The following is a 72,089-nucleotide window of genomic DNA, read 5'->3' on the forward strand; positions in this document are numbered from 1 at the left end:
GCTCCCCCTGTCCAGAGGCTCAGTTTACATATTTCAAGGCCTGGGACAACAAGGTACCCTTGAGTTCAGGCCCAGAGAGGGTTTTTTATGTCTAACCAAAATGTGAGAACAGTAGCTAACAGGCTATATGAAGTTTCAGTGTTACATAACAGGCAGTACAGAACCTGAAAAATATAAAAGCTAAAACCTAAGGCATCATGTACCATTACAAGTCTAAACCTAAAGAAAAAGTCATGGGGATTTCTTTGACATAAACCAGCCATGCTGCTGACAACTGCTTTTAGACTTTTATTTCAAAAAACCAAAACAGTTAGCGCTCACAGCTATCAAAGTCCTTACACATAAAATACAAATCTGTCTCAAACTGTCATTTACAGTGCATTCTGTTGCCTATTTTATATACCTATGTTCCAGAAATTTAAAAATGTGTCAGGTTCACAATGAAATAAAGCTCACATTCCTTAGTGACTAATGTATTTAATTGCCTTCCAGAACAAACATGATGAATGTTTAAAAACATCCTCTCATTTTAGATCAAGAAGTGGATTAAGGCTAATTGGAGTCTTATCAACCAAATGTTATCTTCTCATGAGGGACTGACTCTCTGTCTTCTTTCAACAGTTCTTGCTTTAAGTTAGATAATCTCTAACACTAGTCTTCCTTTCACCACATCTCAAATCCCTCTGCCCTATTTTTTCAGCCATTTCCAAAGACTTTAACCTCATTTTTCTGAGCCCAAATTTGACAATTAACGAACAACACTGGTAAACGTAATATGTGGCACTACAAAGTTTTATCAAAGCCATTTGACAAATACATATTAAATGTGTGCTTTCACTATAAAACTTTCACTATAATTTCTGTTAATTCAAGATTTTGTATCTCATAAAACAAATATAATTTATTAGAAACAATTCTTGTATAATAAATAGATAAACTTCTACAGATAAAAAATTTAAAATCTTAATTGATTATTTTTTTAATTGTAGTTCTCTTATAATTCTAATTTAAAAGTTTTTGCATATCGGGATGTATCTTCCTGTATTCTTCATTTTGAAAATTTTCTGACATCTTTGAATTTTTTTCATATCTGTCTTATTTACATTATGCAGTAGGGCAAGTCTGACCATTTCATACAACTCTTTCAAGATCATTGATTAACCATTTTCCAAGTAGAAACATTTTGTCAAAAGATCTTATTGAGGTGCATTAATGACTATGAACAAATCTTTACCTTCATCTTGTAGTCCTAAGAACTTTAAAAACAATTTATATCCCAGTCAGACTTTTAAAATGCTTTTTTTTAATCAGGTCCTAATGTTTTTTTTAATGGGAGATGTTCTTTTCCTTCTTGTTCACCTCTCTCATATTTCTTTTTATTTTATTTGAAGTGGATGCTACCAGAAATAGGTAAAAGTGAACATTTTATCTCTAAAGTGTACACTAAAGTGTAGTCCCAAGTCACAGCATTGTTTCCAAGTCTCACAGAACCCTGCAGATGTTTTAGATACAGATGAAACAATGCCTTAATATTTCTGATCATTTTTCAGTGGTTTAGACCCCAGTCTTTGGGGTCATCAGATTTTTAACACTCTGAAGTATCCTGCAGAAATAACTTCTGCTGTTAATGCTCTGTGCTTCAGCTACCAGGGTAACACCAGTCTCCAAACTGTTGCTGCAACTACAGAGAAATGATTGAGCAAATATATTGTGCCTGGACAAAAGTGCTGCTTAATGTTGTCTGAGAAGCTGACATTATAGAGAAAACTTTAATACAGTCAGAAATATTGTGACTTTTACTACTTTTCTTCCTCACTTCAACCAATGCACTACAGTTGAAGAAGTATATACAAGTGAAGAAGAATACCATGTTTGCTAAAAAATACCCAGTTGCTCATTTCTTTAGAATTCAAGTTGTCAACTTCAAAGGTGATTGTTTGGTCAGAAAGTACCACAGTTAAAGGTTCTGAAGTATGCACTCAATCATTGTCAGAAAGAACAGACAGAACATCTAAATTTTTCAAATTGGAAATGATCTGTGCAAAATTCTTTTCTGTCTTAGGTTTCTAGGCTGTGTCCTCCTGAGTGCCTTCAAGACATCTTCCAGAACTGTCAAAGTGTTCTTTCAAATGCTTTTGCTGTTCTTACCAGCTACTTAGGATTTAGGTAAAAAAGGGATACAAAGAATGGAATAATTTTACTCTTCTTTAGCTGCCTCCAGATGACATAAGAGAATAAAGAAAAATATGGGAACATTAAAGTTGAAAGCAAGGAAAGACTGGGAGTCTTTGAGGCTGGTCCAGGGAGCAGTGCAGTGGCCAGAAAGCCACTTTCCTTGGAACAATTTTGGCTGAGCAGATCTGAAGACAGAGCTTTCTGTGTAATTTCTCTACCTCTGCATTTTGAAGATTGCCTTTTGGAACACATTGTAAATCACTCATGAACAATCCTAAAGCCAAAACAGAGTTTCCTGTGGAGGAAAAAAATAGGCAACCTTAGCTATCACTCATCTAAAAAGTTATCTCCATTTAAATTATAAATCCTCCACTGGAAGTGATCGCTCTTTCAACTTTGTTAGTGTTTTACTCTGAGAAACACACAACCTAGCAGAGGAGCTTATAGGGTTTATTTTTACCCCAATTCACAACTTCCAGGTTTTGCTTTGCTCTTCTAAAATCTAGTTTCTTAAGGAAAAAAGACCAATTTCAAGAGGTTCAGTGGGAAAATACAGAGGAGTTATATAGTTTATTCCCTGCACTTTTTTTCTATGCTTAACATTGGTTTGCAGGTTCCAAAAGTATTTTAATATCAATGCAGTCTTCACTGTTCTGTCCATAAAGCCATTCTGACCATAGAGCTGTTGAATACCTTTCTGTACGAAACAGTGGTTTTATTATTTTTAAATTCAAAATATAAATACTTTTTGTCTTCTTGGAACAAATTTTAAATTATAAATATATACTAGAATTCCCTACCAGAAACAGATTAGAGCCTCTTACTTCCCTACAGCTGTTTGGTTTAAAATTCAAGCTGTTGTACCTGCAAATCTCAGCATCCCTTTATCTCTCACCTTCTACCTGGCATTAATAGGAAGTGATTTCCTGGTCTGAAGTTTACATTTTTCTGTAGCAATACAAGCACAGGGACTTAAATAAGAAACTAAACTAGGGAGACTGTAGTAAGAAATATCTTTTTCCTGTGGACGAGATCTGGTCCTATAGAAGCAAATGCCAGAACTTCATCTGGCTTCAGTGGTACTTAAATTTTATTCTGGAGATGTATAATGAAAAGTGCAACTTTCTAGGTGACTCTGGAAAATCTCCTGAACTGTCCATGGCATTTTTCCAAATCCAAAGCTGAAAATCCAGTCTAAAATTTTTAAAAAATTATATCTATTTTTTAAGAAAAATGTACATGAATGTGAGGGGTTATTTTACATGACAAGCTTGAGTGGCAATTGTAGAGCTACCTTCATCCAGCCTTTATGAGTTAGTACTGTATTGTTCTTAAATCTTGCTGCTCTGTTGCCCCCCTCTGTAACAATGCTCCAAAGACTGCCAAGCAACCAACTCAACTGAGTGAAGAGCTTCTCTGTGTTTCTTCTCACTCTCTTACCCACTTTGTTAGGAATAGTGTAGGCTTGCCTATTTGTAATTCCTGTATCATACCTTGAAAAAATGACTCCTTGTGCTCAGCTCATTTCCTTGTAGACATAGTTTATGTGCCAAATCCACCACCCCAAAATCCAGTAATTGTTCCTCTAAATGAAAATGGCAATCTCATTTAGAGAAGCCAATTACTAAATTGACTAAACAATTTTCATTCTCATGCCATCTTTGCAGGTGGTCCTTCCAGGTCTTGCTTGAGAGATACTAGAAAGGCAGCCAGAGCTGTTACTCTCTCCTTGTCATGTCCCTTTAGATAAATCAAGGTGAAATGTCCTTGTTTGGCGGTCTTGCCCTTTATCCACTAAACATAAAGCTAAATGGTGTACAGGCAAGGCTTGTGCATGTACTAGTAAACAAATTTTTAAATTTCAGCATTTTCATTTCCTTTGGCATGCCTTTTTGTTTGAATGCTTCTTTCCCAAGGACAGAAAATTGAGAAAATCTCACTAAGTAAAGAAAAGCGAATTAGAAATAATTAAGAGAAAGTAGGACATGGTAGTAAAATAAATATAAAAAAAACTCTGAACTTGAAACTTTACCCAAATTTAGACCTATGCAGAAATTGAAAAAAAATTTTAAAGCATTGGAACTCTCATTATGTGACAGTGCAGAAATACTTGTAACAAATATTGGGGTTTTTGTTTCTTAGCTTTTTAAGAAAGTATTTTCACTAAAACTGGCCAGAAATCTTTGAATACTGAAAAGAGTTTTCTTATGTTGTAGAGTAATAAAAGCAACCTTTTGAAAGTTTCCCAGACAGTTGTGGCAGAATGTCCATTCTGAAAGGCTGGACATTTTACTTAACATTTTTATTTCTTCCTTAATGTTAATTGTTTTCATCGAAATTTGTATTTAATGTGATAGATTTCAGATTTTACAAAGAATGAATTTTGACCATCAAGAAGACTCCATGCAAATTGTTGAAAGTATTGCCACCAATTTTGCTGTGGAGTACACTGTAACAAATTACTGTGATTCAGTGTTCCAGTCAAGTATTCTAGCTAATATATTCCAAATGAACTACTTTTATTCCATGAAAACAATATTTCAAAAATGAAAAAGTTCCCATGGAAAATTTTCAGATACTACTCACTTCAGAGTTAAAAAAATTAAAGCATAGAATAATGTCACATTGTTTTACTCTTTTTTTTCTATCATAGGAAAATCACATCTAGATAATGGCAAAATGAAACAAAAAAAATTTTAATAAGTAAATCTTTAATAAAAATGGTGTCACAGTAATTATAAATGGCTATTGTCTGCATTGCCTGTTTGCATTTCTTTTTAAGTGATGGAATATGTGGAAGGAAAACTGGATTTCTGAGAATTGAAGAAGTTGAGGTTATCATTTAAAATCAACAGAGATGCTATGAAGCATCATTGCTTCTCAGACTGAGGTGCAGCCAAAAAAAAAGAAGTGGCCCGGATTGCCCACTTAAATACAGTAAAAATGTTGGGTTTTGCTCTTTTGGTCTCTTGATTAAGCCAATGAATCCATAACAGTAGAATAACACTGACTTGCTGATATTCCCTTAACTAAGGGACTGACAAGGAAATACTTAATACATGTATTTTGATTATTTTTCTGTTAGTAGGAGTAGCTAATTTAAAAAGACAGAAATTTTATGACCTTTTATAAGACTAACATTTAAACTTTTTTGTTTGTTGTATGCCTCAGTTGATTTTGTGCATACTATTTTCTCATATTGTGTGGAGTTGGGGGCCTTTTTTCTGTTGGGTTTTTTTCTTCAATAAAGAGCTTTTGCACACCAGACTGCATTTTTCCACCCTGCTGCAGCTGTAATTCATGTTCATTAAAAAAAAAAAAAGAAAGAAGAAAAGAAAAAAATTAAAAAGAGAACAAGAGAAAGAGAGTTTAAAGAAATGACGCTTTCACTTCTTTGGAGAATTTAATACTTTCTGATATAATTACCTTGGTTAATAAAACATTTATGTAGAAAATGAAATCCAGGACTTAATTTTCCTGGAAACAGTTATAAATGAACATGTTATGCAGCAATCACACCAATTATGCATGAGCTACAGAAACAAACACACATGACAGAACAAGCAATAGCTAATAAATGCTTTCGAAATACAAAGGTGAGGTACATCATGAATACCATTTTTCTACTTCAGGCAAAAACAAATGGTATATAATTTCTTTTAGTATCTTATGCAACACCTGAAGATGCTAACTGGATTTTTACTGAGCACAGCAAACAAATCACTGTTTGTGTTTTACATGCCTTTTTTAAAATAGATTTCATGTGTATGAGAGTATAAAATTCTAGAACCTATTTGCTCTTTAACACTCTCTGTTAGTCATAGAAACATTTGCTCTTTTTAAAAAACAAGTCGTATGATGCTGACATCTACATATTTAGGACAATGTTTGCAGTTCCAGTTTCGTAAGTCACCTAATGGTAAGGCCTACATACAGAAGTTCTCATAAAATTTTAATCCTAAATAGGAAAAAATAGGACACAATCAGTTCATGCGATGAAAATTTTACAAATTCAATTCTTCTATTGAGGCTGGCATTGGTGTGAAGTGCATGGAAAATTATCTCTTTTGGTTTTGCATTTTACTCAGAATAAACTTAAGGTCTGGAACACAGGCTTCCTGATGAACCATTTCTGAAATGCAGAAGGGATGAGGCATGAGGTTTCAGACAACAACTATAGCTCATTTCTTTGAGTTGGTTTCCTCAACTAATGTCTAGACACATAAAAGGAGACAGCTATTGAAATGCTGAGCACTGCACTGATTAACTTTTAAATGACTTGCTGCCTAGCTTGAGATGGATAAACAGGCTACAATGAATGGAGAGAATAATGACCAAAACTGGAATCCATGGGAGCCAGATTGTTGTGCAGGGAGTTGTTTAAAAATACCTAGAAGCAAATGGTGAGGATCAGTGATTGACTAAAGTCCCATTCAGGCAGTGACATCAGGATCTGCAATTAAGAGTTATGCTTCAAGGGTTTCAGCGTCACTACATGTAAGAAGGCAACAGTTGCCAGATAGAGCAGGATCCTCAGAGCTACAGGGGCTGTGATTGAACTCTTGTAGAGAAGGTGCTTTTACAGGTCAGTCTTCTTGAAGTATTAGGGTGACTATGGACAACAGAGTACTTTGAGGGGTATGTAGGTCCTTTGACAATTACATGGTGGCTGTTGGGTACCTGCAGGTTACCTGAGTTCCTTTGTGTATACTCCTGTCTGTGGGGAGTGGTGGATATGTCCTTCTCCAGTTTAATATTCACAGCTCCACATTTGATCCTGGACTTAACATGGCTGCATCAGACTTTGAGTAAATATCCCTGTCCCAGTGTTTACTCATGTGGCTGAAGTACAGGAGACCTGTGGTCTATTTGTCACTGTCTCCAACATGGCTTTAAACTCACAGATTTCACATGTCAAAAAATTTCAGCCTGGCAACTAATTAAAATGGGTTTTCCAAAAAAATCTCATTCTTGATCTTCTACACTTACAGCTGATGGGGCAAATATACCTACTGGGTTCACTGGGACTAATGTTTGCTTCACAAAACTTTTGGGAAAGTTTACTTTAGAATTTCAAATGCAATTCCTTCTAACCTAGAGGGCAGGGCCTCTACTGAAAAAGTTCCATGAAGCTCTAGAGAGCTTCTTCTAAATTTATTATCTAAAAAACTTTGGTCTTCCATCTCAGAATAATGAATAAGGATATTACTGAAAAGATTCACAGGCAAAATAATGCCAATGCTTCATAATGCTTAACTGACAAAAATCATTATCTTGTCGTTGTTAGCAGATTAATTTTCACAGCATCCTTGGAGCATGACAAGAATCATTATCTACATTTTACTGATTGAGAATGATTACAGCCTACATATTCCAATATGATCCCTTATTTGCATGATTCATTTTCTGAGGTAGCAGATCCTGGTCCCTTTTAGAAGAGTTTATTTTCTACAACAGTTAAAGTATTAAGAAGTTTTTGCTGGATATCCAAAACTTTATGAAAATTAAATTAGTTAACATATTTAAGAAATTTATTTAACATATCTTTTGAAATTATAGTTAAAGAATTAGCAGCAAAAAGATGCTAGAATTCAATATGGTGTGAATTTGAGGCCCAGCTGCTACAAACTGACCTTACATTTTAGGTCTTTTGTAATGCAAAACATGAAGAAAGAAAGCAGATTAGGTTATTGGAAGAAAAAAAAAACCTTAGAATTTTCTCATTTCTCATTTTCTCAGAAGAGGTGGTGACACATTGTAAGTCTTCTTGAATTATGTCATAGAGCAGAGTCTACAATATAAAAATTGCTGATGTCATAGAGCAAAGTCTACAATCTTAAAGCTGTTGCTGTGGCCAGGTTGTAGAAGTGCAAATATCCCATGTTGTATATACTACTTGTAAGAATGAAGAGGAAAATAGTGGCCACCACAGTGCAAACAAAAAAGAAAAATATAAAAGTAATACTTCAGATATTTAGAATTCACATTCAAATTATTCCTGCATTTTCTGAAGTTTGATAACATCAAAATTTATATTTCTAATAAGGATTCTTGTATCTTGTCGTATCAAAAGATGTGACATTCCCTTGCAACTGACAAAGAAAATTGCTATTCCTTAGTTATCCCATGTCTTCATAGACTCCAAACTTTGACTAATAAGAAAATAAATGTTATCATATGACTCACTAATGAAGCCACAATATGTATTTTCTAAATTTGGTTTGGCTGGAGGATCCAGCTGGGAGCAGTGATAAACACACAGTTCTGTACATGCTGCTCTCATGCTTTATTAGTGCTTTGAATAAACTCCCTGAATACAGTACATAAGTCATTGCACAGAAGCCTGTGCAACCTACTTGAAAGATTTTGCCTTTTTCGGCTTTCCCTCATAGTATCTCAATAAAAAACTGATTTTTCTTCTTTTCAACCTTTGGCATTTGTACCTTATGGTCAAAAGAACAGTGTCTATAAGAAATTTTGGGGGAGCTTTAGACAATGAGAAAAGGGAATCCTAAGAAAAAAGAGAAGGGAAAACTTAATGATGACATCTGCATTTTTCTGCTCCTTCAGATGAATAAAATAAAATTATGAGAATGTGCATTAAAAGGAATAATTATTATTTATTAAGATGAATTTATTTATATTTAAGTAGACAATTTAAATTGATAATAATATTTGTTATAGCAATAATAATAAATATTCAATAATATATATGCACATGGTTTTCTATGAAATCAATATATTTTATTTTAATTTTAATACTTTATCATAATTGTAGGCATCTTAAAAAATAAATAATAGTCTGCTAAAAAGTGCCATAACTCTGAGAGATGAGGATTTCTCCCCTCCTAGGGTGAAAGTCCTCCTGGCCAGTTGCAGAGCATTTTCTCAGGACATGTCAGCATGGCACTATAAGTAAATTAATGTATGGCACGACTGGAAGGGCCATAGAGAGAGACAAAGGTCTCAGCTGTGCTCCCTAACTGAGAAAAGGTAAGTGTAGGTGACAGCTGTAGCAGCAGTAGGTTTCACAAATCCCTTATGCAGTTTGGGAGGGAAATAAGGGCTCTTTCATAGTCTACTCATTTCTAGTGTTGGGGCTTGGGGGTGTAATCTTTTTTTTCCTTTCTTTTTTCTTTCAGGAAAGCTGTGTACAGTGTCTCACCAGCCCCCCATGAAGAGACAGCTGCTGATGCTGTTACAATTACATTTTGTTGTCGTCATTGTTGGTGTTCTTCATTTGATTCTTATCGAACAGAACTGACAGTTTGATTTCACTTGCTTTTTAAATGAAAAGATTGTCCAATGTATCCTGCTGGTGATAGTTTAATGAATCTGAAGAACTAAAATTCCCCAGTCTTTACTGTCATGAATATTTCACATCCAATCTGTGGAGGCGGCTGTAAAGAAAGGAGAATAAACAAAGAGGATGGTGTATGAATCCAGAGATTTATTCATTTTTACTCTGAGGCAGACTGAGGCCATGGAGAGCTGCTCTCAGTACAGAATAGGCAATCACAGTAATGAAAACAAGCAAAAGGGAAATACCACATTCTAATTGGAGCCAATCAAAAAATTTTCACTGATTTGTGTTGCAGCATGATTTTCCTTTGTTATTTTTTCCAAGGGTACTTTTTGGGATGCAGGAATAAACCAACAAGGGTTCCAAACAGGATAGAAAGACAAGCTATTTCCCCATGAGGACAGTGAAGCAGCATGGCAGATCACTCTGAGGGTCTGTGCCACCTCTGTACCTGAAGAGTTTCAAGCTCCAACTTGTCCAAGGCAGGAGCAGTCTGGACTGACCCCAGAGCTGGCCCTGCTTTGGGCAGGAGGTTCGATTAGAGACCTCCTGAGATGCCCCTTCACAGCTTTAATGGTTCTGTGATTTCTCAATAGAAATCATACCAAAGTTTTTCAGCAGCCATCATTAGTAATGAGTTTACATATGTTCATAAATACACAGAAATCATCTCACTAGATCAGTTTCTCAACATGAATTGGAAATCTTAATATTACTTCTCTTTCACCAATTTGAATAATTAATAGTCATTTTGATTCTTTTAACTTGTAATCTAATGGACCTTTTAATAAATCCTGCTAGTCTATCATAGGGCTTCAGATTGATAGCTTAGCAAGGTACATGACTGAGAACATTCTAGGTGCTGTTTTGGTGGCAATTTGGCAGTGAAGAGGAATTGTATGAAATAATTAAAAATTGACAAAGCAGAGAATAGTATTGAAGTTATCCAAGTTAATTTGGTAAGATAGAGTCAGTCTGAAAAAGGACTTTGAGATACAGGTACAAATTAGTTAAGAGGAAAAGCATTATAATAAAATATTAAAAAGTTTTACTGGCTAATATTAGTTTGTTCATTATCCTTCAACCACACACAAGCTGCAACTGGTTCCTCCATACCTACTCATCTTTTCATTAAGTCATTTTTTATTTTGCTTTTATTGTATTTAGGATGACACCTACATTGTGCACTGGGGATTGGTGGCACAGAGCAGTGACAGCAGAGTACCACTCTTTGCCATCGATACTAAAACTTAGCAGGGTCAGTAACAGGCTCTGCCTGTCAACAGGTCTTCATTCCCTCTTAGGAATTAGCAGACCTGCTTTCTGTTGTGGGTCTCCTATCTGCCATCCTTACCTTCCCATGTGTAGTAGCCACAGCAATCCCGTCTGTGCTCCTCAGGCATGAAGTTTTGCTGTTCCTTGAGAAATGCCTTAGCACATTATTATCCTGGCTGAACCTTGCACTAACATTTCCACATGACATTGTTTAGTTCTTACTGGTCTTCTTCACACGGTCTATTCAACATGATATTGGCTTACAGGTATCATTAGGAGCATTGCTCTTATGAACACTGAGGTAGAAAATAGAGTCATTTTCATTTGCATCTTACTGTTTTGCTGTCCTGGAAAGCCCTATTTACAACTGTATCATTCAGAAAATAAGTATTTTATGAGACCAAATTCATTAAAAAATTACTTCATTATTTCTAGATCAACGAGAAGGCCTGTAAGAAGACGAGACATTGGTTCAGCTCATGACAGAAATTACATACTAGCTTTGTTTCAGGAGATCACACGGTGACTGATGCTTCTCAGAAGTCAAAAGTAATAAATATGTGGTTTCATGGTATGCAAGTTAGAACCAGATAATGCTTTCCAGATTTGCATCTTCTAGCCAATTTTATTAGAGTCAGCTGCTCTTGGCTTTTGCTTTGCTCTCAGCTGGAGTCAGATATCCCATATCTCCTGATAAACCATAACTCATTAAAATCCTTTTTGTCCTTAATATATGCTCCATTTTGTTCCTGTACAGTTTGGGTTGTTGGGTGTGTTTTTGAGGAATGGGGTGGTTGAGGGGAAGGACTGTGGGGTTTTGTTGGGTTTTGGGTTGTTGAGGAGGTTTTTCCCCCTGAAGCTGACGTAATGACATACAACAATCCTAACTGTTTCATTTTCTGGAAAACAGTATGAATATCCACTATCTGTCCTTTTCATACCAATCTAGCACATCTTGTGCTCCAGTTTTTTTTTTTTGCAGCCAGTTTCTTCAATAAGCACAGTTTATATAGATTTACATTTATGATTCTTGCCATTGATGAAAATGTTATTATTTCTCCCTCTCGAGGGATAGAGCTTTGTGTGTTGGACTTGTTATGCCATTCAGCTCCAAAGAACACATCTATGGTGTCAATAGTACCACGGGGGAAAAAAGAGGAGAAACACTCAAAAACCCATGCAAAACCAAGACAAGAATAGCAATGTGATGAGGAAATCCAGAACACAGACAGGCCTTGAGTCATATGGCCGCTGGGTGTCATTGTTTACTCCACCATGTAACACTCATCCCTCTAAACATGAAATGCAGCTGGATGTATAAAAGTCTATTCGGTCATTGTCTGAAACTGGTGAACTATTTATTAACTAGCAAAGGGTAAATACTTTTTTTCTTTAAATGGAATAACCACATATATATTAAAAAGTCATCTATCTTATTTTGTCTCATCCAGTGTTTCTTAGACATTGAAGTTTGTTTTTATAAACATGTACATTAGTCCCTTTTCTTTTAAACAAGCAGCTCTTTTTACAAATACATTTAATTTATTGTGGAAAAGAATGAAATTAGATCAATGATATTGCAAATTATAGTTCAGAGATCAGACAGACTAAGATGCTGTAGTAGAAACATTTATTCTCCTCATGACATTTATCCTTCATTTGGAAAAACCAGCCTACAAAGGTTTGTTTCTATTACAGGATATTTCAGGTTATTTTGAAATAAGATGATTTGCTATTGAATAGTCCAACTAGATTTCTAGGTCAGCACAATGAACTGAATTGTGTTTATTTTCACATCAATGAATCATGAATAAAATAAAACATGGTTAGACTTTCAACTGCTAGCTTCTTTATGTAATGTCAAACATTATTTTACTGAGTCTATGCTGAGCTAGAAGTCCTGGGGAGCAACATGTCAATTAAATCAGTTCCTTTCCAGTGTGCTCAACAGCTTTAATAGCAGATGGATAGGAAGACCAGCTCATAAGTAGAAAGGATAATTCAGTCTCCAGAGCCATTCAGTCTCTGCTCAGACAGCAGCAGACCGTTTAGTAGATCAAGTGTGAGTACATTGGAGTACCTAGATTCTTCTGGCCGCTGTATGATATACTTGTAGCATGAGTCATGTTCTGCATTAAATAGTCAACATTTGCCAAAATTCAGTGCTTCCTGACATGTGAAATGCATCTTATACTTGCACAAATAAATAACTTCAGCACTTCAGGTCGTTTGCTCACTTTAAATGGCAACTGTTGATTTTTGTATAGCTGTGTGAATATTTCATAGTTGTTTTATGTTGTCATAAGATAAATTTTCACAAAACACAGACAAAGGCTTGAAATAGTTATGCTTAAAGAGAGAAAAGGAGAAATTGAAAACAGCAAGAAAAGTATAAATTAAATAGAATTAATAAGAAGAATATTGCTTCCATCCTTACTTGCTAAGCTTATCCGTGCTAAAGTATTTTCTCATAATAAGTAAATGCCAGTCCTTTACTATACCTGAAGAAAAAAGGATCTGATAGACTGAATTGCCTTAAGAAATAAAGGACACAATGCAGCCTTCTTCTCCTGTCTGCCACTTTCATGCTCCATCTCCAGCACTGTGGTGTCTCTGTTTGAAGGCCAATGGCAAGATGGCTCACATGATACAAACACTGTGAAAGACTCTGTAGCCAGAGAGTGAGATGAAATCTAAGAGATTGCTAAGGGAATGCTAAGGGAAAGACCAAGGCAAGAAGCAATACAAGCCAAGAAGGTCAGACCAAGGCATTAATTTAGCAAAGGTTGTGTGTCTGAGACAGTATTTTTGTCTACTCATTTTCCCATGAAAGTATAGGTCAATCTGCATGCACAGCAAGCCACATTTTTAATCTATTTTGAATTATTCCCTGTGCAGAGGTTTCCTTTTAATTTGAAGACATTCCCACCATTAAACATTCCCATTTTTTTCTTTCTCACTTGAAGTGAGAGGAGATTTTTTTAAATCAAACATATAGTTTATCTATATTTTTTGGTTTAATTTTTAAATTTATTTGCCTAATTAAATATATATAATTAAATATGAAGATTGAAAAGAGATTTGTATATATTTTTTTCATTTCTTTTAGCGATAATCTACATTAAAACATTTATGTTTTCCCTCACTGTAGCTGGTTCATGATAATGTTCTTGAAACTTTGACCATTCTTCTGGAAGCAGTCCTCAAGAATGGCAGTTCCATAAAGCTTAGAAGCATTTAGTATGGACCATTTAGCATTACTATAATTTCATTGTCACTACATATTAGAAGCTCTTTCAGGTTTCTCTGGGTCTGTTTTTCTCAGTTTCATACCCTTGGGAATACACTTGAGAATAAGGCGCACAGTAAAACCAGATTATATCCTAAATAAAAAAAAAGGCTTCCAGTCCTTCATTACATTGAATCAGTCTCCCTATTAGAAATAGGGAGAATTGAAAAATACTTGTGACATTATGAACACTATGTCAATTTTATAATAAAGTTCTAAATATTTATGAGAGAAGCTGAAGAAAGCAGCCCTCATCTCTTCAGCTCCATGTGGATCTTGTTTCTGCTGCACAGAGGGTGGTTCGGACACTCTTAGCTCTCTCCTCTAGACCCTCTGTAGAGCCCAGACAGATTATTGACACTCCTATCATTTACTCTCTTGAAGAACCACTAACTAGAAGACAGCAAATTGCTGTCAGAAGAGAATTCGTGACACAAAATTAAGATGTGGAGTGAACATGTGCTTTGTATGTACTGTGTGTACATACTTTGGTGAGCCAATCTAGGATTCAACAGTACACTCTCACATTTAGTAAAAGTATCAAATGAACAGCAATAAGGAAGTCAGTACTATGAATTATCTCATCTTAATGGTGTCTTGAACACGTATTTTTTTAAAGGAAGACATTTGGAAGGTCAAAGACAGAAATTCACAGGCATACATAGCTCATAAAAAAAAATAATAAAACCAGAAGAATAGCTGCTGCTAGAGTAATGCTGAAGACCAAGATCATGGACTAGAGAAAAATATTATTTGGTGTAATGATTGTACTCTTCAGTCAGAAGGATTATCTCAGAGATAAGCAGAATATTTGACCTGTCCTTGTGAGATAGACATGTTCAGTCATCTCTGAATTATTGTTTTATCAAATGAAAATACACCAAGTGCTTTCAACAGCATCTGACCTGGAAACACTAGGCTGACAGTGCTGCACTTCACCTATTAGACTGAGCTTCCACAGAGTTGTTTAGTGTCAGTATGGGTTAAGGATCCACACAAGCATCTCTGTCAATTCCCCAGTGGAATTTTCATTTTACTCCCAGACATTAAAACAACTGATGGTGGACAAAGAGCAACGGCCATTAGTGTTGTGTGTCATCAGTGCATTACCTAACAAATAAAGGTACAATATACCTGCATCCTTTGAACACAAGCAAAAGCTTTTGTAGGGTCTTGTACCATCCTCACACTCTGCTGCTCCCTGGGCAAAGCACATGCAAATAGTTAAATGCTGTTTTCTTTAATTTTTTACTCATTGGTTCATTTGAAGGCACACAGAAGCCTTGTAATCTAGAGGCTCAGCAAATGAGGAATACATTTATTTTCCATGCAAGCTCTAAGTGCTTGTCATGGATAATGATTGAAACACCAGGGCCTTGGAAAGTCTTTTTTTTTATAAATGCACCCTTTAAAAACTGAGCTTCTGCTTGACATTTCTGAGGGCATGTGTGTATCTGAGCATGTATACATTTCTTAATGAAAATATAATTTCAAAGCCTGGCTAATTATTTTCCATACACATGCGTGTATAAAGATGAATTAGAGTAATTTCTTAGTTTTACTGTCCCACCAAAATGCTGCTAGCTTGTATTTCCCTGACAAACAGGAAAAATTAAAGACCTTAAAAGAATATGAGCAATTTTCTCTTTCCCTCCCTCCTTCTCTCCTTCCCTTCCTTCCTTACTTGTAATAATCTTCTATTCTTTTATACCATCTGTGCTATTGTCTCCAATGGTAGCAAGATTAGGTACTGCATACTTGCTAGCATGATAATCAATAATTCAACTGCTATAGTTCTTGTAGCCATAACCCTTATTTCCATGCAAAAGGGCAGCTCTGAGAAACCCCAAGTAAAATGGACTAAATCTTATTTTACCTTTTAAAACAGAAATACAGGACTTCAAAAATTAGGGATTTTATGCAAGGTCATACAGCCTACTTCTTTAACTTTCTGTCCTGCAACAAGCTAAGGCTGCAGTAATTGCATTGCAGCTTTCTTCACACAGTGCAAAAGACATTCCATAGATACCAGAACTGGGGAAATATAAGAAAAAATTATAGTGACTATTTATGGTGAGGAAAACTGATTGCACCATTTGTACTTAAGTGATCCAGAGTAACATAACTACTGTTAATGATTCTCCCACTCTAATCTTGGAAAAATACGCTTTGTGAATATTTTGGTTCTCTGAGTTCCTTAATGCAAATAGATGCTCTCAAGCAATGAGCAAACAGAGGATCTGACAGATCTTCAAAATAATAATCAGTGAGCTATGAAATTAATTTGCTATTAAAAAAGATTTAAAAAAATATCACAAAGTTACAGACTGATGGCCTAACTTATCTGTAAACTCTTAAGCTTAATGGAAACCCTAGGTCTTAACTTTAAAAAAATTTGCACTGATGACCACCAAAATGCCCACATAATCTTCTCTATAAACCCAACATATTTGGGGTTTATTCATGTTTATATCACAGACTTCCTGATTATATGTTGATTTCCTTCTAAGATCCATAATGTTCTTATAAAATAAATCAGTAAAAGCCAACATTAATAATTCACATCATCTGCTCAAAACAGATGCAAATGAAAAGCAAATTCTATTAGACTACTATAAGTGCTTTTTATACAGTAGAAGTGCTTAGAGGTAGAACAGCAAAAGCATTTGGCGAGCATTAAAGGGTGGCTAGATTACAAAATGCTGCTTGATCTCCATACAGAGTACAATAGTAACCTATGCTCTTAATTGCATTCTATTTTTATTCAAATACATGTGTTCATTTTATCTAAATGGATGTGTTGTAGGCCTGTCTGTACAGTAACAATACTGCTTCAATCAAAGATTTCAAACTACAGAGCTTTATTTGATTGTGTAGTAGTTGAAGATTAGAAAGGATAAAAGGATGATCTTTCATATCAAGCTTTATGGCATCAAATCACATGGATTTAACCCATATTTTTACTTGCACAGGAACTACGGTGGAAGAAGACAGTAAACTAAAATTAAAAATTTGTTGTCTTGTTTCATGTGACAGGAAAAGGAATGCACCACTTTTGCTAGCAAGCATTTCACTCACTGGATAGCTTAATTTTAAAAAGGTCTATACAATTTTATGACTATGGATAACATTTGTAATAACAAGCGTTGAGAATGTAGTCTCATGCTTTGTCATACATGATGGTCACTTCCTGGGGTCAGAGAAGAAATCTTCCTCTGTGCAAAGTAACATACTTGCCATACCTTGTCTTAAAGCTTGTCTTTTGTATCACCAGGAACATTTACATCTTTCTAAAGCAGTAGGTGTGAGGCATTGCCATCAGTGAGTAATGACTCAGACATGATATCATGAGATCCATTGGAAATTATGGAACAGTGAATAGTATATTACAATTTTTTTTAATTCTTTTGGTCTGCTTTAATTTAATATGATTTTACAGCTTTTAAAATAGGGTGATTTTTCCCCTTAGTTATAGAACATTAATTTTCCCCTCTTCTAACATCGCTCCTATTGGCCTCTAAGTCCTTGAGTACATGGAAATGAAAGGAGTGTGTCAGTGGCAGCATAAAGAGGGGTAGATGGTAGTAAGACAAAGGATTTCCAGCCTTCAGCATGTGACTCATGTCCTCATGGAGATCTACTCCGCTTGACAAGTGACGAGAAAAAAATGAAAGTGAGTCATTTCAGTATTCTGGTATTTCCTACAGCAGAGCTTGGAGAAAGTATGGAACTGGAAACCTGAAGCAGAGCTATGTGGCTCAACTCTGAATTTTGAAACCCCTGCTTTTTTAAATGTTAGAAAATGGCACTTGTATTAGACTATGGTACATTGTTCAAAAGCAATTCCACTGTCAGAGAACAGTATGTTCTCTTTAAACTATTCCATGGAGAACATCTACTTCATTGAGCCTTGAATTGGAGTAGCAAGTCACATACAGTTTGGCCTAGATAGAGTTTCTATAAGAAATCATTCAATATAAAAGTTTAAAACTAATGTATCTCAAATTAAATACCTGAACAAAGCTATTACTTATAGCAGATTTCTAATACTGCGTCAATACCCTGTTTGTTGTTCTGGCCCTGGGTTGGCTCTATTCAAAAGAAAAGCTGTTAATTACGGGGGGTTTCAACATCCTACGGGTGTGATTTTTGGACATCCTTAATTTACACCACAACCCTGAAAATCCAGGACATATAGCAGTCACTTTTAGCTCTTCTATCCTCTTGCTAGGAAAACCAGCGACAGACTGATTCTCTCAAGCAGTCTCAGGCCTCACCCTTTATTATCAGTGCAGAGAAATGCAGAGTTGGAAGTGTGAACAAGTTTTGAGTAAGTTTTTCTTCCATGTTGATTATATGTATGCTAAAGAAAAATGAGCTGCACGGGTGCCATGAATAAACAGTGTCTCCCTGCAGTGTCAGGGAGATTCCTGTCTGTCCATGAAGCAAGCTTCAGAAGAAATCTGCCCTGCTGATGAAAGGAACCAGGACAATGGGCTGTATGTATCCCACCTTTACACCCAGGATTCGGGAGTCATCTATCCATCATCACCAAGAAATATTTGTCATCACCTACAGTCTCTGAGACACTGCCAAGGGGCTGACAGAGGAGACACGAGGGGTAGGGGTTTTGTAGTACCAGCAGGAGACTGGGAGATAAGCTGGATCTTGACAAACAGCTCTATCTGTCTGTGTTCCAGCAACTGAATCTCAAACACAAATAAGGTACCCATTGATTTCATTTGTAGCTTGTCACTGTCACTTGCAGCATGTCTAAACAGAACTTCAAGTCTCTGAGGCAAATATTTTAACATACAGAATTCTCCAGGAATCTTCAGCCCAATAATATAATAATGTTTTGGTATTTTATCTCGCAGGAGGCAGTTTGCTTCACATTAAGACAATCATTCAGACAGTTTAAAAGTAGGTATTCCTTCTCACATTTTCCTTGTTACCAGGATAATAGACCAAAAAAGAGACTGCTCTCCTTGTTTCATGTCAGTCTTTGGCTGTGCCTTCATCTTTTCACAGAGTGTAATTCAAAGCAACTCCTACTGTGTTCTAACAGTGTCAAGGCCACTGTAAACTGAGCAACCACAGGCAACAGAATTAGCAGAATAAATTATGAGCTTTAAACAGTTTTATGAAGTATGCATTGACCCCAACTTATATGTACTTTTCCTATGAAATCCAGTGTGGTTGCTTGCTGCAATTAATAGAAAAAAATTTTTGCCAGTCATTTGCAATTGTAAAAATATTCTGTCCTTTACTCTTTAATTCTGACAGGAAACTCAATCAACAAAGATGTTGCACTAAAGCACACAGAATAAAGCAAAGCAACAAGCCCAGAACTGAACCAGAAACCTCTGTTCTGATGCATTACTTCAACATCACTGAATCCTACAGCACCCTCACTTTATGCTCTTGTACCTGAAAAGTGTAGCTGCTTATCTTTCAACTTTTCTTTAGAAGGTGCTCAAGCATTTTAGAGAATTGCAAACTTGCATTATTTTCTTTGCTCTGTTTTCTCCAAAGTCAGGGATGAAAGCAGTTGACTTCCTAAAGTCAGTTGAGACATTTATATTTGCCTCAGTTCCAGACCTAACAGTTGAGAAGCTGATGTATCAGTAAATTCAAATAATAAATCCCTTAGACAGAGTAAACTCTAAGACCATGGTCTGGTCTTTTAACTGCAAAGCAATTCCTGTAACATCAAAGAGACTGCTGATATGGATAAAGAATACTGAAATTGAATGAGTATCAGAATTGTTTCCAAAGAATTAAGAAATTATTCCTATGGAGGATACTAGGTTTCATTTACATAAAATTAAGTTTATAAATCTGCATATAAATGCAATTAATTAGTTTTATATAGATATATAATACTATATATATATACACACAGAAGATAGAGGGGTTTTTGTTGTTTTCTGTCTTGTCTATAATAATTATACATGCACCTTTTTCATCTCTAATTGACAACTATTCTATACCTCTGAAACAGCTAGATTCCTATGTAATATTATATTCTAATAGCTTATTATCAGGGGTTTTTTTGTTTTTCTCTTCCTCCCTCTGGATAGCTAGATAGAATAACTTTCATATTTCTTTTAATTCACCATTTAAAAGCTTTACTTTGCTAGTTAACTTGAGTCTTCCTTGCCACAGTTTGTATCTGTATATAAGTATCCCCAAAAAATTAGGAATTAAGATTACACGTGCCTAAAGGGCATGATAAGATTCATAGTTAAATAATTTAGACTGAGGAGGTGAGAGGATTTATTTTGAAGCTTTTTTTAGCAGCTTTTCTGTTATGAAATTGTTATGTTTGGGGAGAAAGTAAAGGGCTACGATCCATTTGATGCAAATCATGCCCTGTTCTTAGCAATTATATCCCAATTTCTGTTTCCTGCCACACCTCTCCCTGTTTTAATTCCCAAAAGTGTCTATTTGATATAAACAGAGACACTGGAATAATGTGTCCAAGGAGGTTTTTAGGTGTCTATTCATGGAGATATTCAGAACCCAACCAGACACAGCCCTGAGGCTGAACCTTGTTTGAGTAGAGGGCTTGGACTGCGTGACATGCAGAGAGGACTTGCAGCTTCAGCTAGTCTATGATTCTGTGATTTGTTAGCTGTGGCAGAGCTCACAGTCGTTACTGATCTTTTATGATTTTACAAAGTTTCTTTCCTGATGAATTCAAAGGGTTTTTTGCCTCTGCACTCGTGACCTGTCACACAGGTTGAATAGATGGAAAGAAAGTTGAATTCTGCAACTGGAAATCAATATACAAACAATGACTATGCCTGATGGATGTAACTATGAGTTACTCATTCTTTCAGCTGTCCGGACTTGGAAAGCAAAAAAAGGCCCACAACCAACCAACCAACCAACTAAATTTACAGCGTGAAAAACATGATTCATTAGAAATATGTTCCGAGACATGGCCAGTGAAGAAAAGGATATATTTTTCCTACAAATATGTCCTTTCTGCTAAAAGACAAAAGTGAGACTGAGTTTCTCAAGATGAACTCTGAGACACTGGAAAGGATCCACTGGAGGAGCCATGTTTGTGAGGAGCATGGGACACAAAACCTTATAGGAATATTTGAGGGAGCTGGACTAGTAAGGAATTCTAAAGCATAAAAAGGAGTATGCCCGAGGCTGGTTGAGGTTATGAAGGCGTAAAGAAAACTCATTTTGTTTATGGGAAGCAGTAAAAGGAAGTGTAATGGCCACATATGTCTCTCAGAAAGTTCAGGCTAGGAATAAAAAGGAGAGTAGTGAACACTGGATCAGATTTCTAGAGCAGATCTGGGCTCCCCACACTGGAGATTTTTTAGACTCATCTTGACATAATCATGGATGGCTTAATAAGCCTACACTTGGTCAGATGTATACAGCTAATAACCATTGTTCCTTCACATGATTTGAAAAAGCTTGTAACATTGGGATTTGTAAAGCAGACACTTAAGCAACTAAGTCCCATCCAATGCAGGTGTTAGTTTATCTTAAGTAGTGACCACCGATAAGAGTTTTTGAAAGAAAACATTACGTGACATAGCCCAGACTGGCTGACAGTGCCTAAAACTAAACAGATTTATCTAAAAGACATATTTCTTTTCTTTAAATATTGTTCTATCAAAGGGCTTTTCTCAGCATAAGAAGGCAGACTGACAAGAAACAGATTTTCTGACCACTGAAAATGAAAAAATTACAATACTAGAGCAGTTGGAGTCTTTCTTCTAATCTAGTTTCCTCATAGCTCTCAAAGAACTTTGAAAGCTATGAGGAAACTAGATTAGAAGAATGATTCCAATTGGTCTAGTATTGCCAGGAAGGAAAAAAAAGTTATACTGGAGAAACAAATGCAACTCAAATTAAGGGGTTTAAATAATTTTATTTATTGATTCAGCTATTTAGTGGTGTTTGAATGCTATTTTAATAATATCCTTTTGTTGGGGCCCTCCCCTGCCATGTAGCCCTGGCAGAGGGGCCCTGAGGGCACAGGCACGGGGTTTCCCTGCCCCTGCTCAGCCTCGTTCCCATGGGTTGGTTTGTGTTCCCTGCGCGGGCAGAAGGACCCTCGGGTGCCGTGACTGGAACAGTTCCTGGGCAGAGCCCCGGCCATGCGGCTGGAGAAATAAACACCTCTGAAACAGCTACCAAGAATCCGTCCATATATATTTCCTTTCCACAGGCCTTGTTGTTTGATACGTGTGTTACAGTATCTGCACTATAACATCCTTTTAAGGGTCTGAAAGGCTAATGTGCATTTACCAAAAAGGTATTTCTGACATGCACAACCATTTAAGTTATTCACAGAATTTAATTTTAAGCACCTGATTTCCACTCCTTAGTAAAGAGCCAGTCTTTTTTTCCCACCCTTGCTCAATTCTAGAAAGAAATCCCTCTCAAAGACAATTCAGAATGCCTACAGTGGAAGGATCTCCATCTCCATAATGAAGACAGACTAAAAGTAGTCTCATATGGTCCTGTCCAAAGCAGACATTTAAAGTTCACCCGCTTTCAAATGACACTTGCATTTTCAAGTACTTATTTAACATCTGTACATAAGTACATTAGTATTTTGTGTCACTAAGAGCTCTTAAACGTATCTCTCCATTGTATCTGCAAATCTTGTATTTTATTTGTATAAACTGTAGCATAAAGACATATGACACATTTAAATGTATCCAGATTGGAAAACGTGACTGGTAGTGTACTTTAGTAGTCTCTCCATATGTCTACATGCATCTGAAGCCAATAATAAAAAGCTTTCCAGCTGTGACCAACAATTTGCTTTCCATAATTTCTCATGAAATTCTACCAAAATAATATTTATTACACTGAAAATTCATATTAATAATTTGTTGTCATATATGCTTATTGCATAGTCTTCAAACTATTTGATCTTGGATTAGCCTTGAAGTTTACAATCTAATAAGAACATTTCTGTAAGTGAAAACATACAAACACAGAAAAGCAGGCCAGCAAAATTGCCTGGAACACCTAAAGGCTAACTAATCAACCAAAGTGAAAACTTTTAATTTCCTGAAATATTTTTCCTCCTAAAACAGTTCTGTAAAGCAGTTTTTGAGGATTAGGTGCTTTTAACATAAAGTATAAAAAATATTTTGCCCCATTAAAATAGCAGAATTATATACTCTGTCAGATTATTCTTTTGAAATATACAAGGAAAATATTTGGTAAATTAAGATGGACAGCTGAACTTGTTTTTGAGTACTTTGCTGGACAAGAGACCATCAAATATATTCTTACATAGAAAATAAGACTAACTAATGTAAATTCCTCTTTCCCTTTGCATCTGTCTCTCACCTTCTTTTTAATCTTTTCCTCCCCATGATTTTTCTATAGTAACTGGAAACTATCCCACTATGTCTCCTTTAAGTCACTCTCAAAGTGCCTTCAGGTAAGATTAATCCAAGTATAGAAGTTCATTTCTGAGTTACTGATCTAGAGTGCTTTTAGATTCAAAGTGAACATAATCACTTCTAGCTTGAAATCATAGAATGGAAGTCTAAATCAAGCCAAGTGGATAAAAGAAAATTTGTTCATTGAATCTGTCAGGGAAGAGCTCAGCTTTGCTACTGTTGCTGAAACTGAAGATACTGGGGTAGAGGGAAGAGAGTGAAGGAAAAGGCTGGACTTATGGTGTAACTGCTGTTATATGGCATAAAATGAAAGTGGGAAAACTTTAGCTTATTAAATAGCATGGACTGATCAAGCAATGACATGGTTAGTGTCACTGAAAGGTAAGCATGAATTGGTCTATATTGGAAGGAAGAAAACACAATTTATTTGCCAGGTGTGGCCAGCTGCTCCTCAGGAACAGTATTCCTGCCATGAATGAAAGCTGAATGGGGATAATGGATATATAATTTATTTTTACCAGGTAAGTAGTACCACATACAGAAATTTCTCATAAGGGGTGTGTGTTGTATGCAATATATTTGAGTATAGATTATCAATCTCTCATGTCACAAATAAACTTTGAAAAATTATCCTGAATAGAAGCTGAAAAGACAAACTCACACTCCTATTCAGCTCTGTTAAATTGTACAACAGAACTGATGAAGTGCTTTGTGAAAAACTGAAATTAGTAGTTAAGGTAAAATGAAGAGCTCGGTGCACTTTATGGAACGAGAAATTATCATTCTTTAACAAAAGTGATACTATACCCATCCACATTATTTGAGACTATTAGGTTTACATGGAATTTTGCTGTGTTTACATGAGGTTTTCTTCTCAACTGAGAAGATGAATTGACAATAACTTATGCAAATCTCAGAACTGGCCTCCTTTTGCCCTTGTGAAAGTTTCAGAGAGCCAGTAACAAAAGCAAGATGAGACAATTCAGTACCAAAGTGATGCAAGGGCAATCACTCCAATTAGTCAGAAAAAAAGTGAATGGGTGTTACAGTGGTGATACTGCAACACGCGTATCAATCAACAAGGCCCATGGAAAAGAAATATATACGGACCAATTCTTGGTAGCTGTTTCAGAGATGTTTATTTCTCCAGCCGCATGGCCGGGGCTCTGCCCAGGAACTGTTCCAGTCACGGCACCCGAGGGTCCTTCTGCCCGCGCAGGGAACACAAACCAACCCATGGGAACGAGGCTGAGCAGGGGCAGGGAAACCCCGTGTCTGTGCCCTCAGGGCCCCTCTGCCAGGGCTACACGGCAGGGGGGAGGGCCCCAACAAATGGGTTAAAAACCCCACAATTAAATCTATAAGATCTTTATATTTCTCTGTTTCCCTCTTTAGAATTAATGAGACAAAGTAAGCATGATTTTTTCCTTGATGGTAGGTGATTTAAGGTACAGTTTGAATCCTTGTTGTACATTTCTGAGTATGAAATCAGGACAGACTTGAATTATATTATTTTTCCCCCATATATAGATTGACTTGTGGCAAAATGATTTCTTTCAGGTTGAAACAAAGGACAATATAAAAGCTATCCATCACTCAGAAAGACAGCTGTTGCTACAGATTGCATAAGGTAACGAGAAGGAGAAGTTCAAGGTTTTGTGGAGGTTGATGAATGACTGAATATCCTTTGCTTCCATGTTTTCTATGCAATATTTTCACTTAAAAAAGTGAAACAACCCCAAACTGCAGCAGTTAACACGGCAAGTCACGTGGTGCAACATCTGACAGAATGCTTCAAGGGGGTTTTTTTTGTGTGTGTGGAGTAGGATTTACACTTGACTTGAAAAAATTACACCACTGCATAAAAAAGGACCGTATGCACAGTATGCTATGCAATATATACATGAAAATTGTACTGAATTGTTCTGAGTCAATGTTTTGCAATAATACATACTTGATGTTCTTTATTATTTTGATATGTTTCATGATTTATATATATATATATAAGAAATATCAATGAAAATGCTCTGTAACTTGCTACATTAAAAGATTTTAATAGTGACCTAGGCCTATGACAAATTCACACCTGTTCATCTGAAATACAGAAAGTAAAAAGGAGAATGAAAAATGTTAAAAAACATAATATAGACCAAATTAGAAAAAATAAATATATGCAATTTGGTCTTCATACCTTTGAAAATACAGTGTGTAATAGATGTTCATAAAAGGAAAAATAGGATGTATCACCACAAGTTTAGATTTGTCATGGTGTGGATACCAAATGCAAAGATATTTACCTTGCATTTTGATCTGTAGATGTCATTACAGATTTTTGCCAAAATTAGAATTTTTTAGAATCACCAAAAGGATTACTGAATAATTTAAAAATACTAGTATATACTCGTGTAAAAAATTCCTTAAAATGATTTTGTCAATGATTTGTGATTGATAAGCATCTGGAAATTAGTCACATTTTCATGTAGTTTGGTGTTTTCATCCTTGGATTATTTTTTTTTCTGTAGAAATTAAGATCATTTTCCCATCTCACATAGTGTTAAGATCCCTGACAATACACTAGGACAGAGGCTTTTATATACCTCACGGCATAATTCAAGGTCAGGGATATATTCTGTCTGCACTTCATTGTCTAGACCATTTCTGCTGTAGCAGAGACAACAGAAATCAAACAGATGTGACAAGAAGAGAAAGGAAAAATACCTTAGACATAACGATGAGGGAGAGGAATTAGTCAAATTAGTATCAAAAATATACTAGTGTTATAAATGTCAGAAATTATGTTTTAAAAAGTAGATACAGTCCCAGATTCTAAACTAAAACAAGTTGGTGTCTATGTCAATATAGATATATGGCACTTCTAATTAATTAGATTTTAAAATTAATGATCTAAAATTTACAAAGTACTCCATGTTGAGAAAATGTAGTCCATTTTATATTATTAACGCCAGCTTTCAGGAATTAGAAAACTGGTCAAAGGTGTTTTTCTGTGGCTTCCAGCTAAATTAAATCTCTTGCATAATTAACTTTTATCTTTGATTCTTTCAGGACCTTGATTCAGCTGAGAAGTTGATCATGGTGTTTTTGGCTAGTAAGCCTATTTATGGACAGTTGGAGTCTGGGGTCTTTTCGTCAACAACAAAGCACAAGATTAATATTAAAAATAAATTTTTAAAATGTCTGAGGCCCATAAATCTGGTCCCATAATGTTACAATATCTTTGTCATAATATCTATGCAGGTTATGCTGTAGTTGCACCTGGGTGGTGAGAATGTAACTTATATATGTGTCATAAAACAACCCTGTTGAAGAGGTATTCAATGAAATTATAACACATTCAAAATCTTCTCTTTCCTCTGTAACATTACTAAGACATCAATAGAAAAAGAAAGCACTTCTTTTCCCACTTTTTATATGATTAGAATTTAATCTGGGAAGACTATTTCAGAACAACTTATTTTGGATTTCTTGCGCCAGTTGAATTTTGGAGTAGTTCATATAACTGAGCAGCTGTTCTGCTGCTCTGGTTTTGAAATGGAGTAAGAGTTGCCTTCAAAATCAAGAAAACTCCTGAGTTCTCATGAGTTTCCTTCAGCTGTAGAAACCAATGACTCGTTGCTTATTACTGCTTAGAATTTTGAACTCAGTTATGACAGGCTCATATCTATCTTAGAAGTTGATTGTATATCACAGTAGTTCACAGAAAAGATTTTAAAAATAAATCCTTCTTGAAATAATTACTCTCTCATCAAAACCAGTATTAAATTTTCTATGACTTAAATAGGAAGGAAACCATACTGATAAAAAATGAGCATTTGATAATAATATTTCAGTTAATTGATTCTCAGTTTGTACAGATTTAACTGTGGGGAGAAAGAGACACTGTATTCATGATCACTTTTCGAAAAAAAATCCAAGAATATTGTGTTAAGAGGATATAGTCAACACTCTTTGAAATCAACATGGATTTTAAAATTGAATACAGACTGGGAGTGTGGACCTTGAAGCAAAAGAGGCAGCAATTTAAAGCTGAGGACTGAAAAACAGATAGGAAAATTATGAGAGTTTTCCAACTCTCATGGTCTACCATTCTAATTCTCACTAGTACTCCAGATGTAACTATGAACTGTAATGAAAACTTACCTTGCCATCTATTTTACTTTTTTCTTCTGTCCTATTTTTTTTCCATTTTGTATACTTTGAACATGAACTAAAGGGCAAATTTCTTCACTCTTTATTTTGTTTTTCTTTTTAAATTTGGAGTAAAATTTTCAGAGATAATAAACTGCTTGAGTCCCTGATTCTAACTATGTATCGAAAAACTAACATTATGTTAATTTCTGGAACTGAAAGGGATCCCAAACTACTGGTGCAAGAACCTTCATTTTTCAGATACTTGCATCATATTTTTTTTTTCCATGTCCTTTCCATGACCTGATAAGGAGCTATATCTACTCCATACAAAAACATTTTGATAACCTTTTTGAGCTAGGAAGTTTATTCAAATAACTAGTTTTCATTTATTCGTATACATTTCGTATGTTGTATGTACTAGCTTTTGTTCCAGCCTTCCCTATATCTGAAGTTGTTTTGGTCTGTTTTCTTTAACTTCTCTAATCCTTCAGTCATTAAGAAATTACAGAAGTTACTCATATCCCTTTTGGCTTTTGTATTTGTAGGCTGAAGAAACAACGTACTTTTAATTCAGTGTTCTAAATTAGTTTTCATCCCCTTTATCATTCAAGTAATCCTTCCTTTTGTATTGTCACGTTCCCACCCATTTGTTTTCTTAAATATTAATTGAATTGTATGTGTGCTCTTTCTGATATCTTGTCAGTTGTATGTATGCTTCCCTTTTATTACTGGAGGTCTCTGTCAGCTCTTCAGCACTGCCTTTTTTTCAGACTTGTATTGTCATGGGAATACATATTCCTCTATTGATCAACTACTACAACTGTTTCGTTTTTCATTCAATTGCTCCCAGCAAGAAAGAAAATCCTGCTTGCCATTTTTCATTTTGTGTTACTGATTTTCAGCTTGTATGTTTTTCTGCTCATAAATGGCTTGGATTGGAAGGAACCGTAAAGGTGATCTAGTTCCAGCCCCCTGCCATGGACTGGGACACATTCCACTAGACCAGGCTGCTCAAAGTCCCATCCAACCTGGCTTTGAACATTCCCAGGGATAGGGTATCCATATCTTCTCTAGGCAACCTGTTCCAGGGTCTCACCATCCTCAGGATAGAATTTCTTCCTAGTGTGTAATCTAAACTTGCCATCTTTCAGTTTAAAGCCATTACCCCTTGCCCTATCCGTACATGACATTGTAAAAATTCCCACTTCAGCTCTCTTGTAGGCTTCCTTTAGGTACTGGAAGGTTCCTTAGAACCTTATCCCAGTTGAACAATCCCAGCTTTCTCAGCCTGTCTTCATAGGAGAGGTGCTCCAGCCCGCCGATCATCAAAATCATTCAGTTTTTCTTCTTTTATTGCACTCTTTTTTCAATAGAAGTCATCCTTTCTGAGTTGTTGCTGACAAAATGCATTAGTATATCCCAATTTTGGAAAGGGTTTTTAATTTGTGATTTGTTGTTTGGTGTTTTTATAGAATTATTTAATGTAAGGGTTGCTGAGTAGAACTATTAGTGTGTTTTTTAATTTCCAAGAAATCCTATTACCAGTCCAATGGTCCTGTATTAATTTATACATCTAATTAACTGTAATGAATGCAAGACCCTTGCATTTTTAAATACTTCAGTTCTTTATGGTCTGTGCATTTGGCAGTGCATTAGCTTCTTGGTGCCAATCTTAATTAATGACTGTAGTGTAGATATTCATAATAATTTACTATTACTTTGACCTGGGGAATTGTTCAGGACTTTCTGCATTTGATTTTCAGTTTGTATGTATTTATTCATACTGTGTAGTGAAAGACAGAAATTTTAGGGCAACAACCCATAAAAGTACAAATCTGTCACACTGAAAAAAAATTAACATTGATCTGTGGAGCAGAATTTTGGTTTAGCTGTACCCATTAATTCTTGAATTTCTTGGAAATACACTCCAAAGATTTTGTCATTTTAGCATTCTTACCTAACAGTTAATATTGCACAGTGAATGGTTTGTTAGAACATATGTTTTCTCTTTGCAGTAGCTTTTTAGTCTCTGTTCCAGTTTTGACTTCCTTTCTGATATATTCTCTGTCCTCCACTGTAACACTGAGGCATAATAAACCTAAATTCTTAGCACTTTCTAAGGTGAATATTATTGTCAGGATATTGTTATACATTTTCCTTATAGCTGGGGGCCTTTATTCCAATTCTCACTACACTCGAGATCTCATTTGGATCTAATTTTGACTTAGGTTGGGTATATTTTCAGCAAAGCCCAATGAATATACTTGTAATGAAAGAACACACTGTGCTGGGAAATGACATAATGCAAACAAATCTGTTGTCTTCAAAATAGCTGTAATATCTACAAATCAACCTGAAACTCACTGTGGTTTAGATTTTCTTACTGTCGATGCTAAGGGAGTTTTATTTTCTGAAGCTTAGTGAATATAATAAATGCTGCCAGAAAAGATTTCAAGAAATGGTTTTCATTACAAAAGTTTGAATGACAAGTAAGTATAGCGAATAGCAATAGTCATGCAAAAAAGATTATGCCCTCTGGTAGCCAAATATTTATTTCGGATCTTCTTTTCATTGAAGGAAAACGACTTGCCCTATATTATGAAATTTGACAAAGGTGTAAATCCAATATGAGGTATATAAACCTGCAAGCTGAGTAAACTATAGCCCCCTTTCTTGTATATATTGCTGTACATAGAATTATATCACAGGATAATTCAGGCTATGAGGGACTTCAGGAGGTCTCCAATCCAATCCCCTGCCCAAAACAGGGCCAGCTCTTGTATCCTCGCATCTTGATGTAGCCAGGCCTTGAATTCCACCAAGGACAGAGATTACACAGCCTCTCAGGAAAATCTGCTGTACTGTGTCTTTGTTCCTATGTGGAAACAGAATCTTTCAATACTTAGCCTGAACCTTTCCTTGACTCAGTGTCTTTCATTGTTCTCCCCTGCCCCACTGTGCCACAGCCACCTCAATCTCCTTGGTGACCTCTCATGCATGCTGTGAGTCTGTGTGGTGCATTGGAAGGCATCCATTCTCCAGCCTAACCCAGCCCTGCTCTGACAGTACATCCCCATGGGGCAAGTGCTCCAGCCCTCACCATCTTGAGGCCCTCCACTGAGCTCCCCACCATTTGCCTACTTCTCTGCTGTTCTGGGGGCCAAAATTTGATGCAGCCTTGAAATATGGTCTGAAAAATACCACATATTTTTAGGGTTCACAATCTTGTCCTTCAATTTACAGACCATGCCTCTGTTCATGTAGCTCAGGAGCTGTTCGCCACCTTTACTCTTAGGGCACACTGCACATTACCTTCCACTAGAACCAGGTTGCTCAAGGCTCCATCCAACCTGGCCTTGAACAATTCCAGAGAAAGGGCAACATACTGAAGAGAACTGCATGAATTTGGTCACCAGATTTCAAATGGGCAATGACATTTTTAATTCAGAGTGGTTAGTAAAGAGATGTATACACATGGTAAATGTTCTCATATTGACAGGACAAGAGATAAAAACTCAAGTTGAAATACAGAAATTTTCATTTTTTTACACTCACATGGTGTGGGACATCCAATTAAGGATATTCCCCAAAATATTCTGCCCTAGTCTATACTGCTGAGGTTTCTGTAGCTGGCTGTTGACAAAGGCTGCCAATCAGATCAGTCCAGAACACTGTGATAGACCTTTTCAGCAGTTTCAACTCCAGTTTTCATGTCAGCTGCTGATCCAAGATCCATGTGTCTTGGGGTGACTTTATGATGTGTATCCCATATCGCTGCCCCATGCCCAGAAATCAATTTTGTGCCTTCCTATGCCTTTAAACTGAGCCTGAGAGGGGGGAGGAAAAACTGAGCAAAACTTCTTCAAAGCAGTTTTGCAGTTTTGTTTTCATGTTTCAAGGACACAGAGATACAGACTCCTCTGGCTTCTAACAGCAGCGGTGGGAGCAGTAGGAAGCAGTTTGTCTTTCCAGCCAGTTTTCAGCCAGTTTTTTTTCAGCTGCTTCTTTTTCTGCGGAGAGAGACAGAGAGTTGAACTTCTGGTTTTTTCTGGAATTTTGGATTTTTTTCCCTTTTTGTGCTAGACTGCTTCAATATCAGAACACATCAGGAGGACTTTCCGCAGAGCACAGAGGGCCTGGTCCAAGTCCCAGCTCCGAGGAGGAGGGAGACCAAAGGGAGGACTCTAACATTTTCCCAGCTTTTTCTCCACAACAAGAGATTTTATTATTTAGCATTATTATCCTTTTCCCATGTGTTTGTTAAATAAATAGTTTTTATCTTTTTCACTTTACTTCAAGGAAAAAGTTTCTTTTTTCCTGAACCTGGTGGTTTGTAACCTGCCTTCTCTCAGGGGATGTACTTCTAAATTTGGCCAATCCGGCACACTTGTCAAGATTCAGTTATTCTCAGTTCTTACTTCTGTTGTTCTTTTCACCATGACTCATCACAGTTGTGCCCTCTTTGCATTTGACTCTGCTCCAGGACATAGCAAACTCCCAATATTTCTGCATCATCAGAAGAGCAGGATTTGTCTGAACAGTGAAGGAGAATGATGAGTGGTCTTTCCTAGAAAAGGACCGTAAGGGTGAGAATAAAGGCAGACCACTAGAGAAGGACAAGTGTATTTTGCTTAGTCTTCAGTCTCTGACAATGTAAACTAAAACATTTTCCCCAGATATAATTCAAAATATCTTCTGAAATATGAAAACATATTTTTTTCTTTTGTGCACAGTGATTGCTTCATTTTCACTGCCTTCTCTGCACTTTGCTAAACCTTTTCAGAAAACAAAAGAACAAATAAATGATCCAAAGATTTTACTGCATGAAAATTTAGTGGGCTGGTTATGTGCAAACTGCTTCCCATCTTGGGTGACTTGGGAGAACTAACAAGGTTTCAATTGTCAATCTGACAGATGTAGTAAATTAAAAATAAAAGTTAAAATCCTGCCATGTATCACGTGTTTGCCTCAAACATGTAAAAGGAAAACTTCTTACAGTGGTTTTTAGCAAAGAAATATGAACACATTAGGAAAAATATGAGAAAATCTTTCATTTTCTCTGATCCAAAGGTAGTCTTTTCTCTTCAGTAGACAAGTCTTTTATCTATCTGGATCTTGTATCTATCTGGGTGTATTAATCTATCTATAATTGTACCTATTTGGATGTATTCCAAAATTCCAGCCTCTCATACCTTCTCCATAAAAATAAAAGATTAAAAAATGTTTGGTCATCATAGTCTTATTAAGAAACAAGTTTGATAACAGACAGCTCTAATCATACCCTCAATGTAGGAAATGAATTCCATCTGTAGAAACCAATATACATTTGCAAGCCTATATAAACTTTTTATTAAGATAGGTTTTTGAAAATATCATAATGATTTCAATGTTGTCTCAAAGGCAGTTCTTAGGTTTCATCAAAAGAACAATTTTTCTCCCACAGTTTATAAAGCTTTTGGACTGACTTAGTACATTTCCTAGGTATTCTTCTGTCTGGCTGTAGAAGACAAAGAAAACCTGGATCTGACCTTGGCTGGTATGTCATTACATTTAATTGATCAATCAGTAGGAAAGTGTTGGAATTGAAAAAGGGCCCAGTGGCTCTGGCGGGGGGAGAAATTGCAGTCCAAAACCAATGTGGTTGATAAGAGCAAGCTCTGTTTATTAGCAATCCAGAGGCACTTATATAGTATACCAGCTTGTTAACTCCTAAGTGGCTTAAAACTTATCAAAGAGAATTTCTACTTCTACATAATTGGACTTACATTGGCAAGCTTCTACAGTTATGTTATGATTAAAAGAATTCAGAGTTCACCTCCCCTTCTCCGGGTCTTATCTACACAGCTGTAAATCTTCAAAACTCCCTTTTTGTTCCCAGCCCTGTTTTTTTCACACAGGGATTTTCTCATGAAGAGTTTTTCTCGCACACAGGCCTTTTGCTTGCAGGCCTATTGCTTGTATAGTTCTTTTATTGATCCCATAATTCTATCAATGATCCATGCCCCTGATCCCTCAATAATTCTGCAACAGGAAAGCTAGACAGAAAACTGCCAGAGAAAGATGGGATTAGCTCAGTTGGTTAGAGTGTGGTACTAATAATGCCAGGGTTGTGGGTTTGATCCCTTTATGGGCCATTCTCCTAAGAGCTGGCCTTGATGATACTTGTGGGTCCCTTCCAACTCAGAATATTCTGTGATTCTGTGAAAATTCTAATTCAAGTTTGATTTAGGTGGACAACTACAGCCTTAAGATAAATATTTAGGACGAAAAGCTACAGACACTAAGTTCTATCTGTTGTCTCTTTTAAATCACAGAACCAAGAGTCAATGAGCATGGTTGACTCTAGAATTACTTGTCCAGAATTGGATGGCTTACTTCTGGCACTGTCAATTGTCACAATCCTAAAGCCCTGCATTTTTTGTTAAACACCTGATGTGCTTCCAGGAATGTCATACCAGGAAATTTTGTTTGTGCAGCAATTAAATTTGGAATCTTCTACAGTGCCAATATCTTCTGACCAAAAAACCACAAAATCTAAAACCCCAAATTATCATCTTAATTTTACCTTTCTGTTGCATGTTACTTTGAATGCTGTGCGATTCCTGTCTCAAAGATAATTTGCTCCACCACTATAGCATCAAACCTTTCCAAGGAGTCTGATGCTGTAATTAGAGATACTTCAAAAGGGTCTTTTTTCCAGCTTTTTAGAAAATGATATCAAATAGAAAATTAAAAACTTTCAAGACATTTGGAAGACAAACTAACCTCCTAATTATTGTCCGATCTCATTATCTGTCTCACTGTCAAAGGAAAACAGTTACTAGCAAGTCCAGATACACTGCTTGAGACTTTATCATGCACAGTAATATGATTGCAGGAAAACGATGGAAATTACCTTTTCAACATTTTTCTTGAAGTATTCTCTTGAACAGCTACAGCAATAGAGCACTGGCAGTCAACCCTAAAATCAAATGAAATCCACTGAGTGTGGGAGCTGAAATAAGATCAGAGAACCAGGGAATTACTCAATAGACCATTTTAGTCCCAAGCTTGTAGACAGTGACTTGAGATGGCAGGTGAACTGGTGTGAAAAAAACACAAACTCATCCTTAAGCTTTCTTCCAAAGCTTAAACCAAAATACGATTAAAACTCTGAACCACCACTTTGTGAAATACCTAAAAGAAAACACCTTTTACCTCGCTCATTGATTTCGGTTGTGTGTAAATGCATACATACTCACAAAGCTTTTATTTTCATAATAGCAATGCAGATTTATCTGCATTTTACTAACACAGTTCTGGTTTTAATCTTCAGGAGTGAGTTGTAATCTACATTACTGACATTATTGAAAAGAGATTTATTCTGACATGTGCAAATATTTGTATATTATATGAGTAACTACACTGACCTGACTAGATGTATTTTTCTTCCAAACTCGGAAAATTATTCTCTCTCTAGGAATAAACTATAGTCATTGTCACAATTATTTTTGTGCTGATGGCATAGTACTAAATATAACAGAAAATATGGAAAAACCCAAAATAGTATAAAATAGATTATTGTTTAAAGTCGAGATCAATGGGTGTATTTGGTGTAGGTGTTGATGTGTTGGCAGCAGGGCAGACTTGCAGGCTTCTTCTGTGAGAAGAAACCAAGGATTGCCCCATGCTGGACCTAGCTGTTTCCGGATGGCTTTAAACCAGACCCACTGCAGGACACCTCTGGGTCTGGAGCGAATGAGTGAGGTGGAGTCTGGCTAGGGGGAAAGAAAGCTGATGTTTTAATGTTTGTTTCTTACTAGCTGAATCTTTCCCCCAGACAAATCTGCTTTGACCTTGATGGTGTTGCAAGCAATATCCCTCAACCCACTAGATTTCTCATTTTTGTTTTTATCCCATTTCTCTTCCCCCATCCTGCTGAGGAGACAGAGTAAGAGAGCAGCTGGGTGGGCATTTAACAGTTAACCACATTATCACAATAAGAAAATGTGTTACCACAATGAGAAAATTATTAACAACTTTGATGAGTATTCGTAACAAACAATGCAACTGGTTTTCAGTTGTATCAATAAGTGTTTATGGATTCCTTTAAACATGAACAACATGCTTATTCCTAGTCTCTCCTGATCTCCTGGCATAATGTCCTGGGTTGCAGTGTATTCCATTACCATCCTCAGGAGCTGTTGAAACCAGGTGGGGCAGTGTTTCCTTGCCTCCTCCCCCCAGACTATCTTGCTGTTAATGGCCCATCATTGTCCTGCCGCCTGACTCAGAGATAACTCCCTCTGGACTATCTTCTGTTAATGAGCCTAATCAACACTTGGCCTCATGACTCATTACCCCATTGTGAGATGCTCCACCCAGAGGGAGAAACCAAGCATCCCAGCGTGTATATAAGCTGGGACTCTGAACACCAGAGACAACCCTTCCCACTGGATTTCCAGAGGACAGGAGCTACACAGCCACCATTGGACCTTCTGAGGAAGAGCAGACTCTTTTACTACAGGATCACTGCTTCAGAGGACTGCAGCCACCATTCTAGCAGACTGCTACCACCACCCTGCCTAACAGGGACTCAGGTTGTATCTTGACTCTGTCAGTTTGACAGTGTTTCCTTTTACTTTTTTTTTCCTTTTCTTTAATTTCCATTAAATTGTTATTCTGACTTGGTGCCTCCCACTGGTTTGTTTTCAAACTAGTACACATACATCCATCTTTTGGGGATAGCTGAAAGATATATATAGTAGGAGCTTATGGGTTTTTTTTATCTCCAGCTTTTACTATGTCTTCGCTGTTAATTGTCTACTTGATTTTTCCTATTCAGTCTATCACCAACCCCAGAAGATGTTTGCTTAGTGCATCCTAACTCGATAAAATGTAGCAGTACTTGACAGAGTTTTGCTGTGGTTTGATAATGGAAAGATTTGTTGCATTTAATCAGGTGAAAATTTCATGGAAATTATCTTCCTTGAAGTACATGAGAAGCACAAGCAGATGCACACCAATATGAAAGCCACAGAGTTGTAATAGGACATTAGCAGAACTTTCAACAATATTGTAGTGCAATGTCTAAGCTCAGTTGATTCTCAGGACCCCTAACAAAATAAAAGTATATATTAACTGTTCAGAAAACTAACACATAAAGGTAGTTTCTCTATTTTGGGAAGTAAGAGGGTGGGTTTTGTTGTTATTATGTTGAGACCTCTTTAAGTATAATATTTGGTATGTTGCAAATTGATCTTTCAGACTCCTTTGTATTGTTAACAGTTAACTGAACCAAATTCAAGTATTTTACATAATTCATCTGTTAATTTGACTTAAACTTGTGCAAAGACTTTTAAATTCTACAGTTGCATCACTTTTTTTTCTCTGGTCTTATGTTTTAAGAAAGAAATTTTTCAACATATTGAACCAGACAAACCAGACAAAGAATGAAAGCTTTGTTACAGACAACGGTAACCATAAAAAAGGAGAAAATTTTTGCAATATTTTAATATTTAGTCTTCTTGTTCTTCACTTTCTTATCTGGATATCTTACTTCAAGAGTTTAAGTCCACCAAAGTAGTACTTGCTTCAAAAGGGAGAGAAAGTACAAGAAAAACAAAACATCACTTGTCTAAAATCCGATCACTTCTAGTATCCTTGGGTTTACTTTCAGGTTAAGACCCCTGGAACATACAAAGAAATGCTGTTTTCTCAGTTTCCTTCACAAGGACATTTATTCCATGAGTTAGGAAAAAGTGTGTGGGAAGTAAACATTTTAGTTTTATAACTTTTTCAATTCTTTTTTTTTTGTATTCCTAATGGTAATACTGCAAGTGAACTTTTCAGTTTTCCTTAGTTGTAAGCATGGAAAATTTCTATTAGCAATGTAAATACCAAACAAAATAGAAAACATCATAAATAACATATATGCATCAAATCACTCATGAATGTATGTTATACAACTTAATTATGTTTTATATAACACACCAGGGAGAACAATCTATGGACCAAATATAAAAATTCATCTTAGGGGACAAGATTGCATTACTGTGATTTTTTTTTTTATGACATAATATATTATTTTGAATTCAAGTGAAATAAAAAGCTCCAAGAACATCAGTTCAGGTTATCAAACCCAAAACTGCATATCACAATAAATTTTAAAAAACCCCCAAAAATCTTGATTTTTACACAGCAATAAGCTCCTTCTATTTTATTAAAAAGACATGTGGTAGTCCGTCAAGCTTTCATATTTTAAACTTAAAAGAAAATTTATGGCATTATTCCCTTTACAGGAATGAAAATTAAAAAAGCAGAAGCCTTAAACAATGGCATATGCTTATTAAATCTTATCACTTTGTTTCCTCAGAATAGCTTTTTTACCCCAGCAACTTCTTATTTTGAATAGAATAAAATAATCCTTAAGTGTAATAGCAAGGTCTATATCAAATTCCAGGGCTGACCTGGCTCACAATATAGTTTCACTGGGATATACTTGCACTTTTAATCTAGTGCAAGATTAGGCCATAAACACAAATCTGATGAAGCACGGAAGATTTTGATTGCATGTATATGTAGACACACCTAAACCATTTTTTTTGTAATTGGTGGATAGCACGTTGTTGTAACTGTTGTTAATCAACTATTTGCACAAAATATAACTTTTACTAATACATATTGTAGTAGAGTGCTTGAATTCAGTCATGAAGAATGATACAATATCTTTTAAACAATAAAATTTAATTTTATAGGGAAACTTTCTAAAGGCTTCCTGTTGCTTGCTAATCTTGGCCGGCTACTAAGCTGGAGCTATGCTTTGATTGTTAGGATTGTTGTAGATGAGTGGTTTGGCCACTTAAAGCAACACTGTCAAAGGTCTTGGCAAAAGTAAGGTTTGATATGAATTTGGGAAAGTGCAGCTTTACAGAGTTCAATGGCAAGGTTCACTGTGTTACTACACAGCTTGAGGTGCACAAGAAGATCAAAAGAGAAACAATTTGGAAATATTTATACTGAAGCTGAGAATGCAGAAGAGAGGAAAGATGCAAAAGATATGGATGCAAAGATAAGGATTCAAAAGGGTTCAGCAGCACTTAATCACTAAATAACATTTGGAAAGTGATTCAATAGAGTTCACTACAATCATAACATTGACTTAACTATAGATTTGAGATACTAACATTCATATCATAATCAATTCACATGCCCACAGGAAAAACAATCTGTACACCTATTTCTATGTCTTTAAAGGTAGCTATTAAAAATTCCCCTGAGGTTTACAGGAAAATTCACATCATATCCCACTGCGTTTCCCAATAGACAAGGGCTGCCCCTTGAGGAATGTGGAGATATGTGTGTGGGGGTATCCATCTAGGTCTTGGCTTCCAGAATGGTTCCTCAAGTACTGCAAGCCTGAGGGTTTGTGAACTCTGAGAGATGCTACTGCAGCTTGCTGTGGTCCAAAAGAGCTCAAAGGGCCTCACGTTGGAATGCTGTCTATAGATGTTTCAGAGATGTTTATTTCTCCAGCCGCATGGCCGGGGCTCTGCCCAGGAACTGCGGCAATCACGGGACCCGAGGGTCCTTGCCCGTGCAGGGGAACACAAACCAACCAATGGGGAACAAGGCTGAGCAGGGGCAGGGAACCCCCGTGCCTCCCCCCCAGGGCCCCTCTCCCAGGGCTACATGGCAGGGGGAGGGCCCCAACAGTATTTTCCCAAAGTGCAGTAACAACGGTACTGTTCCACTAAGCCTACGATTCACAATGGCACTGCCCCACTTGGGCTATGATTCAGGTACATGGTTTACTAAGACTACAAAGGATAATTGCTCATCCTTTGTTTCCCATCTTGTTTGGGCATATAAGATGTTTCTGGTAGTTGGTTGTTTCCACATTTACCATCTAAGAGCTCCTGGTATGACCAGAGCTCAACTCGTATGGTCAAGGGATATTTCCCCACTCAGCTAGTTCAATCAGGGCTTATCAGGAGCTTTCTGAGATCATGGAGCACACCTCAGGATGGGAGCAAGGCGCTGGACCACCACAGTGATATTGGTTGGGTCAATTCTGGGCCCAATGACCTTGGAGTCTTTTCCAAACACAATGATTCTATCATTCTATGATTCTATGACTATAATTTAATGAATCAGATTTACCAAGCCAGCCAGACACACTTCCTAGACCTCAGACTGAACAGGAGTGAAATTCTGTGTCAATATTATTTTTGAACACTCAGAGGAATGTCCTTTATAATTCTCCAACATATACTCAAATGTTAAAAAAAAAAAAGTTTCATGTACTTTATATATATATTATCAGATTGAGAATATTGGGAATAAAAAAACCCTTACAGGCCTTTCAGTAGAAATGTGTAAAAGCCTTTGACAAAGCAGCATAATGTTTGCTGAGAGCCAGAAGTTGTCAGCTGAGAGGAAAAAGGGCCCTTCAATTAGTGAAATAAGATCAGATGTGTGAATCACAGCTCTGCAAATGCCAGATTTACTCCCTAGATCAACAGTGTAATAATTACTAGCAGATAACTCATAAAGGAAATGTTTCAGATAACTCATTATTTTTCAAGAAGAAATGCCAAATGGCAGCCACTAAATACATTTTCTTTCATCAACTGTACATATAGCTAATATACAATGATCCTTGTTTAACAAAAATAATGTATCTTTTAGATGCAGAGCTCTGAAATTGGTTTTCTCACCAATACTTTCAACACCAAAAAAAACCCCAAAGAAGTAGTGTAATTTTTTTAAATAGTAAAAGAAAAAAAAGTGTTCTTGGTATAAACAATTATTTTATCTTTTTGTTAATGTTTAGATCTGACATATATACTTCTTGTTAATCAGTACTAATAGATTTAAGTGTTGCCCCACAGAACTGGCACCAAAGCATGTCATTTCCTAAATAATCAGATACTGGGTAGCTGTTAGTATTCTTTTTTTCTTCAAAGACCATAGGCAGCTGGGTAAAACCTTGAAAAATTAAATATGTATTTCTAAAGGCCTCAACGGCTTTGAAAAATCTTGTGATCTTTTCAAACAGGTGACAGTGGTCCTATAAGTTGCTAAAATAGTCACTTCTATGAAATATAGTTCAGTTTAAAATGAAAAAAGACAATAAAAACAATCAAAAAAACTCAAACCAAACAATAAAAACCCAACCCAAACAAAACCAAAAACAAAGCCAAAATAACTCACAACCTTATTAGGCCAGCAATCTCTTCTGTACATTGCACTGAGATACAAAGAGATTTAGCCCTCAGCACACTGGAGACTTTGCTTTTCCCAAGTCTACAAAACAGACACATGGGGCTAGGCTTTGAGACACTTGTTAATGAGTTGCAAAGCCACACACAGTTGCCTATATAAGCTGTCAGTTGCAAGAAAACTAGAAAAACTGACTTGGAATATTTATTAATGGTTTATTCAAGTGTCTCCTCAGAAAAATTCCCTGGTTTGTGGCTGTGATTCCACAGAAAGACAGCTTTGCTAACTCCCTTTTGCTTCCCTGGGACCAAGAACAAAGCCGTCAGTCCTTTGAAACAGAAGGCTGAAATGATGTAAGGGGAGAAGTTGCATGATGCAGAAGGAGAAGCTGCAAGAAGTCTCAAGGAGGCACAGGGGGAATCCAGTTGCTGTCTTCAATGACCCAGTGGATTGCTACAGGAAAGACAGAGAGAGATAAGCATCTGGAGGTGCACAATCAGAAGTACAGGAGTCAATGAACACAAGCTGCAATACGGTGAACTGCAATTCAATACAATAAAAAGTGCTTATAGGGAGGGTTGTCAGACCCTGGGAGAGATTTCCATACAGGTTGTGGGATCTCTGTCCTTAGAAACATTCAAAACTTGTCTTGACAGTGCCCTGAGCGATTTGATCTGCTTGTTATTTCTTGAGTATCATGTTGAGCCCAATAACATTCAAAGAAACCTGAATTATTTTATGATTCTATTATTATACGCACTGATAAAACACATTTAAATCCTCACTATGAAAATAAAACTGCAGGTTTTAAGTTTAAGTAATTTTTTATTTATTCTGCACTTCCACGGCCCTAATACAATTATGGTTAATGAAAATTTTAAACTAAGTAATGGTTTTCAAAATTACTATCTTTTAAGCTTGCATGTAAACTAGATACCTTTAAGGGCCCTTCCAAGCTAAACCTTTCTATGATTCTATGAATGTCAATTTATTTTTGTTGTTGTTCTTGAGAAAAAGGGAAATTACATTTATTTCCCCTTGTGTAAAGCAACTTTTAAAGAGATTTTTTCTGTGGTGTTTTCAATTAAATATTGTAACATAGATAACAAAGCCCTGGTTTTAAATTACTTGAAAGTTGTATACTAAATGTTATTAAAATTATCCATTACTTGAGACACTTTAGTCAATAGCCTAGTGACACCTAGATTCCTAGTAGAAACTATCTGGGGGACTGAATGGAAGAAAAGGAAGGGCTGAACCCATCAGATTTATTCTACCACAGTACAAGAAACCTTGTGAAAGAGGAAAAAGCATGTTCAGAGGACATGTTTTCACTGGCATATTGAAGGGCATACAAACCTGGTTTCTTCAGTATTTGTCCTGGTCCAACTCTACTTAATAAATATATTAATATCTAGCTGATAAAAAATGTTATTATTAAATCTGGAGATCATACCAAGGTTGGGAGGACTGCCAGGAATATGTACACAGAGTTTAACATCATTTTGGAAATCAGTGTGAAAAAGATGTCATTCCCTACAGAGAATATATTGCTCTGTAGTCAAGCATATTACACTGGGGAGAAAAATCAGGTCTAAAAATTGAACTATACTGATGTCAGTCCTTTAGAAAAAGACCTACAGGTTACAGTGGATCACAAGAACATGAGTCATCAATGTCACCCTCCTGTGAAAAGTGCAGATATTATGCAGACAAACGATCTTTGTGCTCTGCTCTGCACTGACAAGACCTCAGCTGAGTATTTCTCTGGGTTTTGGCAGCCCTTCAACAACCTTCTGAAATTACTGGAGAGACTCCAGAAAGGTTTATAAAAAATTATTACAGGAAAGATTGAACAAAATGGGAGTGTTTAAAATAAAGATGAAAAGACCAATGTGTTTTGTGACATCAGTGTTCAGGTACAAGATGTGCTGAACAACTGGACAGGTTTTGTCTATATCAGTGTGGATAAGACAGTGAACAATGGGCTTCAAAACCACTTGAAGAACACCAGTAAATTATTAGAATAGATTGCCTGGGGCACACTGTGGAGCCTCATTTAAAAGGGGTTTTCAAGAAAGGTTTAGCAACTGTATGTCCTGCTTGATGGGGCAAAGACAGTTGAAAATTTGGATTTGGCCTCTTCTGTCTCAGGAAGGTGCAAATCAGGCAGTCTTTCACTCTGGGTAAAGGCTTCTGGGGGGAAGGTGAAGGATCTTACAGAGGATGTGAGCCCTCAAATTAACAATAAAACCTGTTTCAGAATTCGCACTCCTCATCCTTAGTTCTTAAGGGAAAACCAGTTTGTTTACCTCTAATGTGAATAACAGACCTAACTTTTCACTGTTTTTTAACATCAGTTTGCCTATGTTATTTATGAGGGTTGAAATACTATGTTATCTAAGATTAGAGTCGTTGTTAGTGGAAAGAGAACAGTAGAAATGTCTCCTTCCCTCCCCCACATTTATCACATGTGTAGCAAAGACTCTAAACCAGGAAATTTAGTTTGGTTTGACTATCAAACCCCAATGCTCAGAATAAAAAACTAAACTGGCAAAGGACCTGATTTTTTCATGCTTTTGCACAGCCATGGGGAATGTCATAAATGTAATGAATAATAATCTGGCCCGTGCCAGAGGGGTGTCAACTGTTCCTGAAGAGCAGTATTGTCTTGGGATAGGACAAAAAAAGTTATGCTCATTATATATCTCGTACTGCATGTTATTTCAAATAATCCTCTCGATTATCAATTTTACGCAATTGTGTTAAAACCCATGAAGAGATATATCTTCAATAAATGCAGGACACAGCAGGCACCACGGACACATTTTTTATAAGAGATCACCAGTGAATGAAGATTATTGTTTGATTAAATTGACTGCCTGATGGTAAGGCTTCCAACAGATAAACACAGCCAAGAATTTAATCAACAAACTGCATCATATTTGCATCTATTCCACATTCTGTCTACTTAGAGAAGGAACAGATGCAGACTCAGTAGGAGTCAGAAGGCAAGGAATCAATAGGGAAATACTCTATTAAGAAGAAGTTTCTGAATTTATAATCCAACCTTGACCTAAATATGTTTAGATACTCAGTCTGATGGTTTCTCAAACTGATGGTCTCCAAAATCCATATTCTCTCTTTTTAACAATGTCCGTTTTCTGGCATCATTAGTCTAAGTGAAATGCTGAAATAAATTCTCCTTTTAAGCCCTTCTGACATATGCTAGTGCAGATGTTACTCTAAACAGCTACCTCTGCCTGTGGTTTATTTTAGTGGTTAGCCTACATCTGCTTTATAAGGATTTGCTGCCCAAAGTAAATAAATAAACAGGTCTGTTTCAATCCATCTAGGGCACAAAATTATAACTGCCAGACTCCTTTGTGAGGGAGTCACCAGACTGCAGGATCTTTGGATGCATGTAGGGAACAGCATTATCCTTTACTTTGGCATTCAAAGTTGTGCATGCTTGGGCTGGAGGTGGCTTATCCCATGTTCACAGAAACAACTGTGCAAAAGACAGCTAAATCACAGACTGGCTGCGTCAAAATGCCTCCAGCAGCTGCCCCAATGTTTTGCCACAACCTGCTTTTCTGGAAGCTGCATGACAAAGGCAAGGTATATAGCAAATGGCTCCTCTTCTCTGTACCAAAATAGATGGGATCCATCATTGGCCTCTGTACTAGTTTGAAAACAAACCAGTGGGAGGCACCAAGTCAGAATAACAATTTAATGGGGAAGTTAAAGAAAAGGAAAGAAAAGAAACTGAAAGAGAACACTGGTTCAAACTGACAGAGTCAAGATACAACCTGAGTCCCTGTTAGGCAGGGTGGTGGTAGCAGTCTGCTAGAATGGTGGCTGCAGTCCTCTGAAGCAGTGATCCTGTAGAAAAGAGGGTCTGCTCTTCCTCAGAAGGTCCAGTGGTGGCTGTGTAGCTCCTGTCCTCTGGAAATCCAGTGGAAAGGCCTCCTCTCTGGTGTTCAGCCTCAGCTTATATCCACGCTGGGATGCTTGGTTCCTCCCTCTGGGTGGAGCATCTCACAATGGGGTAATGAGTCATGAGGCCAAGTGTTGATTAGGCTCATTAACAGAAGATAGTCCGGAGGGAGTTATCTATGAGTCAGGCGGCAGGACAATGATGGGCCATTAACAGCAAGATAGTCTGGGGGGAGGAGGCAAGGAAACACTGCCCCACCTGATTTCAACAGCTCCTGAGGATGGTAATAGAATACACTGCAACCCAGGACAGCCTCCCACTTTCCCTCCACTTTTATACAGCCCAACCTGTCTGGTGCTAGTTTGGCAGCTTATTCCTGAGTAGCTGCAAATAAAAGGTTATGGGCATGAACAAGGTTTGGTAGTTACAGGATGGTCCTCCCACTCAGTTCTTTTCAGTGAAATGAGTCAACAAAGAAAAAAGCATCACTTTATATATTGCTTTCCTCTTTAACAATTTCTTAACACTGTTGTTACGTAAAAGCAAGAGCAATTCAAGAAGATATTTACAGAAAACTGCAAGGAACAGGCAGCCATTTATTGTTTAAAATTTAGACAGAATAAGAAAAAAATTGTCAATATATTCTTTTACTCTTGGTAAAGAAGGATCTGCACAAAGTGTTTAGTTGCATGGATATGTTCAAAGTACAGAGATTTATGTAGGAAAATATATATAAAGTATGCACCTGTAAATACACCACACTGTAAATATGTGTGTATATATCTGTGAAAGTGTATATATATATAAATATATGTGGCTCCATATGCATATGTAAATGATATACTTTAATTGAGAAAATACTTGGTTTTATATGCAGTTTCATTTTGAGAATTGAAGAGTAAAGGCTGTATGTGGAATAATTAAACGTGTAGTTGGAGACTTCATTAATTAAACCATGATGGATAATCAAGCCATAGCAGCCTAAGTATATTTTATGTTATATGGTTTTGACCCTAACACAGTAAGATCTTGCTAAGTATCTTGCAGTACTCACAGACATTATTTTTTCTGTGGGTGTACGATTTATACTTTCACAAGTTGATCGCATGGTGAATGGATTCCTTGATTTTTTTTTCCCGTGTCAGGACTGGAAAATTTAAACCTTTGCAATCTGACAACTGTTTAAAGAGAGTCAAGGCTGTTGATTAATTGGATTGGAATTCAATTTGAGGGAGTGCCTTCCATAGGGATGGTTCATCTTTTTCAGGAAAAATTCAGCTACTATAGGGGCAAATTATTCACATGGAATTTGTAACGTTATAAGTAGGATCCCACAATAGTTAATAGGGATACACCCAGGCATTTCCATAGATGGGGTCAACTGGAGTCAGCCCATTTTAGAACAGGTGAGAAGAACCATTCTCAGAAGATGATTCTCTCCTTGTATGGCCTCTAGGTGGGCAAACCAATAATGGATGTGTGTATTAGAGACAGAATATTTTTAGATATCTAAAGGTGTCTGAGATGAATTCTTCCTTCAGTTGCCTAAACTGCCTTACATCCTCAGTGCTTGAATTTGCAGGGAAGGGGAAGCCCACCAAGTTCTTATTCTTTTGTGAAGATGGAATACATACAAAGTATTTTACTGTTTGTGGGGAAATAAAGGAAATGTGGTCTTTTTTGGTTGGTTATAAGGAAATATATGACATAAAATTTTCAGGAGTCTGTTATCAATATTAATACAAAAATAGAAAGGTTTGGGTTGGAAGGGACCTTAAAGGTCATCTAGTTCCAACTCCCCCACCATGGGCAAGGTCACTTTCCACTAGTTCAGGAAGCTCAAATATGTGAAAGCATACAAACGCATATTATATACAAAAAATATACAAATGCATAATGCAGAAGTAAAAATAAATTGCGTACTCTAAAATATTTTGTCTAACCAAACAGCTAAAAATCCTATCAATAATATCATCAAAAAGGAGTACAGCAAATCTAATAGTATGGTCATGACATGCATGATGAATTATGTCTTTTCTAAAGTGAACACAGCAGCTACATTATACCAGTATTTAGAAACAAAATTGGCCACAGCAAAGTTTTTGTCCTTTCAGAACAAAATACTGTATTATTTAGATAGCTCAGGGATCCAAGACTAATTTATTTTTTTCCAGTTAAGCTTCTCTTGACAGAAGTGACAGTGGGTTTAGATAAATCTCATTTCAATTTGTTTTCTCTTGTTTTTGTTTTAAGCTCTCCCACATCGCTCCAGAGGAGAGGTGCTGTAGCTTAACACAATTTCAGTCTGCTATTCAGTGCTTACACAAAACTCCCTTTCTCTTTAAAAGTTATCTCAGGAGAAAAATAATTTGAAGTACTCAGGGTGTATTAACTTGCTGACTCAAGATTCAAATATTATTGGGTTGTTCTCATAAGGTACTTGACCTATTGATGAACCAAAGTACATGTTCAGATTAAAGTGAATGTCTGAATCCAATCAATAGTTTGAAATTTTCTGCTACATCAGGTTTGATGATGACTTTTCAAGCTGTACTATATCCTTTTGACAGACTAAATAAGTATATTCATAGAATTTGTGGCTTTGACAAACTAATCACTGGAAGGTGAGATATATACCTTATGCACCCAGAAGATCTTTGCCACATTGATTAGTTACCTCCAGGCACTGCAGCAAGAAAGCTTCACATTTAATGCCTCACTACTTCTGTCATAGGTGCCAAAAAGATTGTGATAAAATGGTTTAGTGGGTAACGCTCAAACTTGTAATAAATAATTCTGATCACTGATGCCAAAAAGGAAATTGTTTGAGGATCTTGATTACTTTTAACAGTACTTTTTTATTTGACAGGTATTAAATTCAGTCGATGTATTGTTTACAGAAGGATGTGAGTATAAGAAAGAGTTGGACCCATCACTTTCAAAGTCTAGTCAATGTGAAACAGTTGTTGGTGGGTTATTGGACTGTTCTACTCATGGAGCCTGTCACTGCTTCAGTAAAGATGGGGAGGAATATGTAAGGTTGATAAAAGAGAGCAAACACAGTTGAAAAGACCAAGTGTGCAGACAATATACTTGCTAAATATTGCAAAGTCGGTTGCAATACCCCAGGTGAAAGATTATGCTGTTTTTCTTTCTCTCTCTCTCTTATTCAGACCAAAAAGAAAATTTCACAAATCTAAACAAATTTAAAATCCTTAGTAAATACCAAAGTCCTTGTGATAGCCTACAGTAGTAAATAGCTGAATGGCAATTGGTTTAGTGCTGTAATTAAAACATTTTCTGGGATTCTCCTTGTCAGTTGATATAGCAAGAGATGTCTCAAGTCATAATGACTACTTTAGGCCTTCCAGGATATTCTCTGAGTTCAAAAGAAGTATTGAGAGAGCTACCCAGCCTTCAGCAATGCAATTAAATTTTCAAAACTGCAAGGGTATTGAGGCTTGATGTCCTTATAGGAAGAATTCTACTGTTTGACTTTTATAGATGAGAATTTGTGATAAACTCAAAAGAATTTCTTCTCTGTCGTTCCCTGTTTTGAACAGGATTCAAATATAGACACATCTAAAGTAGTAGTGCTGGCAGTGCATTAGTATTAGTAACACAACTTATGTGGTTAAACGCTGAACATTTCTGCAAAGGAATGCTGTAATCTTTCTATATTGCACATCACCTCTAACATTTTCAGATCAAGTACAAAGGAACACTTGTATGCCAGTAACTTGCACTGAGAGCAACTTCTTAGAAAGACTTTTAGCTCTAAGTAGATCAATTTTCTGCTGTTACAACAATTTCTGGATTAATATAATCTTAAGGAAAATTAAGAGAATGTGTCCAACAGGCCCTGCAAAAAGACAGATTTAATTTATGACAATTTCAGGGTGCATTTACCTTGGCTATGTGATTTCACCAATACCAATAAAAAAGTAATTCCTAGCATTTCAAATAGCTTTAACAGGATTTTGAAGGTGGACTAGAGGCTGGATACTCAGACCCTCCGGCACAGATATACCTATAGTTCTTGTGCTTGCTACTTTGCCGTGGGAGATAAGGACTGGATGCTGTAACAAATGCATAAACCCTGGTCCAGCAAGAGGCAACATAAATTCTTGTTTGAATGAAGCAGCACATTGAAATGAAGAATGAAGGTCTTTTGTAGTGCTACTGACTGGAAATACAAAATAGTGTAACCATGATCCTTTCTCTGAATCTTACAATTTTACATTGTTTGCTAAACTGATAATGGGAAGGCAACTTTTGTAAATGTCCTTTTAGATTATTCTTCCTTGACTGCAAGCCATTCTAGACATCTGATTATTTTTTTCCATTGTTTGTGAGAAAAATGAAAATGAACTGTCTCATGCACATTCAACACAAATAGGAACAAATACTACTCAGCAGCATGCATGTGTTCCATTATATTATCTCTGCAGCCTTTTGAGATGCATAAGTCTAGCCACAGAGAAGTCCTTTCATGAAGATCTAAGTCTGGAGGCAAGACACATTAGGCAACTATCTGACACAATTCTCTACCTGTCTGCCACAACACAAAAAATGCAACAGGTCAGGTTCTGGATTATATCTTCACGTACGGAGTCAGTGCCTTGATAATTCCAGAATGATTCCACATAGCTTGCATTTGAACCTCCACCTGAGGAACTCGAAGCAGAAATCAACCATGAAGAATAAGCCCATAGTGGCTTAAATCCTTTCATGGAATAGAATAATTATCTCTGAAGCACATCTTACACCTATTTCTATTTGCCTTAAAAGGAACCAGCAACATCTCTATGATCCCATTGAGATATTTTATAGCAGTTCCTCTGCTTCTATGACTTTTCACAGGTGGACACAAGTATGTAGAGAACTACAAAATATACTATCAGAGCATACATAATTTCCAGTTTATGCACTGGTTCACAGTAAGTATGTGGAGATGGCCTTATAGTGAATATCAGCAGGGCTGGTCAGAGCCAATCTACTAAAGCAGAAACCTGTGCCATCCTTGCCTTCCAAATATATGACTTACAGACAAGAAAAAAAAAAGTTAAAAAGAAGTTATGACTTAAAAATTTTCCAGATGTGACAAGAACAATCAATCCCAATATAAATTGAAATTAAATATAAACAGGAAGCAATAAGAGGAAACCAATCCTTGATATACAAAGATAAAAAATATATACTTGTGTCCTTCTTTTTCTCTCTATGCAGTAGAGGTTTCTACTCCAGGCTCAAACATGATCTAATTATAATCTAAGTTATTATCTAATTGGTTCCTTTCAGGATTTTTTAATATGTTTTTGCTTTCTTGTTTACCCTGAAAATTAGGTCCTGATTGTATCTTTCCAATTGATAATAACATTTCTTTTGAGAATTGCTGCAAATTGTCTGTCACATTACTGTGTGTGGCTGCATGCAGAAGTAGGACATTTCATCCTGATAAAGATAAAATGTTGACGTCAGAAAAGCTAAGAGATGTGTTTAAGATTTAATTCCAAAAGACAACTTATACTTTGACCTATATTTTTTTCTTTATGCGCAACAGCAAAGACTCGTGCTATCTGTTGGGGTGAATCAAAATGCAAATCAGGCCTGCAACTCGTGACACCATGTCAAGACATAACTGTAATTTGTCTTGTTCATGGAATAAATCTCTGGCATGATAAAAATATGAACTGTTTGGAATGTAACATTTTGACGAACTAGCTTTTCAAGGAGAAGCCTTTGGTTTTCCTCTTCTGTACTTGTACGAGACTATGATGTCCAAAGTTACCACCATAAAGAAATTTGCTTATAGCAAATAAGGATACTAGAGTAGGCAAACCTATTCTTAGAGCCTTGAAGTTGTCCAGAACCTCAGATCAAATTATAAAAATGGAAAGTGAAAAGAAAACCTGCCAGATTATATCAAGAATGTACTGCTGGGAGGTTAATTCCTAGCTAGTGAGTTCAGTGAAAAATAATTTAATATATATAGTTTCCAGCTTTATTGAGGGTTCTTAACTTTACACTATTTGTTGAGTGGTAGGTTTGGTTTCAATTAAGTGGTAATTTGCTTTACATGCTCTTCCTAGGTGGTCTTGGAAAACCAGTTGTTTTATTAAATACAAACACTCTGAAAAAGACCAGGCTTGAAAATAATTTTTAAATTTCAATTTAAAAAGACAGTGTATGATTTTACAAGTTACACACTTTTTATTGAGAAAATTACAGCCCCCTATGGGTGATTTACTTAGCATAGTCCATGAATGTAAGGACGCATCCTAACGCTATGTCACCAGCACACAGGAATGCATTCATGCTTCTCACTTTGCCCACTCCTTGAGATGAAAAAGAGCCATGTAGCACAGTGGAATTGTACTGACAATGAGATAATTAATCCAACTGGAATTCAGATTTATTAGTGGGAACCCAGTGCAAACTCCATACACTGCTTGGCTCATAACACAGGCAGAAGGACCCTTGATTTACCACTAAATTTGAATGTAAATGTATTCCACTGATGTAAGAGGAAGATTTGTGAGGTGTCTATTGGACTGGTGTTGAAACCCACAGTAAGTCATCCTGTACTGAGAGCACAGCACATCTCCTGGCTGAGAGGTGCTTATCAGCTTGTTCACACAGTACGTGGCTGCTGGTGCCACAGCTAAGGTTTCACTATGTCAGGATACTGTTGGTTCATTGCAAATCTGGGCTGAAGTGCAATGAAGTTTCTCTTGCATAAACATTCTGGAGAGTAGGGCTTATGGCAAACCAGGAAGCAAAGTGAGCCACCAATAACAACATGAAAAATTTTTTTTCCATGATTTAGAATCCTTGATTTCAGCTATTGTCACCTGAAAAGCCAACAAAGTCCCACTCTTGATCATGCCATAGGCAAAAATTACTCTGGCCACTTGAATCCTTAACTGCAATTATAGTTATCGTCAATATGGTTTGGAAGACTGCTTAAATTCCATTTCCTGTTGAAAAGAACATACAAATTCAATGTTCATAATGCCTTCTGTACAAGGAAAAATATTTAATGGATCAATATAAGCTGTGTCTATTTCCTATAGCAGAATTGAAGGAAAGAAGAATACCTTCTGTTCAAACATATTCTAGGTCTCTGTTTTAATTCCCTCCATGCCTTTAAAGAAGGCAGATGGTCTTTCTCTGCATAATTTTCCCTCCTGGAAAGTGAAGATAAGGAGTTTTTTCTTTTTTCTCTCACACTCCAATGTACTAAATTTTTAAAATATTAACTTAACATAGCATTAATAAACCTGTCACTCTATAGTTAGATATACAGCAACTTACCATTTTGTGTTACAGAGAAAACCCTCACATTCTTCAAAGGTTTTATTATGACTAATTTCAAATGCTTTAGTTATTTTTAGCTGCAAAACTATGCATAAAACAAAACTTGATTTTACTTCACATTTTTTTGCTGTCTAGATATTTTATTTAATTTTCTTACTCTTTTACAGATGATAGTTACAGTCATAGATAAAAGATTCTGTAAGCATATATAATGGTGGTCCTGAGGAGGAAGCCAAAGCAACATGTCATTCATGTATCCAGAAGCATTGGAAAGAACGTATGATTGGTTTTTTCATTATGATATCAGTTTGTACTATTGTTTTTCATATATTAATCACATACTTCATAACTTTAATAAATAACCTGCCTCATTTAGGAGTATCTTTTAATTTTAATATCTATCTTAGAAATATTTAATATATTTACTTAACTCTCCTCTAAAAGACTGGAAGCTGTCTGCAGTTAGAGATATCCTTGCTCTTCTGAGGTGTTAGCTTTGGAGCCTGGATTTTTTTCTCCTTGTTACCCTGACGTATAATCCACACCTTCACATCATCCAGAATTTTCACATAAATCCCCTGTTATTGTTGGAACATCTTTGTTCTTGTCTTTCCTCTTTATGTGGCACATTACAGTGAATTTTTTAGTTTGTGTTTGTGGCCTGTAGTTAGCAGTACGGAGGGCAGCAGCAGCACACAGACCAGAGGCTCTGAGGACCCTTACAGCTTACATTCTCCATCCTGTGATGACAGAAAAAAGAACTCAGTTGCTGTGGCATTTCTTTCAGTCTCATGGTTTTGGATGATATGATACTGTCAACACTAGGAACTGAGAAACCATCTCTAGTACTTTCAGCTTTTTCATGTACCTTTTATTTTTTCTGTCCTCATAATAAGAATCATAACAATAAAAATATTCAATAAAAAAAGGAAAAGCCAGCAACAAATACAGAATCATACAAAGAAGATCAATAACTCTTCAACAGCCTGTGGTCTGCAAATGACAATTCCCTGTCTTTTCCATCATGCTTTCTTTGTGACTGGAAAGATGACAGTGAAAAATATTTCTTAGTTCTGTTTTTATTATGAATTGGACTAAAAATTACATATTTCCATTAAAGTTTCAGTATTGACAGTGTAAAAACAAATATATAACATATTTAAAGCCATAATATAAGTAATAATGGAAAATGTAACATAACTAATCAACTACTGGTTTAGTCTCACCAATTATTAAAACTCTTTTCCATTGTCTTTCTTGTTGCCATTCTCCGACCTGCTTCATATTAAGTTGTTAAAACTAATGTGGTATTTAACTCTATATAAAGACAAGATTGTAAAAAACCCAAGAGTGTCCAGGCACCCCAGGAAGCAGCAGCTCCAATGAAAGCAGCTGGGAGAGAAGAACAGCCCTAGGACATAGGTACAGCAGGACCACATCCTTCCCATGCAAGCCTTGCCAGGCAACACGCAGCACAGGAGCAGGGCTGGGATGGGGACAGTGACCTAGGCCAGCCCAGAGACCTGCAAAAAAAAATTACTTTGGAAAACCCTCAGCAGTGGTGTGGACCAAGGTGTGGCCAGGACCCAGCCCACAGGTTAGGGTGAGGATGAGGATGCGTGAAATGAGTGCCCAGGGACCGCCACACCTACAAAATGTCCAGGCTGGAGCCACAGCTCCTCACATCTTTCTGTTTAAGGGTGTATTGTATTATAACATATTTTACCATAGCACTACCTGAAGTCCTGATTGCAGTACTGATACTTGAACACCCTGGCCACAAGTGTCTTATAGACTGAAAAAAAGCCTGTGAGCAGAAAGACTAAAGTCACACCAAAGAATGCAACAGCTTGATCAGCATAACCCACCAATCTAAAGGCAAATTCAAAGGCAAAATGAATTTAGAGTTTGGACCCCCTAAACATCTGCATCTATTCTGTACGCCGCAGAAAATCAAGGTGCTTTCCAGATCGAGCTTGTAGAATTTTCAAGTGACTAGGTCACTGTTTTCCAACTTTCTGAGCAGTATTTAATCTCAAGTCTGGTTGTTTTGTTATTTTTACAATGTCTGTTTGGGGGATGACTACCTCTCTCTGGATGTATTAAATACTTAGGAAAATTTCAGGTCTGTTTGGAAAATTTATGAATGTCGATTAATTTTCAAAATACATTTTCATGCAGCAAAAAACATACTCTAGACAATTTTCTTTTGAAAAACCTAGCTAAAGTTATTTCAATAGAATAGAAAATACTAACTACATTAAAGTAATATTTTTTTCCAAAATGGTCTAAAGGAAAGCAGATCTGATCTTTAGATAAGATTGTGTTTTAAAATCATCGTATAATAATATTTTCGTTGATTTTTTTACACAATGACCAGTATCCAATGGTATTGATACTTATAAAGTAGTGAGAATAATTTACAGGAGGTTAAAGATAGAAAGAATGTAGTCAGTACTACCACAAAAAAAAATAGGCGGTAATTGCAATAATAATGATGTGTCATGTTGTTCAAGTTTATAGTATGGAAAAAAAGAAAAAAGAAAGGTTTAAAATGAAAAATAAACACTTCAGAGCTCTAGAGAATATATTTAAAGGTACACTGTCTTCTTCACTGTTCTTTACCAAGATGTATTGTTCCGAGTGGAAGAAGAAAACAGTAATTCCTTCCATTTCTATATCTTCCTTCTAAAATTACTCTGCACATCGACTTTCACATGGAACAATAAATGAGAATTCCACATTCTTTAAAGCAATAATCTATCAATGACCTTCATGTGTCCTTTCCAACTCAAGATATTGCACTAGTCTATGATTAAAAAATGACCCAACAACTTTTGTCTAATCAGAAAACTTCAAAATAAAAAAAAAGGCAGAAGAAAGTTCAGTTTTTCCAGTCCCAGATGACAATTGAAGCTTAAATCACACAATTTAATGTCACATGAAATCTCACTTTCAGAAAATAGTTACTGAAAACAAAACGAAATAAATTTTAAAAAGAGCTTTCAATCATGTCCTGTGAGCTGTGAGAAGAGTAGCAACAGCATTATTAAATATGATCATGGGCATGTATTACCTATGACAGTGGGATTGCACAAAAAGTAGCCAAAACATAATTTATGCAATATTAAGTTGTTAATTTTCCTAATTTTTCATAAGAAATTATATAATAACCAAATTTTTTCATAAATGCATAAAACCAGGGAAGATAATATCAAAATAGATGATAAATTTATAAGACCAAACGTTTTATCGTTGTAGCAATATGTCAGTAAAATATGGCACAATGAAGGTCTCTAAAATATGAGACCCTTTTGATGTTAGATGTGATAACAGTCGAGTGAGGAATTCACTTCTATGACTTTTTCTATTTCCACATGCTCAGCAAAAGCATCATGAGCTATGACATGTACTGATTTAATGACAGGACTAAGGAGATTAGAGTGACTCTATTAGCGATGTGTTCCTCTTTTAATACACCCCAGGTCATATTCTAGCACTCCATGGTACAAATCTATCTTACACTCAGACTGATGTGGGGTCTGGGCTGCAGAATACATAGCAAACTCACTTGCTTTAATTTGGCTTGCTAGATAACAGTGAAACTTGAAACATGGATATCTGAGCAAATATACTCCAGTCATAACCAGGGTTATGCAGACAAGGCTTGTGTTTTGCTAATTGAGGAATTATGGTATAGGTAAGTGCAATTGTAAGTGCACTTTTAGTCTGCAAACAACCTATGGAGCTCTAAATCCACTCCCAGCTTCATCTGCCATGTAATTGCTAAGGCACTGACCTGCTTTAAAATCATATCTAGTTTAGCTATAAATACGTGGTAAGCTTCAGCTCCTAATTGAGCCAAATGATATTTGAGTATGTAAAATATAAATATCTATTACATGAACCAGCTGTAGGAACTCAGCTGCCCTTCTGTGGGTGTCACCCACTGTATCAGCTACTTTCATAACTGGAACAAGGAATGGGGATAACCAATACCTTATAACTGAACATTTGCTGATTTTGTACTGAATGTGATTATTACATTGACTATGTACTGAGCTTAGGGTGACTATACTTAGATGTGTCTGACAGATTTTAATGGTAGCTAAATCTCACTGTCTGTATGAGAAATCATGTTAATTTTAGATCACACTACACAAATAAAAAGACTTAAATGAGACCCTAATATAGGCAAAGTCAGGATCTGGCTGCCTTTCTTTTAGTAAAAAACCACTGTATCAGATGACAGAATAACTTTCAGCTATTTCTATATTATGGGGACTTTCTCTAATTCACATTTTCTTTGCAACAAAGAAAGTTATGTGTTTGCTTATAAAACTGCTAACAGGATTCAGAGAGCTTCAGAAGTCAACTCAAATATATTTTATACATCAAAAAATAAAAATCAGGCACTTTCTAAAACGAAGAAAGAATTCTGTGATTCTGTAGTTACAGAATATGCCCTGCATCAGGCTGAAGTCCATCTTCAAGACTGATTGCTCAAGAGGGGGAGCAATACTCTTAACTTTCTCACAGGCAGGGCAGGTGGAGGTCGGTTGGCTGCTCTGCACAGCATGGAGCATCCATGGCGTGAACTCTCCCTGGATCTATAATGAGCTACTTGGAAGTCTGCAGTGGCTCAGTGCAAAGAAGAAAGGATCATGTGCCTGAGTGCTGTGCAGCCCACCTAAGGTCTGACCTTACTTTTGTGAAGTGAGGGAGGCTTTTTGTCATTAGCTTAAAGGACAGGAGTACTGTACTGAACTGGGCATTTGGCTCAGGATTAGCCTCAACTAAAATAGTGCAGTGTATGCAAAGATCTAAAATGAGCATTTTATAAAAAACAAGCAGTTCATCCTCCTACAAAGTATTCCATTTATGCAAATTTAAGAGATATGCTCTTCATAATAAATGCCTTCACCATAACAGGAAATATGTTCATCAACAAAGGCTCATCAGCTGGTGGCTTAACAGGGCAAAGCATGAAAAGTTCTGCCTCCATCTGCCCTTTAACTATTGGTGTCATTATATTTAAGTAGGAGATTCAAGTAGGATAAATTTTGTCCTCTGAACAGAGAAGTAGACCTCCCTCTTCTACTCCCATGAAAACCATGGATTTTTCAAAATTTACTAAATTGTCAGGGAACTGCTAAATCATGCTTTTAGGGCACGAGTCAATTCTTAGTGCTCAATAAATACGTCTCATTTTGTCTTTAAATTATTGACACACAGAATAAAAAAAGCAGGTTTTTATGTTTTTTCAGGATAAGGATCTTACCTCCTTTTGCATGCTTGTTTATGTAACACCTGACACAGATTTTAAGCACTGTAAAAAATCTTACAAAGCATGTAACTTACAAACCCTTGCACACAAAAGATTTACAACACAGAAGATTTAACTGTGAAACAAAGCTTCTGCAAGAAATGTTTACCTTTTTGCATTAGCTGTTATCAATAAATTGTGATTTTTCATTGACATCAGGATATTAAATTGTCTCAAATTCATTCACACCACAAAGCAAAGGAGTTTTCTGGCATTGGCTCTATTTTGATGAATGCATGAATGCACAATACTTTTTTTTTTTTCTGAGAGCAAAATGAGAAGTGGAATATGAATTGAAAGGGGTGAAAATGTTAAACTTTGCAAATAAAGATTTATTGCTGCATTTTTATGTTCAGTTTTGCTGCAAACTTTATGATATTTATAGTTTTTGATTTGTTTACAGGCAGAGTCTCTAGCATTGGCACCCTGACATTTGTGTTTAATATGAGCACTCTTTCCTAACACCTTCTGGAGAAGACACTGAAAATAAATAAAGACAGAAGATGCATATTTTTAAAAAGCCACTGTTGAATATGTGCAAATAGGATTTCGTAATGGCCATTTCAACAAAAAACAAAACATGGTTTTTTGAATCCATGAAGCATTTTTCCTTCCCTCCCTTTAAGACACAACCTATTTCATGTAGTTCAGCTGAATAAATTTTATAGTGGTATGGAATTGAGAAACACCAGCATAAAAACTTTAATAAACACAGTGTTGAATCTTTGAAAATGAATCTGTCAACCATGGTTTAGCAAGCATGGCACATTTTGGAAAGAAAAATACCAGAGTAACACAGAAAAAATGTAAAGCCTAATTTTTCCCGCAAAGCAGGATTTTATTTAATGCTCTTTTTTTCCTATTTACTGCTAACTTCATTTGCTTCCTACCCTAGATGATGGTCCTGAAGTGCATAGTTTTCTACAGTATGGTATGTGATTGATTAGAACTGAAGTCTGACCTGCTGTGTGCCATTTCACAGTGGCTTCTCTTCTCCATTGCAGTCTGATAATACCAGCCTGACAAAGCCTTGCCACGACTGGTCTGGACTTATTGTTCCTTCTAAAAAATTTTTGAGGAGTCAGAAAGCCTGTCTCAGATTTGGAATTCTTATTTTGAGAGTAACTTTTATCTTTCATGGTGCTTCGATAGGTTTCATAACCTTTTGGGAATTTAGTTTCCTATTTCTGAGCAGAAGTTTGGATGAGGGTCTCCCTCTTCATTGGCAAAGAGAAGTAATGGGGGAAAAACAGGCATTTTGTTATTTTGAAATAATTTTCTCCTTTCTTATAAATACTGTGTGAGGAAAAAGTGCCCTTCATGATGGTTATTTTTTCCTAATAAATAGTAAGGTATTGCATAGAGAAAATGTTGCAATATAAATTATAAAATGCGAATCATTGGAACAATACCCCCCTATGTCTAAGGAAGAATTTGAGTGGTCTTATTGTTGAAGTCTGAGGGTACCAATACTGCAATGCACAAAAATAAGTAGAAAATATTATTTTATCATTGACCTGAAGAGACTTCATGGTAAACGAAACAGGAAAAGGGAAAATAAAATTATAACCAACTATCTGTTAAAGTGCTAAGAAAACAAAACCAAAAAAAAATTTCTCTCCTCAGTTTTCACTACAGCCTACTGACTGTCTCATACACTGCTACTGCACATCTGGCTTCCCAGCCTCATGGTAAAGACCACCACCACCGACTGCCTTTAAATCCAATTTTTCTGCTATGTTTTGGTCTTCTACTTGGCTTCCCTTCCAAATAACAGTCAATTGATTATGTCACTGCTAAAGTAGAGCTTAAATTTCATAGATCTGTAAACAGTTTAATTCTTAAAGTTTATAAAGTAGGAGCTATTATAAGAAACAAAACATCAGTTTGTTGGAGTGTTTTAGTCAGATCCTCCCAGCTCATTAAAAATTAGAGCCTCTTAATGCCACAATTTTGGAAATCATAAGTGATTTAAAGTGTTCTTAAATATTAATTTTGGTAAGGTCTACTCTCACATGAAGTAAGTAGACTTTTCCTGTATGAATAAGAGCTTAGAAAATGAGAATATTTATTCTAATGCAAACAATTAATGTAATCACAACTTAGAAGTGAACACTTGTATAAACAGAAGGTGATTGGGTAATATCTGGTGGATATTCATGATTATGAGAAGATCTGGGCAAGTAGAGAAGTATTAATCAGACTGGAAGGCAGCACATCAATATGCATTAATATGCTGGGGAATAAAAGAGTTGAGATGCAATCCAGTACCTTGGATTCTCATTTTAGCTCTGCAACTGTAGTTTTCACATGTGCACCTCAGTACTTCAATGTCATCTTAGATTTTAAGTGGAGTGTAAGTCTCTTCTAAGCCCAAAGCAATAAAACACGAGCAGACAAAAATCACAGCAGACAGGACATGCAATGTAATGATACAAAGCAAAGCTCTCTTGAGACTTAAAGCCTAAATGCCATTCAATTATTCATTCCAGAGCTGAATTAGTCCCTTAGAGAAGAACACAAGGTTAGTGTTAGGTCCATGAGGTCATGTAGATGTCCTCTGAAATGATTTATTAACTTAAGGTGCGCAGTGACACATTTCCATCCACCCTTCCTTCAGTTTAGACACAGAACTTCATAGAGACTGTCTGTAAAAGAATCAGAAGTACAAACTGAAGAAACAGCAGCATTTATCTTTCAGCTGGAGAAAAGATGGGGTTTCGGATTCATTAATGCCAGCAAACCAGAGAACAGCCTCTGAAAGGCAGCTGCCTTCAGAGATCTGGGTGCTCATGTCAAGGAGCCCCGTTTGCCACTTGGTTAGCAAAAAGAGGTAGGTGAGTTTTCAAGTGCATAGCAAGAGGCACATAGAGTTTTGGCTCATAATTTTTTTCTGAGGAAGCAGGAAAGAAACAGTGTCTAAGCCAGCCTCATTTCAAAAATGCAATGGATGGCAGGTAACGTTCATAGGCAAGATGTAGTGCTAAAAAAGGTCTTGTGAAATGGTGCAGCCTCTCCTATAGAGAGTGACACTGTGCACACAAAGCACAGCAGGCAGGCAGTGGTCTGCAACCAGCTGCTTATTCCTCTCCCCACTTCTACAAATCCTGCCCTGGTTTCTCATCTAGCATGAGGCTTGTAGAATAGGCTGCTGCATTCCCACTCATCACCAGGACCTGAAATTATTTAATATGGGGTTTACTGGGGAGGAATCTCTAGTAATTTGGATTTGAAATCATAATTCTGTAAGTGATGATGATAAGCTCAGACAATAATGTTGTAGTCAGTAGACATAGAAGAATCAAAATGGTCCTTGCACAGCAGTATTGCTACATGCAGAAATTGAAGCTAATGAAACAGCATTCTGGGACTGTGAACTCTATCAACAATTTACAGGCAAATGTTCATAGTAAAAAGGCCTAAATATGGTCTTTATTACAGTTTCAGGTTGCTTCCCTTCATCTGTTACAGCCACCTGCCTGCAATGCAGAAAGTATTCTCTCTCCTTTAAGTTATCTCCAGGAGATCAAAACGAACCATGTGGAGAAGAGTTGCAACCATTTCCAATGAGGTTTTCACAACAGCAAATGGCGTTATCATACTGATTGCACTGAAGGTGCTGATTGCACTATAAACCAGCACAGACATTTTGTCCAAGAACAGGTGTTTTTTACCAATATCGTATGGAAGTTACAACCAGGCTGAAAAGGACAACTGAAATAGTAGTGTTCTCTCAAATATTTTTGGTAATCTCAGACAAATATAGTAGATTAGGTGATGAATCACAGAACCATGTATATGCTAATTTTCCTCATATTGCATCATATACGATCCCATGAACTAGAAGCTTCTAATGATGGAGTGGTGACTGATGACTCTTGATCATCCTTGAAGTCAGCTCTCCCCAAAGACCGTTGCTAGGTAGCAGAATTGGATGTCCAAAGAATGTGCTGTAACCTAACATAGTCTGAAAATCTAGTATCACCTCAGTGATCAAAGCTCATCTAAACTGCAACAGAAAGAACTTAAAGATCGTTACTGCAGATAGTGCAGTATTTTCACAGTACAGCTGGACACACAATTTACTCTGTGTCTTTCAAGACACCTCTAGAACAAACTAGAGAACATAGCTTTCCATTTCATTGCTCTTGCTTCCTTTTAATCAATTCTTTCTCTTTTTTCCTAACCTTGGTTTACTGTCCTAATTTCTTTAACACTTCCCTTGGCTTCTATTAAGTTCTCCAAAAGGTTTATGTGCTTTCTTGCTAGACAATTTCTTCCCAGATCCCATGGCTCTACTTTTAATAACACTGATACATTTCTCTGTGTATTTCTTGGTCTACATTTATTCTGAGTCTTTGATTTTTCACAGTAAATGGTGACTTTTATGAAGCCTTGTTATCACTGCCACAAATTCACTGCAGAAAGCAATCAGCCCAGCTGCTAAATATGATCCCAGAGTATTACAAGGTCTCCAGTGCCTTTATTAATACTAGTATATATAATTAAGTCCTTTTGTACATTTTTACAATACCTGCTGAAGATGCAAAGGACATTAAATATCAAATCTTTTTCCTAGCATCACATAATCCGATTTTTTTCTGTAGACTTAAAATAAGATTTGCCCTACTACTTTTGCCATTAATTTGCCATGTGGCGCTGTCTGATGTCTATTCCTTTCCTCACAGCTCAGTTTAACTCGTGATAAAAAGGCAGGGAAAATATGGACTATGGTTAATTAAAATGTCATATTAGTATTCTCACAACATTCTCTCCTAAAAATATGCCATGTAACCAATCAATTTGGAATAGAAGAATAAACTGAACAAGACAGGAAAGACTGATATGATGGATTGTATCGATCCAATAGTGCAATGTACCACAGTTCTGATAGATTGGAAAAGTTCATATTCAGTCACTCCCATTAGATACTATAACCACTGTCAAATTCTTTCTAGAAAGGAAATCAAAGAAAACAATACATACATAGCCCACATGACAAAATTACCAAATGATTCTGTCTTCATTTTGATACAGTGTATGACAATAGGCCACTTGTGCTGTAATACCAACTTATTTTTGAAATAGCATCAGAACATCATGCTAAGGCAGGCAATAGAAAGCTGGTTCCTGTCCAAAAGGGCATTCATCCTAGCACAAACAGCACAAACAGAGGATTGTTAAAGGAAATAATGATTAAACACATTTTAGCAATCAATGACTACAGGTACTCTATAGCCACCATGTACTCATCACTGAGTGGTTTGTACCCATCATAATGTAGCTGTGTTTTGAAAAGAGATTACAAGAAGATTAATAGTATGTTGTTCTAATTTCTTACAGAGAGTACTTTCTGTGCATAAAGATTGTGCTGGAAGAAAGTATAATAGTGTTTATGAGAAAATTTGACAAATGGGCAATCTAGGTGAACAGAGTTGGCAAGGTGGCACTTGATAAGATTTAAATCTGTTGTGCTAAGGAAGCATCTGCTATGGAATGGCTCCCTCACAAAGAGCTCTATTAATAACTTAGATTTGCCAGTGGCATATGGTGTAACAAAAATATATTTGAATGTTCACTTAGTTGCATGCCAGACTGCCACAGAAATTAGACTTGATTAATGTTGCCAGTGGGACTACTACAGATTTTTCAAGTTGCCTCTAGTTATTCATCAAGTGCCCCATATCAGTCTGTGACTTCTACGAAAGCAAGACACTTACAATATGTTCACAGCCTTAGCATCCAAATCAGAGCTTCTGTAGCTTAATAATTTTTTGGTGGCATTTTATTTTGTTTTCTTTCCTTTCTGGTTTGGGGTGGTTTTTAGGGCTGAGGGCAGGGGGCTTTTTTTGTTTTGTGGGATAGTATACTCCAAAGGTCATCATCAAAAGTCTGATCATCAGGAATAAATCCAAATGCTTCAAACATTGTTCTGCTCAGGTTTGGACTGTCAGTTTATTAAGACAAGAGGCAACAGGCGGAAGCTGATGCACAGGAAGTTCCACCTGAATATGACGAAGAGCTTCTTTACTGTGCCTGTCACTGAGCACTGGAAAAGGTTGCCCAGAGAGAATGTGAAGCTTCCCTCACTGGAGATATTCAAGAACCATCTGGACACAATCCTGTGCCATGTGCTCTGGGATGACCCTACTTGAGCAGGGAGGTTGGACCAGATGACCCACTGTGGCCCCTTTCAATTTTACACATTCTGCGGTTCTGTAATATCACAGTGAATCAGGCAAGTATCAAAAAACCATCACAACCATTTTCCTGCCCCATTATCAGGTGACTGAGGAGACCAGATCACTACTGAGATGTTGCTGAACCACTGGAGAGCAGATCTCAAGCTGATCAGCTCCATGTATCAGATTTTGAAATGCAGTATGACTCAGATGATAGATTTCAGGTTTCCTGTCTGTCGCAGTGGAGCACATTATTGAAAGCAGCTTGCAGAAGGCAGAGAGCTTAAGACATGATGAAATACATGGGCCACGCTTTATCAGACCACTTCTACCAACCTCATAAATTATCTCAAATACAAAACTAGAAGGACAGTCTTACCTGTTTCAGGCAATCCTCATTGTTACTAAAGTAAAAGCCTCATATTTATGCCGGTTGACAGCAACAGACATAGAATGAAACTGCTGAGCAGAATGCTGAATTGGAGTAGATGACACATTATTCTGCACTGTGTCCTGGAGACCTTTTCATGATTAAAGATGATCATGCCAATCCCATAATAGAATATCACACCCTGTGTTTTTTTATTACTTTAAGAAAAAAGGTTTACAAGTGTAAGAGACTAAAGTATTATAGTCTATGACTTAAACATTTTCTTAAAGGACTTTTAAAACTGTATTACAAAAGCTGCAGTGAAAACTACTGCACCCTGGATGAGGCCCTGATTGAGGCCTTACACCACCGGCTGATGAAGGTAAGTAAGGACTCAGGGCTGGGGACATTCACTGAGCACAGGCTTAACACCTCCAAGGTGGAGACCACAGCCCCAGGGCTATCAGCTGCCAGGCTCGAACAGACCCTTGCACCAAAGGGTGGAGGGAGGAGAGGCTCTGGGTATCTTGGAAAAGTCTCTGGTCAGAGGTGCAGTGACTGCCCATCCTCCACCGTGCAGAGGAGCCCAGCTGAGGGGTCCTCACTGGGAGGAGAAGCTTATCCACAACAGGAGGGGGTGACATGGCCCATCACAGGGGCCCCCCAAGGGGTCCCCAGACCCTGCACCAGAGCACCAGAGATGATGCAACAGACCCTCAGTGTTGCAAGGGACAGTGTGTCAAGCCAGCCCCTGCAGGGGAGACACATGGGCACTCCCACCTGGCCCGAAGTGTATATTAGTCCACGGAATTCTGTACTCCTTGGTGTGTGGTGGTATGTGGCAGCGTGGCGTGTGGCGGAGTGGCCATGGTGGCGACGGGGGACCCTCACCACCACCAGACCGGATGGAGGGGAGCAACAAGACATCACTGGGACCCTCAGATGGGTGATATGCTTCCACCTAGCCCCTGCACCTCTCCCTATCCCTCCACCCCCCCACGCACACTTCTTTCTCTATTTCTTTCTTTCTTTTCCTCTTTCCTTCTCTTTGCCTCTCTACTATTAAATAAAATACATCCATTTCTTGGTATCAACATTTAACCTCATTTGGTTTTAATCTCGTTTCTGGGAATATTTTGAACCTTCTAAATTCTTTCCAGTTTATGCACAGAGACTTAGTTTTTCTTTGCTCTTCTGGGTTTAAACCAGATCATAACAAGTTATTCAGAAATTGATGGGGTTTTAGCAGCTTATCTTTAATTAGGATTTAATTACTGTTTATAGAATCACACTGTCAAAAGAAAATCTTTAGGGTTGGTGTATATATATATATATATACATATCTATGTATATGTGTATATATATATATATATATATGTTGCAGTCCACATCTCAGAGATGTCTCTTTCTTAGACTTGCCTATAAAAGGGGCCTTTTTAAAGAGTATGTTCATTTCAGTTGATTTCATTTATGAACATAATATTGTGCAGTATCATGAAGTATCCAGTGTAGGCTACTATACAAACCTAACTGAAAAATTCAGGGCTTACCTAAAGCTAGAAAAGAATGGTTTATGACTGCTTGATTCAGCTCTTGGCAGTGAAATCTCTATACTGATCCTTCACAGATTACTGGTAATAATTACTCCACCTGGGGTTTGCTGGCATTGAGGCACAAGTTCATGAGGACTGACTTCACATAGAATATTTTGTTTTTCTGGCAATTAACCACCCTGGCTTTAAAATTTTCAACCACTGCCTTCAAACTGCCTTCTGGCATCGTATATGTTTAAGGGTAAAACACAGAAGAGTCATTTGACACTTAGAGTCAAATTTAGCTTTTTTTTCTCCTTCAGTGCAGGAGCTGTTAAAGGCAAAAACAATTTCCAGTTCTGTGCTAACTTTTAATAATTTATTTAGAAAAGAAAATATTCCCTTACATGTCTTTTAAACAAATACTTTTTTTGTTGCTGTTATTTAATTTTTCTGTAATTATTTACAATAAAGAAGAGCATACAGCAGTCACAGCACCACAGGACACTATGTGGGAAATCTCTGACACTCCATTGGGTAGTTTGGATGTGGTTGACTGTAATTCAGGACTATTAGGTAGTCCTGTAAGTACTGGTACAGTTTCTGTGAAATCAAGAGTAGCCTCCATATTCAGAAACTGCACTGATATTTCATGGCATTGAGTCACATGGCAAGACTGTACAGCACGTGCAAATATGCATAAACAGAGATTCTGGATTCAAGGTGACCAGATCATGATTCTTCACAGCAGTATGCAACATTTCTCTCAACTACAGTTCCTTAGATTCCAAGGACCAAGGAGGGAGGCTCAGAAAGCAACAGCTTTCAAAGACCATTTCTGTTATGGAATTAGCTCTCCAATTACATTGGTACAGCTGAAGTATGTAAATTCATTTCACTGTCCTACTTGAAACTAGCAATGTCTAGCACTTAATGATGTTGCTTCTTCTCTTGCACTAATAGCAAATGATCTGGTGGTATGCAAGAAACGTGAATGTGTCTGTTGATATCCCCTCGATTTGGACACTGAGGGTGTTTCTTTCTTGTTTTTATCCTGTCTGCAAGGTAGCTGCTTTCTTTTGTGTATAAAAGATTCCTGTAAAAAGTCAAATTATATGTTCACAATAAATATTGTCTAAGATGTTGTTTGTACGCATGTTCTGCCAAGCCCATGATTATTGGGCATTACTCCTTTTATTATATTACCTGACACTATATTAGCATAATGCCTCCCCACACACTTTTAATTCCTAGAAAGGTCAATAACAATCACATCCAGTGGAAGTTTGTCACAGACACCAGGTCAGAGTAAGGAGTGGGATGAACTCTACTATTAACAACCTGAGGATATCCCTCTATCACAGAATCACAGATTGGTTGAGACTGGAAAGCATTTCTGGAGATCATCTAGTCCAACTCTCCTGCCCAAGCAGGGTCAGGTAGAGCAGTTTGCTGAGGTCTGTGTCCAGTCAGGTATTAAATTATCTCCAAACATGGAGACTCCACAGCCTATCAGGGCAGCCTGTTGCACTATTTGATTACCAATAAGTAAAGTATTTTTGTCTTTCATTCTTGTATTTCCATATATACCCTTTGCCTTTTGTCCTGTCACTGAACACCACAGAAGAGAGACTGACTTCAGCTTCTTTACTCCTTTCATGAGGTATTTATACACATGGCTAAGAACCTCATGAACCTTCTCTTCTCCAGGCTGGATAGTCCCATGTCTCTTATTCCTTCCTTGTATGGCAGGTGTTTCCTTTTCCTTGGTCATCTCATGGCTCTGCCCTGGACTCTACTCCAGTAAGATCCCGTTTTTCTTGTGCTGTGGAGCCCAGCACCAGACCAAAAGTTCCAGATGTATTTCACCATGGTTGACTATAGAGGAAGGATCAACTCTCTCATTTACCCTCTTCCTAATGCAGCCCAGGGTGCTGATGGCAGCTTTTGCAGCAAGGACAAATCTCTGGCTTGTGCTCAACTTGGTATCCATGAGGGCCCCAAGATCATTACTGCCCAACTGCTTGTCAGCCCATTGGCCCACAGCCTGCCGTGTTACCAGGACTTATTACTCCCTGTCTAGAAAACCTGACATTTCTCATTGTTCAACAGATTTCCATCATACTTATTTTCAGCTGTTCCTGGAGGGTTTCAAGTTCTGACCAATCCCTGAGGAGCCTAGTCTGATCCCAGATCTTCTTTGGGCAGTGGGTTGGACTACTGATCCTGAGATCCCTTCCTACCTGAGTGATCGTGTGGTTCAGTGACACATTTTCTAACTCAGGGTTAAAGTCATTCATGACATAGCATAGTTTTCTGAGCAAAGTATTGACTTGAAAACAGAGGATATGTATGAGGGACATCTACAGAAAAAGAACAAATTGTTCTAAAAGCATGTCCTTTCCATTTCCAGCAGAATTCACCAGTGACTTAACCAAATAATAATTTCAGAAAGGGAACTTTGAGTACAGTGTGCCTACTCACTTTTTCACTCTGTTGTTTTTCTTAATTTAGTCTGTTGCAAATATAATTTCCTATGGCTTAAAGAATGGCACCAATAAGGATATCTAAAAACCATGTTTCACCAGTTTCACACATTATGTCTTACTACAGTGGATTAATAATTCTGCATAACTCTTCCTAAAATATGGGATTTGTATTGAATTTTTTCTGGCCTTGGGGACTCTTCCCTCCTGTTTGCTCCATCTCTCTGGAGAGGTATTCATTACACTGAGAAGAACTGATGTAAACCATAATTCTTCACCTCAGAAAATAGAGTGAACAGTGTTACTGTACTACTATAAGATTTAAAAGCCTTCAACTCACTTCACTGCTACACCTGAAACTTAAATAAGTGACTTGTCTCTTCTTTTGTTTGGTTTCCCATCTGTAATACTGACATAATCTCAGTTTTGTGTCTTTCAGGACTGATGGGAACAGAAAGATGTAAAGTAAAGAAAACAATTTAAGTAAATAAGGAGGAAAGATGCAAAAACTGAAATTTGGTAATCATCAGTAAGTGAAATCTGGTGTCAGCTAAAATGCCAACAGCAAATAATATAAGTGGTTTTATAATATTTGCAGCTGGTGTATATGTAATTAAGGGAGTTTTCTACAGCACCTACAATTTACTGGGCTAAGTGAGTAGGACGGTAGGATATAAAAGTATTAATACCACCTCCTTCATGAGGCCACATGAAAAGATTACTGTATGAAACTCTGACACTTTTCCAGACACATGGAAAACAGAGTTCATAAAAAAAGCACTGCTGTTCCAAAAGCAAGTTATCAGCAAAGACTATTTTGTTCTGTAAAATCTTGTTTGTGTTCTGTTATGAACCATTATTTCAGAAATGCATGTCTCTAGTTTAAAATGCTCATTTGACTGGTTTGAATGATATAAAGATTACCATAAGCATGAAATTCCTTTTGATTGATTGAAAAGACTGAAGAAGTGCAACTAAATCTTTTCAGCTGAGACCAGTGTAACATCTGCTTTGTCTGCAAATTGTTTCCTTTAACAGTTAGTTTTAACGAGTTGGAGCTTCTTACTTCGACTACTGGGGTTTTATTGTTGTTTTAGCTGGAGGGGAGGGGTGGGCTGGGATACTTTCTCACTCGATGGTATGTTTTATGAAAATTAACCTGTGTATGTACAGGCAGTACTTATATAGGTATTTCTCCTTTCATCTACACAGTTATTAAGCCAAGAATGTTTAAAACCAGCAGAAATACTTTAATATGTTTAGCAAGATTTTTTTTACCCGTAGTAACATGTAACCCCCCTTGAGCCTTAAATATAAGTACAGAACAATTAACAACCAAATAGGTGTCAGAATGAACTCCCTTTTCAGTACTTTGCTTGCTCGATATATTCTGGTTTTATACCGACAGAAAAATGACATAGGGAACAAAAAGTGGTTTTTCTCACTCTAACCTGCTTGTGAGTAGCTACAGTAACGTTACCAAAGACCAGGGAAAGTGCAAATTATGGACACTTCTAAGTTAAGGACTGCTGTGGGTCACCAAAAAAGTAAAACTCTAGTGAATGCCCACAGGAAGAAAAATTAATCATAGCTGTCTTCAGTACAGTCAAGGGAATCAATCACTGCAGAGGATATACTCACCAAAATCACAGAGAGGAATTTACTCTTGGAGTAGTTCTAAATCTGGTCCCAGGTTCTCAGTGATCACTAGCAGTTGGATTGCATTAAGAAGGAGCCTTCTGCTCTTGTTTCTGAGAGGAAACTTATTCACACACTCAGAAATTACGCGTGATATCAAGGAAAACACTGCAAATCAATGGCCAGCTGGGAGAATCACTTGAAAACTACACTTGTGACCCTAACCTGAGATGCTAAATAGACTGACATAATGTCTTTCTAATTCTTTTAGTCCCAGAATGATGCTTGAAAGGATTATTTCTAATAAACTAATCATCCATTCTAGAAGTTTCTCTCCTGAAATATTTTGATGTCAGTCTGCTTTTTAGATAGTCTCCATGAAACAAACTGTAATGTGTTTCTTTGAATTTTGAGAATATTCTCTTTGATGCAGGTTGATAGGCTATACAAGCTTTCAAATACTATAATTCAAGACAAATATTTTCAAAAAAAGAATATTTTAGAGATGAGCTTAAAGATGCCCAAGTAAGTATCTTGTGGCAGAAAAAAGAATTTGCTTTGTGGCTCTGTGTCAATAAGGACAGAACAAATCTGTTTTCTTCTCCAGTGCAGCTTCCTGGGTTTTTTTTCCCCTAAAATGCTGTTTAAACTTAGGGAAGGAGTCAAGTAGGGGAAAATGTAGGGAATTTCTTCTTTGGTTTGTGATTGTTTTTGTATGTTTGATTAGTTAGTTAGTTTCTGTGATTTTTTTGTTTGTTTGTTTGACATACTAATTTCTGAGAAAATATAAGATATATAAAAGAAATCATAGAATGGTCTGAGTAGGAAAGCACCTTAAAGACCATCTAGTTCCAAGCCCCCTGCCATGGGAAGTGATGCCTTCCACTTGAACAATTTCAGGGAAAGGGCACCCAAAGCTTGTCTGGGCAACCTGTGCCAGTGCCTCAGCATCCTCAGAGTAAGGAATTTCTCTTGATATCTAATCTAAACCTACGCTTTTTTAAGTTTTCATATATCACTCCTCATCCTATCACTGTATGCCCTTGTAAAAAGTCCCTCTCCAGCTCTCTTGCCAAACCCCTTCAGGTACTGGAAGACTGATATAAGGATCTACCTGAAGCCTTCTGTTCTCCAGACTGAACAGCCCAAGCTCTCTCTTCACGGCAGAGAAGCTCCTTCCCTCTGATCATCTCCGTGACCACTCTGGAACTCACTCCGACAGGTCCATGTCCTTCTTATGTGGAGGCCCCAGAGCTGGATGCAGCACTCCTGGTGGGGTCTCACAAGAGCAGAGGGGCAGAATTTTCCTTTTCCCCGCTGGCCACACTGCTTTTGATGCAGCCCAGGATAAATCTGACTCTCTGGGCTGCAAGTGCACATTGCTGGGTCATATTGCACTTCTCATCCACCAACACCACCGAGTCCTACTCCTTAGGGTTACTCCCATTCTCAGCCCAGCCCACACTTGTCCTTGTATTTGTATGCTGCCTTTAGTGGTATGTTTTCCAGTCCTTGGCTAAGAAGGTGGTTGTCAATTACAACTGCTGTAAAACTTCAGCAAAACTACTTGCCTACAACAGACCATAAAATAAGAAAAGGAAGCCTAATGTGTTACTTTAAGGCTTCTCTCTAACGCACTATATTAATTGCACTTCTAGTCAAGGATAGTTCTTTATTTCACTAGGAACATGATTACAGTGCAAACAAAATGAAGGCAACGTGTTAATCATCAGGTTATTTGAGTGGGTTAAATTGCCTACTAAGAATAAGCTAGCAAATGTTATTTTTTTCCAAATTATTAATACATTCAATCTGACTGAGACTGCACATAAACAAACACAACAGGATTGGGCGCTTTAGTGGACTAGGAAAATCTCATTCTGACTCCAGTGTTTGTGACATGGACCCACTTTTACTTGCACCTTTCTGAGGTAATGAACCTTGTTAATGATTTTCAGCAAACTGGTAGAAAGAAACTAAAAAACTATTTCCATCTCAACTTTTTCAATAAATTTGTTTATTTTAAGACCAAGTTATCATTTTTCTTCCCTCTGGCTTCTTTATGTGGTAAAGCTATTTTATTGCTGCTGACAAATGCAGAATATATCATAGGTTTCACAGGAACAGTTCTGCCAGACATGAAACTGGAGTTTACTCCAAATCAGCTTATACCTAATGCAGTGGCATCATATTTAGAAATCAGGTATCAGTTTCAGTTTAAAGAAAAAAATTGGACTACAAATTTTCCCATGCTGTTCAGTTCAGTCAAGTGTATAATTTGATTTTTTACATTCATTATAGCATATGGTTGGAAGTGTCAGCCAAAAGTCAAATGGCCATTCTTCCCTCACCTAATATCCCAGTTGTCCTGATATTTTAATCATTTTCTAGTCTCCCACTGTGATGTTGGAATACTTCTGCTTGGATTTTTATATTCATATATACATATTTATGTGGAAAGTATAACTTAATAAACTGTTAACATGCAGATTTAAAAACTGGC

Source organism: Coloeus monedula, assembly GCF_965178545.1.
Source record: "Coloeus monedula genome assembly, chromosome: 3".
Classification (NCBI taxonomy): Eukaryota; Metazoa; Chordata; class Aves; order Passeriformes; family Corvidae; genus Coloeus; species Coloeus monedula.